The following is a 72,089-nucleotide window of genomic DNA, read 5'->3' as shown; positions in this document are numbered from 1 at the left end:
GAAGAAGAAGACTCTTCATGAATTGAATCAGGAACCTCACAGACTGGCATTGATTGATAATCTACTGCGTTCATCCTGGCTAGATCCACAAACAGACTGAAATCCAGTCACGGTGTCGAGCATGAGAACAAGTCAGTCTATCTGTTGATGTGGTCTGAGGGCTGCACCGTGTGGCCTGGATGAGAAAAGCATGATGTTACTGTTAGAGCCCAAACTGCAATCAATACTCAGCCCTAAACCAACATCATGTTTGATCAAAATACTTTTGATTTTGTTCCCAAACTAGAAAATTAACACAAATTGATAGGTTTCAAAGAAACTTTTAGGTTTGTAACCCTAGTTTTTTTGGCTGTGAAATGGTCAAGTCACTCGGCTGTGGTTAATAATCGGGTTACGGTTCAGTTCTTTACTTTAATCACAGGCAATCACAGGAGCAGGTAACTCAACATGCAGACTCCGCATGTATTTAATGAAGAAGGGTCTCGACCCAAAATGTCATCCATTCCTTTTCTCCAGATGCTGCCTGTCCCGCTGAGTTACTCCAGCATTTTGTGTCTATCTTCAGTGTAAACCAGCATCTGCAGTTCCTTCCTACACATGCAGTATCCACATGTCCTCCAGGGAACTTTCTGTGCCACATAACATAAGTTTCCAAGGCAACAATTGCCAGTAGGAACCAAAATTAAAGTGGGGCGAGACGGGCTACCAAAACCCACACAATAACAATAACAATATAATTAGTAGTTATATAACATTAACTATAGCAACAATAATAACAATGTTACTGCATGTTAAACAACAAAAATGCAATACAATAAACTAAGATTACACCTTTAAGCTCATAAAGGCCAAAGTAATAAACTGTTCAAGGTGATGTAAGATGGGAGCAGGCTTGTATCGAGCAGTGAGGACATGGAGCCAAATGAATCGTTTCTGTGCTGTAGGTCCTATTTAATTAGTATTGAAGGACAAATTATCACGTTCAAAAAGGATCTTCTTCTTCTTCTTCTTGCGTATGGCGTGCACGGCCTAAAGTTGTAGGACAACTTGTTCTATTTGATCTTACTTGATTGTGTGCGCCAGGTTGATTGCATTCGTCGAAACAGGGCGGACCACGTGAAGGTTGCAATCTTCCGCCCCGTTCAAAAAGGATGACGGAACAGAGATAGCCAATTACAGATCCATTGACCTTATTTCCATTGCATAAAAATGAACCAGTTGTTATTGAAAGTTAACTTGGAGATAGAAAATAAATGAACAGGATCGATTATGTTGTATTAACTTGATGGCGACGGTGCAACAGTTTGTTTGGTTAACAGGAGTCAGCATTTATTCAGAAGAATAAGAGTATGTATTAAAAAATGCCTAAGGATCTTTAAGGCAATGACAATTCAAGTGCACCGGATACAGCTTCATCTAGGACAAACGTCTGAAGATAGACACAAAATGTTGGTAACTCAGCTGAAAGAAGGAATGGGTGACATTTGGGGTCGAGACTCTTCTTCAGACTGAGAGTCAGGGGATAGGGAGACACACAGATAAGGAAGGGTAAACAAGACATCAAAAGAGATGAGATCAATGAAAATGTAGAATAGATCATTGTTAGTTAGGGGAAGGTGACAACGTAGCATACAGTGACAAAAGTTAATCAGGAGGACAGTCAGACTGGACGGAGAACTTGGAAGGGTGAGGGATGGAGAGAGATGGTAAGCAAGGGTTACTTGAAGTTAGAGGTCAATATTCATACCGCTGGGGTATAAACTACCCAAGCAAAATATGTGATGCTGTTCCTCCAATTTGCGCTGGGCCTCACTCTGACAATGGAGGAGGCCCAGGGCAGAAAGGTCAGTGTGGGAATGGGAGTGGGAGTTAAAGTGTTTAGCAACTGGTAGGTAAACGTCTGAACTTTGTTTAACATGATACTAAACAATATTCCTCTTTTCTTCAGTCACGTTTGACTGAAAATAATGCGAGTTTCCAAGTACTGTTAAGACAGAAACAAGAGCGGAGGGTGGGGAAGTGTGACTAATTTTCATTATTTGGATCAAAGGTACGTTTTCTCAAAAGTCCAAGTCCCTTGATTTACCTAAACAAGGAAAAATGTACCGAAGCACTTGACAGGTGCGTCATCAAATTGAGAAGGCATGCCACAGAAAGATTTGCTTTTGCAGACATCATAAAACTTGGTCAGAGGTGGACTTTAAGCAGGATTTTATCGGGGAGTAATAGTTTAGTGATAGTGTGGGTGGGGCGTGGGAGAAGGGTTGCAGGGAAAGGTTGATTAATTCCAGATCTTAGAGTCTTAACCTTTGTAAGCACATCCACCAATGGCAGAGCAATTAAAATCAACAACACTCAAGAGGCCACAATTGGAAGAACACAGATATCTCAGAGGATTATTGGGCTGGAGGAGATTATAGAGTTAGTAATGGGGAAGATTATTGAAGGATTTGAAAACAAGAATTAGATTTTTTAAATCAAGGTGCAATTTGACCAGGAATCAATGTAGGGTTTGCAGAGATTACAGAGATAGAAAGGCCAAGGCCACGGGAGGGTTTAAATTCTACTGCATTCTTGGCTAATAACTTTAACACAGAATTCCAAGACAGAAGGAGACATTGCAAGTAATGAGGTTCATGTTCTTCGAAGAAAACTGATGAAATAGTCTTAAGTCTGACTTTAGCTGATTGAATACATCTGGTGGAAACCCTCAGGACTATAAAAAGTCCACAGAATTATAAAATGTGTCTTTACGTTTCCATGCAGAAACCCCATGACAAATAATGATAAAATGATTCAATATTCATGCATATATAAGATTTTGTCATTCCTCCTCCCAGTTTTCATCCAAGCTTAAAAGCATGTTCCAAATCCCTCTATTGTTCTAACCAGTAACAAGTAGGGCGGGCAGCCTGAGCATTAGGAGCTATTGGAGCTCAGACTGAAAATGGGTCTCAACCCAAAACATCACCTATCCTCAGTCTGAAGAAGGGTCTCGACCCAAAACATCACCTATCCTCAGTCTGAAGAAGGGTCTCGACCCGAAACGTCACCTATTCTTTTTCTTCAGAGATGCTGTCTGACACGCTGAGTTACTACAGCCTTTAGTGTCTAACTTTAAGCTATTGGAGCTAACCCCCGAGATAATAAGTAGTGGCAGCGGCTTTCTCAGGGTGTGCTCATTAGGTTCAAGAACCAGTTCCTATCAATCCTAAGGCATTTGGTTTGTGCTGAAACCCGGCCTGATAATGAAGAAATTGCAGAGAGGTATGGACTCAGCCCAGTCCGTTATGCAAACCAGTCTTCCTGCAATTAACTCTATCAACACTTCCCACTACCTCAAGAAAAAAGCAAACATAATCAAGGACCACTCACACCTTGGTCATTCCTTCTTTTCCCCTTTCATGTCCAGCAATAGATACAAAAGCTTTAAAGCGCATTCTACCAGATTTAAGAACAGCTTCTTCCCCAATGTTAAGCCTCTTGAATGGACCTCTCATCATCTAAAGATGCAGTTCTGATTTCCCACTGCAGATTTTGTACTTTTTTCATCTGCACTTTCTCTGCAGCTATTACACTATATTCTGCAATCTGTTTCCTTTCCCTTTTTGCACAATCTTGTGTACATGTGTTCGGCTTATTTTACCTGAACAGCACAGAAAGCAAAGTGTTGCACTGTATCTTGGTAACATGACAATAATTAACCAATACCATTATCTACCCCAAGCTCTCTAGAGAAATAAGTGAACAAGAACATAAACATAATGTTTGTGGTTATCAGTTCGGATTAATATGAACAAATAAGTGTGGCTGCACAATATCCCAACATTGGACTTCATTACTGAAAAGAGGCTAAATGACTAAATACATCTATTAACCTGTATGCTATTCCACACACCTGCGGCTCTTGGCACACTTGCTGAACAATTACTTGAGTAGCAACTCTGTTTTAAATCAACAAGAAGACAGCAAGTGCTAATCCCTGTAGTGACCCACATGAATGCAACTCCCATTCATAATCTAGTTGAAAAATCTGCCTGAACCCTCATAGCCTCTTTGGGTGAAATAGCAATTACATGGAAGATCGAGTGATATACAGCCAACAGGATTAAAACACGGAAAACACATGGATTTCATGTATGGCTCATGATTTAGCATTTGGGAGCAATGCCTTACAGAAAGGGATGGATGTCAGGAATTTGGAAGTGGCGGCGCTGGGAACGGTTGCGGCTCGCCTGCAGTCCGTTTGTCTTTACTTTTTTTTGTTGTTTTTTTTCGTTTTGTGTAGTTGCGTTTTTGGTTTTTAGGTTGTGTTTATGTGGGGGGGGGGGTGGGGGGTTGAAACGGGGTTTGCTGTCTCTCCCTTGGGGGGAATACGACTTTTTCGTCGTATCCCCCCTCTCTGCCTCCGTCTGCGCTGAGGCCTAATGGCGGAGCTGGCGACCTCGGGACTCCGGAGGCAGCCTGTCAGGACTTGCCCTGGGCTCGCTCCCGTGAGGGCGGCCCAGCTCGGGGCTGGAACTGCGCTCCCGTGAGGACGGCCTGGCGAGGGGGCGAGACTCTCCCGCGAGGGGCTGTGGTGCTCCCGTCGGAGTGGCCCAGCCCAAGGGAGGAACGACACTCCCGTCGGAGTGGCCCAGCCCGAGGGAGGAACGGCACTCCCGTCGGAGTGGCCCAGCCCGAGGGAGGAACGGCAGTCCCGTCGGAGTGGCCCAGCCCGAGGGAGGAACGGCACTCCCGTCGGAGTGGCCCAGCCCGAGGGAGGAACGGCACTCCCATCGGAGTGGCCCAGCCCGAGGGAGAACGGCACTCCCGTCGGAGTGGCCCAGCCCGAGGGAGGAACGGCACTCCCGTCGGAGTGGCCCAGCCCGAGGGAGGAACGGCACTTACGTGAGGGCGATCCGGCTCGGGGCTGGAACGGTGCTCCGGTGGCTGGGACGGCGTTCTGGCGGCGGTGACCTGAGTCCTGGGTTCAGCCGCGGGCCAGCGGCTGCGTATGCTGGACTGGAGGGCGGCAGCTTCGACCACCCCCGGGCCGCGGTGTACAGTAACCCTAAGATTTTTTGCCTCCACCACAGTGAGGAGGTGCATGGTGGATACACTGTGGTGGACGTTAATTTGTGTTTACTGTTGTTTATTATTGTATGATGTATGTATGACTGCAGGCACGAAATTTCGTTCAGACCGTAAGGTCTGAATGACAATAAAGGGATTCAATTCAATTCAATTCAATTCAATGTCTTCCTTGTGATTTTTTTGGAGTTAACTTTATTAATCTCGACTTCCAGTGCTGTCATAAGGTCATAAGTGAATGGGGTAGAATTAGGCCATTGGGCCCATCAAGTCTGCTCCGACATTCAATCATGGCTGGTCTATCGCTCCCTCCTAACCCCATTCTTCTGCCTTCTCCCCATAATCTCTGACACCTGTACTAATCAAAAATCTATCTATCTCTGCCTTAAAAATATCCCCACTGACATGGCCTCTACAGCCTCCCGTGGCAAAGAATTCCACAGATTCACTACCCTCTGACTAAAGAAACTTTTCCTCATCTCCTTCCTAAAAGAACATCCTTTAATTCTAAGGCTATGACCTCTAGCCCTAGACTCTCCCACTATTGGAAACATCCTCTCCACATCCACTCTATCCAAGCCTTTCACTATTCTGTATGTTTCAATGAGGTCCCCTTTCATTCTTATAAACTCCAGCGAGTACAGGCCCAGTGCCTTCAAAAGCTCATCATAGGTTAACCCACTCATTCCTGGGATCAACCTCCTCTGTAAACCCCCTCTGGACCCTCTCCAGAGCCAGCACATCCTTCCTCAGATATGGAACCCAAAATTGCTCACAATATTCCAAATGCAGCCTTACCAGCACCTTATAGAGCCTCAGCATTACATCCCTGTTTCTGTATACAAGCCCTCTTGAAATAAATGCTAGCATTGAGTTTGCTTTCTTTAGTACCGATTCGACTTGCAGATTAACTTTTTGGGAATCCTGCACCAGCACTCCCAAGTCCATTTACACCTCCGATTTCTGGAATCTCTCCCCATTTAGAAAATAGTCTATGATTTTATTCCAACGACCAAAATGCGAAACTCCACACTTTGCTACACTATATTCCATCTGCCACTTCTCTGCCCACTCTCCCAAACTGTCCAAGTCCTTCTGCAGTGTCCCTGCTTTCTCTACACTACCTGCTCTTCCACCTATTTTAGTTTAATCCGCAAATTTGGCCACAAAGCCTTCAATCTCCTGGTCTTCTTCTTCTTCTTCTTGCGTATGGTGTGCACAGCCTAAAGTTGTAGGTCAACATGTTCTATTTGATCTATTTGTTTGTGCATGTTGGGTTGATTGCATTAATCGAAACACGGTGAACCACGTGAAGGTTGCAATCTCCCACCCCAATCTCCTGGTTCTAATCATTAATATACAATGTGAAGAGTAGCGGCCCCAGCACTGACCCCTGCAGAACTTCGCTAGTCACTGGCAGCCAACCAGAAAAATGCTCCCTTTATTCCCACTCTTTCTCTTCTGCCATCCAGCCAACCTGCTATCCATGATAGTATCTGCCCTTTGATACCGTGGGCCCTCATCTTCCTCAGCAGCCTCACTTGTGGCACCTTATCAAAGACTTTCTGAAAACATCTACTGACTCCTTTGTCTCTCCTCCATCTTGGCCACTTTCATTACTTTGTTGTTTAAACTGCTTAGAAATTGCATTTATATGTTACAATTAAGGTGCTATATAAAGTTTATCTGAAGGTGTGATTTATTCATCCAGATTTTATGGTATTTTTATCCAATGCATTTTTAAGCAACCTTTAACTATGGCTAGATGATGTACTCTCAGAAGTTGATTTGCCTTTTAGATTGAAATTCATTTCCCCAGAGTCTGGCAAGGTTGACTAGTATGCATCTTAATGTGGTATAAATGACAAAGCAACAGGGTATGATTTAAATGTCACAGATTGTACCAATTAATGGGCCACTTGCTCGCTACACTCCACTTTTGGTATTGTTCCTTTATAGCAAGGAACCAGCAGGGGATCCACATAATTAAATATGTCAAAGACAGCGATGGCATTTCTTCACTAAAGTAAATCAAGGTTAAAATGTGATATTTTCCTCAGAGTATTATAGGAATTTATGCAGCTTTGGTATCACAAACAGCCAAAATTAATCTGCCTGAAACACCAGCCTGAAACATGTGTACTTCAGTAAATGTAATGGAAAACAATCTTTGCATGAATTATATACTTCTAAATTTTTGTTTTAATTTTTAACCTTGATTAATTTCAATATGATCATGTAACTAACAACATATTCATGGTCACACATAGAAAAGGTTCTTTCATAGCCTGACAATATCCTTTCAAAAGTGTCTTCACTTTATTCCTTTCAATATTAGAAATAGACCATGCACAGTGTACTGCCCTCGCTATTCTGTACAGAACCATGACATCGTCATGGAGATTCCAAACAACCTAACCAGGGCCGGTGCTAGGAATTGCGGGGCCCAATTAGAAAACTGATGGCGGGGCCCCTACTCTAGAAAAGTAAAAATTTATGTATGTTTATATTTTGTGTAGTTTCGGGAATTTTAAGGCAAGCTGGTTGGTGATTGGATGCAACCCCCTTAGAGACAGCGTTTGATTGGCCGCCAAATAAATTTGTCAAATCTGTAACAAAAATCGCTGGTCGGTGCGAACTCAGTGGACTATCTGGTTGTATCTCCAAACTAATCTGGTTGTATCTCCAAACTAATCTGGTTGTATCTCCAAACTAATCTGGTTGTATCAACCAGACTATCTGGTGGTATCTCCAAACTAAACAGTATAACATGCAGGTACATTCATTTAAAATTAAATTCAGTGATTATTTCACATGATTTCTCACTGTGTAAAGCTCAATATCTGACCAATTTCTGTTTAACACGTTTGGTCTGCCGTGAGCATTTTTCGTTGCATCTCGTTGCATCTCCCCTTTTCCTAATCGGCCACAATTCAGATAATAGTCTACTTTCCTGTTTTTGCCACCAAAGTGGATAACCTCACATTTATCCACATTATACTGCATCTCCCATGCATTTGCCCACTCACCCAGCCTATCCAAGTCACCTTGCAGCCTCCTAGTTTAGAGGGGTTTAAACGGTTTAGAGATGTTTAGAGGGCTTCAGATGGGTTCAGGTGTGTTTACAATTGTTTAGAGGGGAATAGAGGGAAATAGGGGGGCTAGAGGAGTTTTAGAGGTGTTCAGAGGGTCCCAGAGGGGTTTAGAGATGTTATAAGCCCCCCGTGAGAAATTGTATTTCTCTGAAATTGAAGATAGACATAAAGCTGGAGTAACTCAGCAGGACAGGCAGCGCAGCGACTTTAGAGAGAAGACCCTTCTTCAGACTAAACTGAACTCTCGTCGGTGAGATTAGTTGTGATTGTCTGAAGAAAGGTCTCGACCAGAAACGCAACCCTCTCCCCAGAGCCCTTGCGCGTCCCGTTGAGCCACCTTCAACTTCAGAGCCAAACAAAAAACACAGAGTGCTGGAGGAACTCAGCGGGCCAGGCGACTGCCTCACCCGCTGGGTTTCTCCAGCATTTTTGTCTACCGCAAAACGTCAATGATTCCGGGAATGCCGAGGCGACAGTGTGAGAGAGCTAGAGAGCGACGAGATGGGGAGCGGGAGAGGGAGGGAGAGAGCAAAACACAAAGAGACACAACGTGGGTCGGTAGGTGAATGACTAACCTGCACACCAGGAAGAAGCCCCTTCTCGCGCTCCGGGGCCCTCACTCATGATGGTGAGTTTAAAGAAATTCTCAACGTGTCATCGATCTACATTACATCTACATGTCATTGTGTTTTAAACAAGTATTAATTACGCCGCGTGAATTTTATTCAAAGGAACACGACGTTATTAATACTTGTTCAAAACACAATAACATTTACTGAGGAAGGCGGATGGATGCATTGATGACATGATTGTATAACAACGAGTTAAGTACTTGCTGATAAGAAGTGCTAACAGTACTAGTTAACACATCGTTTGTGTCTGATGGCCGTGCAGCGGTTGTTATACACAAAGATCCTATAGTGGAGCTCTGCTAGAAGATCTTTGGTTATACATGTTCGTTTAAAAAAAAAATCCGGATGGCGAATTAAAAAAAACTTTAGTTAACAAAGAGAATTCGTATTTCCATACGAAGTACGGAACATTAGTGCGGGGCCCCCCTAGGCGCGGGGCCCAATTGGGAGCAATCGGTCAAATCGGCTTAAAACCGGCCCTGAACCTAACCAAAGTCACACATGGTCTGTTACCATTACCTATCCATTTGCACTGGAGTAGCACTTGTGGATGTCTCTCTTCATAACATGCATAGGATCACTGGAGTATCCTAGGAATCTATCCTTGATCTCTTTGCCTACACATTACAACCACACGACATTAACTGCTGATAAAAGGTCAGATTCCTTATGTGTATTTGCACTAACCGGCTCTCCATCTATCTATATACTATTAAAATACTCAGCTTGTATGTATGTATACGTGCGTGTGTGTGTCTGTATGTGTTTTTCTACCTTCATCAAAACGCCACGCGGTAGCGCTTACATTTTTACATATTCTGACACATTTTTCCCCTCCACTCAATAATCAGGTTCATTTAAGATTTCATGTTATATTTCATAAGTCATTGACGTTTCAAGTTAAAAAAAAAGGCAAAAAACGGTTCTCACACACAGCCTTTTTCCAGGAGTTTCCACTGATGATGTCACAATGCCACTCACAGTGCACCAATCTCAAGCTGCCGAGTGCCACAATGACATCACAATGGGATGTTGCCAAAGGTAACCACAGCTCTCACATGCAGCCTTTTTTCCAGGAGCTTCCAGTGATGATAATCACAATGGGCTCTCAAGCTGCCGAGTGTCACCCCCCCCCCCCACCCCCTCGTCCCCTCCCTAGTTATTCACACCCCCGCACCCGCCCCGGGTTATTCTCAACCCTCCTCCCCGGGTTATTCATGATTGAAGTTTAAAAAAAAAGGCAAAACCACCTTTTAAAACACCAGGTAGATAAAACACCAGCTTCCAGGGATGTCGCAATGCCCCCCCCCCCCCCCACCCAACGGTACAGTGAAACAGAATATTCCACCACCTTCCAGTGACGTCAGGTGGAGGGCCTCATTTCAGTGGATTAAGCAGCATCTCTGGAGAACATGGATTGATGACATTTCAGATTCTGACCCCATTTCTGACTCTATCGATGTTCTCCGGAGCTGCTGCCTAACTCTTTGGGTTACTCCAGCACTTTATGTCTTTTTTTGTAAATCAGCATCTGCAGGTCCTTGTATCTTCATCTCCACTATCTCCCGCGACCCTTCAGTGGTCTTTGTAATCTCAACTGTCCAAAACCCAGTTTTGGATGAGTTATAGTCAAAGCTTGGGAAAATCAAAATACTAATCTTTAGTTCCACTCTCTTTCTTTCCCCTGCTTGGCTACTTCCCATTATTTAAAAAAATATGTTTACAATCATGTATACAACGATGAATATGAGACTTTCAGGAGGGAACTACAGATGCTAATTTACACCAAAGATAGACACAAAATACTGGAGCATCTCAGCAGGACAGGCAGCATCTCACAAGGGAAGGAATGGGTGACCTTTAGTTTACAGTTTAGTTTACTGTCACGTACAGAGGTACAGTGAAAAGCTTTTGTTGTGTGCTATCCAGTTAGTCGGAAGACAATACATAATTACAATCAAGCCATTTACAGTGTATAGACACAAGGTAAAGTCAGCAAAGTCCGAGCAAGCACAATCTGAGGTCACCAAAGAGGTAGATAGTAGTTCAGCACTGCTCTCTCATTGGATCAAGACCCTTCTTCAGAAGTATCTACGCAGGTCATTGAGAGATCAGATAAAATATATGATTTTTAAAGAAAAAATGTAGCACAGCCCAGAGCAAGGGGATGTAGTTTCAGAATAAGGGATCACCCATTTAGCATCACCATTAATAAAGATGAGGAATTTCTTTGCTTGGAGGTTGTGAATCTTTTGAATTCTCTACCCGAGAGAGTCGTGGATGCTGAATCGTATTTAAAGCTTAGTTAGATTAAAAAAAACAGAAAATGCTAGAAATGCACAGAACGTCAAGATGCATCTGTGGGAAGAGAAACTAAGTAAAAATTTCAGGTTGGAGACCCTTCGTCAGAACTCTAAAACCTGAAAACACGACTCTGTTCCTGTTCCCATAGATGCAGCCTAACCCGTTGAATATCCCCACCATTTCCTATTTTGTTTTCTAGTATTCATAGAAACATAGAACATAGAAAGCAGGAGTGTAGGAGTAGGCCATTCGGCACTTCGAGCCAGCACTGCCATTCAAAATGATCGCGGACGATCATCCAGAATCAGTACACTGTTCCTGCTTTCTCCCCATATCCCTTGATTCAGTTAGCCCTAAGAGCTATATCTAAATCTCTCTTAAATACCTCCAGTGAATTGGCCTCCACTCCCTTCTGTGACAGAGAATTCCACAGAGTCACAACTCTCTGGCTGAAAACGTTTTTCCTCAACTCAGTTCTAAATGGCTTACTCCTTATTCTTAAACCCCTGGTTCTGGACTCCCCCAACATTGGGAACATTTTCCTGCATCGAGCCTTTCCAATTCCTTAAGAATTTTATATGATTTTATAAGATGCCCTCTCATCCTTCTAAATTCCAGTGAATATAAGCCTAGTCGATCCATTCTTTCATCATATGTCAATCCCGCCATCCCAAGAATTAACCTGGTGAACCTATGTTGCACTCCCTCAATAGCAAGAATGTCCTTCCTCAATTTAAGAGACCAAAACTGCACTCCATGTGTGTTCTCACCAGGAACCTGTTCAACTCCTTGCTCCTATAATCAAATCCTCTTGCTATGAAGGCCAACATTTGCTTTCTTCACTGCCTGCTATACCTGCATGCTTACTTTCAGTGACTGATGTACAAGAACACCCAAATCTCGTTGCACCTCCCCTTTTCCTAATCTGACACCATTCAGATAATAATCTGCCTTCTTGTTCTTGTCACCAAATTGCATCTGCCATGCATCTGCCCACTCACCCAACATTTGGCATTTCTGTGCATTTCAGACTTTTGTTCTCCCTGCGAAGCCCATGGCTCTGTAGAATATGGGGAGGGCAAGAGGTGTCATGCCAACTCTTCACTTCGTAGATAGACACAAAAAGCCGGAGTAGCTCAGCAGGACAGAGAAGGAATGGGTGGCATTTCAGGTCGAGACCCTTCTTCAGATTGAGAGTCAGTGGCGAGGGAGAGTAAAGATAAGGAAGAGTAAGGTGTGATATGTTCCATCTGGTGGCTGCCTCGCCAGCAGCTGTTAGTCTTTTCACCCTTTTTGTTATTTTTAATGTGTCTAAATGTATGTTTTAAATGTTTCTCAGTATGTCTTATGTGGGGGGGAATAGGGAGAAACCATTTCGCAGTCACTTACCTGGACGGAGATGCATCTTTTCTCCGAGTCGCCCCCCCCACCCCCCACACCCCACCACCCACCCCCACTCACGGCCTACCAACTGGATTGGCATGGCCTTTCCTACTGAAGATCGGTCAGAGCTTCAGCAGAGGCGCAGCACTGAATTATCATCGCGGAGCATGGTGATCCCTTGCCGGGGATCGCCAGTGTTGGAGCTCTGGATTGTTGGGCCTACTGACTTTAACATCGTAGAGCTGTGGTTTGCGGAGCTTCTATTAGTGGGCGGCGCTGACGTTAACATCGCGGAGTCCTGGGTTCTTTGGCCAAGGGTCACCTGTGCAGGAGCTCCGCCCAGCTCAGCCTGTGGACTTCGGAAACCGCGGTCTCCGGTAGGAAGCGGCCGATTCGGAAACTCCAAGCCGCGAGTTCCGACGCCGGAGTTTCGATCATCCCGGCGAAAGGGCCTGAAAATCGGGATGGGTTCAAGGCCCGATCATGGATGAACAAAAAGGAAGATGACTGAACTTTATTGCCTTCCATCACAGTGGGAAACGTTGATTCCGCTGTGGGGGATGTTTATGTTAAACTCTATTGTGTATTGTGTTCTTTTTATTCGTATGGCTGTATGGCAACTCAAATCCCACTGTACCAATTGGTGCATGTGACAATAAATTTGAACTTGGACTTGAACTCGACAGATCAAAGATGGACAGGAAAAAAGACAGTAGACCGATCAAAGCAGACGCTGGTCAAGGAATAGATAAGACACATAAAACTGGAGTAACTCTGCGGGACGGGCGGTATCTCTGTAGGTATGTTGCAAAGCGTACCTGAAGCATCGCTGAAAATCTGTCCCAGCCCGTGTGCGCGATTTTGGCGCCGTTTAGAGGGGGGCGGGTTTAAAACGCGATTTTCCCTAGGCTGTTCAAATCGAGGATGTTCAGCCTAGTTAATTAGGGGATGGGGAAGGGGGAAACTTTATTTCTTAGTTACCTACCTGGTCGGAGAAGCAGCATCCCTCCAAGCTGTTTCTTCGCCCCGTCCTCGCGGCCTACCATCGAGAATGGAGCGGCGTTTCCTGTCGGGACCGGCCGGGACTACAGCTTCGGCGGCGGTGGCGCAGCGCTGGGATACCAACACTGAGCGGGCGATGCCTTACCGGGTCGCCGTGCGGTAAGCTCCGGAGCGCTGTGGCCGTCGATCCCAACATCGCGGAGCTGGGGCTGCGGGCGTCCGGCCGCGGGCGGCGCTGGATTTGGAGCGCCGCAGAGCCAGGGTTCGAGTTCGCCGGGGTCGGAGCTCCAACCGGCGTGGCCTGAGGACTACGAGTGCCCCGGTCTCCAGGGAGGAGGCAGCCGCTCCAGACTTTTCCAAGCCGCTGAGGAATGTTTCACCCGACGCCGAAGTTCCATCTTCACGGCAAGAGGGCCTTGAAAATCATCGGACTGGCTGCACGGCCACAAATGGGCCCCGACCTCGGTTGTTTCACAGAGGAAGAGGACTTAACTTTCTGGTGCCTTTCTCCACAGTGGAAATTTTTGATTCTGCTGTGGGGGGACGTTTGTGTTGAACTCTATAATGTGTTGTGTCCATTTTATTCTTTTTTTTAACCTTTTTCTATGGTTTGTATGGAAACTTATTATTTAATTTATGTAAAGCACTTTGTTGTCAATGCGAGTTGACTTAAAACGTGCTATATAAATAAAACTTACTTACTTACTTACGATCACAGCTTTTTTGTTATGTCCATAGAAAATCAATAGGGAACAAGATGCTAATTTCCAAGTATGAAAATGGCCATAACCTTTTAAATACTTGAGATATGAAAGTGAATTAAGTGTCAAATTAAACTTCTTTTTATGCTTTATCTGATGGGATAAATTGCAGACTTGATTTTTAAAATCTCAAAATTTTGTAACATTGCTAATCTCTGGAGAGAAGGAATGGGTGATGTTTCGAGTCGAGACCCATCTTCAGACTGAGAGGATGAGGAGGGAGGGAGAGTAAAGATACAGACGGTGATGGAGAGAGATATAGACGGCGACTCACTTTGTATGTTTCTCCGTTAAAAGTGTGCACAGAAACACAATTACACAACAGTGACAAATATACTATTAGCGTAGCTCCGTGCTTGGAACAAGCTGCGAGTGTAGTGAACCCGAGCATCTTGCAGCGCCTACACCGCCGCCCACAAGGCGTTGCCGGGGCAACCGACCGACCGTCTCCCCGCAGCCCGGCTCACCACCACTGCGCAGGCGCGGGGCTCGCGGGACAATGCGCACGCGCCGACCCCTCGGCCGGCCGGTGTCTGTCCTATAAGTGCGCGTGCGCTAACCTCTTTGGCGTTTTCCCTTATCAACGCGCATGCGCGGGTTCCACGGTAAGAGCCCATGCGCTGCGATTATTTTTCGTTTGTTATCAGTGCGCAGGCGCGGATTTTTACGGTCAGTGCGCATGTGCCGACCCCTCGGTCGGTCGCTGCCTCCTGGCGGTGCGCAGGCGCGGAGCGGCGGCGGTCACGGTGATGGGTGAAGATGGCGGCGGCGGCTCCAGCTCCAGCAGCAGCAGCGGTCCCAGCCCCGCACACGGGGGGTGCAGGAGGAGGAGACAGGCCGGGAAAGATGCAGCTGTGAGTGATGGCAGTGACTGTCCGCGATGTACGACAACTCCTTCCACAAAGCCCACGCCCCGAGCCGACACTCATGTTCATAAGTGATAGGAGCAGAATTAGTCCGTTCGGCCCATCCAGTCTACCCCACCATTCAATCATGCCTGATTTATCTCTCCCTCTCAACCTCATTCTCCTGCCATAGCCCCTGACACCCGCACTAATCAGGAATCTGTCAATCTATGCCTTAAGTATATCCATTGGCTTGGCCTCCACAGCCTTCTGTGAATGAATGAATGCTTTATTGTCACTGTGATATTCTTTGTTTTGAATACCCTAGGTATGCAAAGGGTAGCCACATAAAGGACGCTGACAATGTTACAAAGTATCCAATGCCAGGTCCTCCCTTGTCCCCCCTCATGGTGGTTCCCCCACGCCAGGCAATGAATTTCACAGATGCACCACCGGCAGACAATGTTCTGTGGGAGGAGGAGCAGGGATGGCTGGATGAGGGGAGGGGGGAGAAGGAAGAAGGGAAGGAAGGAAGGGGGGTGGTGCAGCGCAGTCACAGTGATAATGCAGAGAGGTTTTATTGAAAGTTGCGTTGATCCCGCCGAGTCCATGGATAACCTTCGATCATTCATTCACACAAGTTCTATGTTATCCCACTTTCTCGTCCACCCCCAACACACTATGGGCAATTTACAAATGCTAATTGACTTAGAAACCCACACGCGGTTAGGATGTGAGATGAAACCGGAGAAAACCCACATGGTCACAGGGAGAACATGCAAACTCTTCATAGGCAGCACCTGAGGTCAGGATCGAACCCAGGTCTCTGTCACTATGAGGCATTGCACACTCTGCTGCCCCAAGGTTAAAGACCTTTCCGCTGATTACAGAATGGAGTGTGTTGACTGGAATGCAGTGTGGAAACAGGCCCTTCAGCCCAACTCACCCACACCGGCTAACAACGTCCCAGCTGCCCTAGTTCCACGCCTGCGTTTGGTCCATATCCCTCCAAACCTGTCCTATCCCTGTACCTGTCCAATTGTTTCTTAAACGATGGGATAGTCCCAGCCTCAGATATCTCCTCTGGCAACTTGTTCCATACACTCACCATCCTTTGTGTGAAAAGTTACCTCTCGCATTCCTATTAAATATTTTCCCCTTCACCTTGAACCGATGTTCTCTGATCCTCGATTCCTCTACTCTGGGCAAAAGACTGTGCATCTGCCTGATCTATTCCTCTCATGATTTTGTACACCTCTACAAGATCTCCCTTCATCCTCCTGCACACCATGGAATAGAGACCCAGCCTACTCAACCTCTGCCCATAGCTTACACCCTCTAGTCTTGGCAACATCCTTGTAAATCTTTTCTAAAGCCTTTCAAGCTTGACAATATCTTTCCTATAACATAGGGCCCAGAAATGAACACAATATTCTAAATGCGGTCTCATCAACGTCTTATACAACTGCAACATGACCCAACTTCTATACTCAGTACTGTGACTGATGAAGGCCAAAGTGCCAAAAGCCTTTTGACCAGCTTATGTACCTGCAACTCGACCTTCAAGGAACCATGCACCTGTACTCCTAGATCCTTCTGCTCTACAACACTACCCAGAGGCCTACCATTTACTGTGTAGGTCCTGCCCTTGTTCGACATCCCAAAATACAACACCTCACACTTTCCTGTATTAAATTCCTTCAACCATTGTTCTGTCCTCTGGCCAATCGATCCAGATCCTGCTGCAATCTTTCACAACCATTTTCACTATCTGGAAAACCACTAACTTTTGTATCATCAGCAAACTTGCTAATCTAGCCCTGTATGTTCTCATCCAAATCATTGATGTAGATGACAAACAGTAACGGGCCCAGCACCAAACGCTGAGGCACATCACTAGTCACAGGCATCCAGTCTGAGAAGCAACCTTCCAACATTACCCTCTGCTTCCTTCCATGGAGCCAATTTGCTATCCATTCAGCCAACTCTCCTTGGATCCCATGCGATCTAACCTTCCAGAGCAGCCTACCATGCGGAACCTTGTCGAATGCCTTACTGAAGTCCATGTACACAACATCTACAGCTCTGCCCTCATCAACCTTTTTGGTCACGTCTTCAAAAAAATCAATCAGATTTGTGAGACACGACCTCCCACGTACAAAACCATGCTGACTATCCTTAATCTGCCCTTGCCCATCCAAATGCCTGTATAACCTATCCCTCAGAATACTCTCCAGTAATTTATCAACGACAGATGTTAAGCTCACCGGCCTATAGTTCCCAGCCATTTTCCCTGCAGCCCTCCTTGAAAGGAGGTACAACATTTGCCACCCTCCAGTCTTCCGGCACCTCTCCTGTATTTAAGGACGACTCATAAATTTCAATCAGGGCTCCCGCAATTTCTTCTCTAGTTTCCCACAATGTCATCGGATGTATCTGATCAGGCCCTGGAGATTTGTCTACCTTCAAACATGACAGTACCTTCAGTACTTCTTCGACGGTAGCCCTGACTGCTCTCAAGACACTCCCAGTGACTGCTCCAATTTTCTCCGTCCTACTGTCTTTCTCCTCAGTAAATACAGAGGAGAAATATTAATTGAGGGCCTTGCCCATCTCCTGTGGCTCCACAATGAGGTGACCGCTTTGATTCCTGAGAGGTCCCACTCTCTCTCTAGTTATCCTTTTCCCTCTTAAGTATTTATAAAATCTTTTGGGATTGTCCTTAATGCTACCCACCAAAGCTATCTCCTGGCCTCTTTTTGCCCGTCTGATTTCCTTTTTTAGTTTACTCCATAGTTCTCGAAACCCATCCAGGGATGCACTTGATCCCAGCTGCCTTTACCTGTCCCATGCATCCTTCTTGTTTTTGACTAACGTCTCAATTTCCCTCGTCAGCCAAGCTTCCTTACGTTTGCCTGCTTTGCCTTTCACTCTAACGGGGACGCACACATCCTGAGCTTTCTTCCCATTCTTCTGAGATCAGAAAGACAAATTTCTCTACATATTATATTTTCACCATCCCAATAGTCTTTTCCTTGATATTAAGGGAGGTGAGGGACCTCGGGAAATGAAAGTAAATAGTGTGGAGGTAGAAGGTCAGCTATTATTCAAATGAATGGGAAGGCAGGCTTGAGATGCCCATTTCATTTGTGTTTGGGCATCTCTGTTTAACATCTCATGTGAAAGATACGTTTCTGAATGTTACAACACTCTTCTAGCACTACCCTACATTGTTCCCTTGGGTTATGTGCTCCAGTCTCTGTGATTGCATTGCATTGAAGAAAATAGTGGTTTATTCACAATGTGATTTATATCAGAGCAATAGTTTTATGATAGAGTCATACAGCAGTTGAGCAGGCCTTTTGGACTTCCATCTGCAAGCCAGTCATCAAGGACCCATCTAGATTGTGGAATTCCCTGCCACAGAGGGCAGTGGAGGCCAAATCACTGGATGGATTTAAAGAGAGAGTTAGATAGATCTCTAGGGGCTAGTGGAATCAAGGGATATGGGGAGAAGGCAGGCACGGGTTATTGATTGGGGATGATCAGCCATGATCACAATGAATGGCGGTGCTGGCTCGAAGGGCCGAATGGCCTCCTCCTGCACCTATTTTCTATGTTACATTAATCCCATGTAAACACCTTGCCTTAGTTTCTGTACCGTGGCAATTTAAGTGCTCATCTAGGTACTACTAAACTGCTGTAAGAGTATCGGCCCACACATTTCTCTCACTCCCCCAGTTATCCTGCTCCTTTCCCCTGCCCTCATATACTCATCTCCATCCCAGAGTTCCCCATTTCCGCTTTATCCCCTTCACTATCCCAACCATATCCTCTCTCTGGCATTATATTTCATCTCCTGATCTGAAAAAGGGTCCCAACCTACAATATTCTTTCCATTCCCTCCATAGATGCCATTTGACCCAGAGTTCCTCCAGCACTTGTGTTCTATGCACGATTCCAGCATCTGCAGTTGCTTGTGTCTCCACTGGTATAGATGGTAGTAGTTCCCACCACACTTCTTTCCATCCTGCCTCCTTTAAAGACTCTATCCCCTACTAATTCCTCTACATATGCCGCATCTGTGCCTAAAATGAGGTGTTCCATACCAGGACATCCAAGCTGCCCTCGTTCCTTAGGGAATGGGGTTTCCCCTCTTCTATCATAGAAGGGGCCCTCACACTTGTCTCCTCATAATCCCGCAGACCCTCCCCCCAGTCACAACAGACACAGTCACTATAGTCTTTACCTTTCACGACATAGGCCGTCGCATACAACACATAATCCATTGACATTTTTGCCACTTCCAACGGTATCCCACCACACGTCACATCTACCATCTCCACCGCTTTCCACAGAGACCATTCCCTCCGCAACTCCCTGGTTAACTCATCTCAAACCACCCCCTCCCTGGGTACTTTCCCCTGCATCCGCAGGAGATGAAATACTTATCCCTATACCTCCCCACTCGACTCTGTCCAGGGACCCCGACAGTCTTTTCAGGTGAGGCAGAAGTTCACTGGCACCACCTCCAATTACAGATTGGCGAGACCAAGCGCAGACTGGCCAATTGTTTTGCTGAACACCTTTGCTCAGTTGGATTGGCCTATGCGATCTCTCATTTTCCAAACACTTTACCACCCCTTCCCATTCCCACACTGACCTTTCGAGCCTGAGCCTTCTCTATTGTCAGAGTGAAGCCAAACGCAAATTGGAAGAACAGCATCTCATATTTCGCTTGGGCAGTTTACAACTCAGTGATATGAATATTGATTTCTCAAACTTCAAGTAGCACTTGGAACTCCTTTCTCTCCGTCCCCCCGTCCCCCCTCCCCTCCATCCTAGTCGTCGTAATAGTTTCATTTTCATCCTAAGATGGACACAAAAAGCTGGAGTAACTCAGCGGGTCAGACAGCATCTCTGGAGAAAAGGAATAGGTAACGTTTCGGGTCAAGACCCTTCTGCTGAGTTTCATAGTATCACTCATTATCACCATCCCTACAGCCAACAATGAAGCATTGTGGGTTCCACCCTTCATCGATCATGGTGGCTTTTTGCATATCTTTCATTCATTTGTTCTATAAACTTTCTATATCTATTATTTCCCTCTCCCCTAACTCTCAGTTTGAGGAAGGGCCTGACCCGCTGAGTCACTCCAGCTTTTTGTATCTCTTCTTCATATCTATTCATTAATCAACATCACGGTTACAAGATCCATCATGTCTGCAGGTCAAAAATAAAGAGGGAAAACATTAGCTGGGTATGACCTGTGATTGAATGCCCACAGATTTATGAAAGACAAACTGATAATATGTACAAAATTCACACTGACAGCTGCAGAGGTGCATTACTCCTGGGTCTCTGGAGCTGTAAGCTTGCATCACTCTGGTATCGTCCTCAAATTTTCCAGGATCATGGAGAATACCACCAATAGTTTGGTTTAAATGTAATTCAGTATGAAAACATTTTCCTTGTATGTGAATACTTGGCCAATAAACTTATTTATTCATTCATTCATTCATTCATTCATTCATTCATTAAAACATTTTTAACAAAAATTTGCATGCATAGATCTGCATCAGTGAACAAAGTGAACACAAAATGCTGGAGTAACTCAGCGGACAGGCAGCATTTCTGGATAGAAGGTATGGGTGATGTTTCATGTCAAAGGTTTCAAATGATCTTTTATTGTCACGTACCAATTAAGGTAAAGGTATATGTGAATTACCATACAGCCAGACGAAAAAAAAACAAGACAGACAAATACCTAAAAGTTAACATAAACATCCACCACAGCGGATTCCCCACATTCCTCAGTGTGATGGAAGGCAAAAAAGTCCAACTTCCTCTTTATTTCTACCGTGGTCGGGGCAGTCGGACCATCCGTCAGGGCGATCAAAGCTCCCGCAGCCGGCGGTCGAAGCCCCCGTGTTGGGGCGATTGAAACTCCCGTGTTGGGGCGGTCGAAACTCCCGCGACTTGGAGCTCCCGATGTCGGTCTCCGACTAGAGACCGTGGGCTCCGTGATGCAAGTCCGTAAGCACCCACGGTTGGAGCTCCAAAGGGATTGCGGGCTCCGCGATGTTAAAGTCCAATAGGCACCCGCGGTGGAGTTCTCGAAAGTTGGTCTCCAGCAAAGGCCGCCAACTCCTCGATGTTAGGCCGCAGTGCAGATGGAGATGCAATACAGAAAAAAAGCGCATCTCCGTCGAGGTAAGAGATTAGAAAAAGTTTCCCCCTCCACCCCCACACAAATCAAGCTAAAGCACACTAAAAACATAAGTAACACATACTATTTAAACACAAGGAAGGGAAAGGACAGACAGACTGTTGGCGAGGCAGCCATTAGCTGACACCACCCGATGGATCTCCAGAGATGCTTCCTGTCCCGCTGAGTTACTCCAGCAATTTGTGTCTATGGTGTGACAACCAGCATCTGCAGTTCTTTCCTAAACAGTCAGATTAAGGAAAATGTGCAATGAAGGGATTTAGGTTAGAGGAAAATGTGCAATGAAAACTATTTTACAGGGTGGAAGTTAGTGAATCGAATCAGCAAAAGTTCTAAGGTTTTTAAGAATAGCAGTCAGAAAACTGCAGATGCTGGGTAATTGAACTATTTTGACAACAGACCTTCTCCTTAAAGGATGCACTCTGTTCCTCTTTCCTCACATGCTGCCGAGTTTTTACCAACATTTCCTGTGATTCGAGTGTAGTTGGCTTTGATTCCAAAAAATGAAATAATGTATATTTGAAAATACAAATGAGCCATGTAATTGAAGGTATGAACTGTCATAATTCCAAATGAATTCATTAAATTAGCATTATATCTGTAATAATGGCCGCTCACACAAACTGCCATCATCTGGACAAAAAGTGGCAAACAGAGTCATGGATAGACACACAATGCAGGAGTAACCTTGCAGGTCAGACATCACATGGGGAATAGGAATCGGTGATGTTTTAGGTCAAAACCCATCTTCAAGTCTGAAGAAGGGTCTCGACCTGAAACATAATTGATTCCTTTTCTCCAGAGTTGCTGTCTGACCCGCTGAGTTACTCCAGCATTTTGTGTCTATCTTCAGTTTAAACCAGCATCTGCAGTTCCTTCCTACACAAGTAGGGTCATGGAATGGTTACAGCACTGAAGAAGGCTCTTTTAGGTCATTAGTATAGATCCAAAAAAAACAATGACTCTTACACTGATGCCACGATTTGCCTTTCTACAGTTTGAAAACAACCATTCATTATGATTCTCTATTGCCTGTTTCACAATTAACTTAGTATCTAAGCAATGAATATCCTTTTTATGTGGAAACCAGGAACTGCAGATACTGGTTTACATAAAAGGACACAAAGTGTTTTCGTAACTCAGTGGGTCAGGTAGCATCTCTGGAGAACAAGGATAGGCGGTGTTTCAGGTTGGGACCCTTCATTCAGAGGGGGGTGGAGAAGAAGAAAGCTGGGAGAGAGTAGAGGCAGGGCAAAACGTGATATGTGGATACAGGCAAGATCAAAGATCCTATAGCAAGCAAGATAGATTATTCGACGAAAAAGACATAGTACGGTCATGGGCAGATTCATGGGTAATTTTCGGCCCCATTTCCGTAACCGGCTTCCGTCTCCGCACCAAAGATCCCATAGGATACTAGTGTGGAAACGGAAGCCGGTTACGGAAACATCCTCGTAAAAATAAAAGTTATTTGGGAAAAATCTTCTCGTCATTTTCAGAATTATAATTTATTAACACAGACTGTTCCCCCGCAATACTGATTACACTGCGAGTCGGGTCGGGTCAGGTTACTGAAATGAATGAAAAAAAGGCCCACGTTCTGCTCCGTTGCGTACTACACGTCAGCCCATTGCATTTAGAAGGAGTGGTCTATCTTGCTTGAGCAAGATGGGGCTTTGAAAGGCAGATGGTTGGAATATAGGCCAGATATCCTTTTTATGCCTTGATCTGCAGTTTTGTTGATGCCCGTTGTGTGGCATTTTACCAAAAGCCATTTGGATATCCTCGTACACTGCATCAACTGTATTATCCTCATCAACTCTGTTACCTCCTCAAAAAATTCAATCAATCGCATTGGGATTTTTGCAGTTAGTAATTAAGAAATGGTTGCACTCTAGCCCAATATTTAATATCTAAAATTGCTGCGATGATTTAGCAAACCATCCCTTTCCACTTCCAGAAGCACCTCCTCTCAAAGACAAATAGACACATGTGATGCATTATTATTAGTTGATAATTTAAAAATCTGTCATCTGTTTTTTTGTACAAATACTTCCAATAAAAACATTGAAAACAAAAAATCTGTTTAATATAACTATTTTGTGTTGAAGCTTTAGACATTAAAGGAATTGAGGTATATAGGTTTGGCACTGAGGTCAAAGATCATCTGTAATATGATTGAGCAGGAGTGAGGGGTCAGATGATCAACTCTGCTTTGCTTTGTCCTTTTCACACCTTACATGCTCTTTGTACCCTTTCATATTTCTGTCTGAAGAAGGGTCTCGACTATAAACATCACCCATTCCATCTCTCCAGACATGCTGCCTGACCCCCTGAGTTACATCAGCTTTTTGTGCCTATCCTGTTCCTATCCATTGTGTTCTTATGTATGAATAGCATGGACATTCAGTTTTGCTATGAGATTTCTTGAGAAACCTTACACATAGTAATAAACTACAATGTGGTATTTCTGTAACACATAGGCAAACTGGATTTTGTGAGGTGACCTTTGTGCGTGCCGTAACCATACAGCAGGATTTGTGAAGTTGCTTACAAATTACAATTTGTGTGGCCCAGCCAGCTCTTTATGGATTGTGATAAACTAGTGTAATAGACACTCATTGACAGCAACAATCATTCATTTTAATCTACTATTTGCCTTTATTAACAAAGGTGTAATAGATGCGTATATTTAAAGTAGATTTAGCACCTTTCATCCTTGTTGATCATATGCTGCTCTGTGTGCAGATGACTTGCATTCTGCCCACAATTTCACAGTCAATTAATTCATAGAATGATGTAGCACAGAAGAAAGCACTCATTCGGTCTGTGTTGGTTATTTTCTAGTGCTAGCAAATAAATCACACTCAATAGTTTTTTATACCCCCATCTTGTTTACCCTTTAGCTATTCAACTCCCTTTTCATTCTTGTTACTTCCATCTGATTTTGAATTCCAGACTGTTACACTTTTTTTTTAAATCCTCATGTCTCTGGTTCTTCTGGTAATCATTTTAATCTCTGTCTAGCTACTTATCTTTTCAATACTTCAGACGGTTTTGACTATTTCCTTTGTTAAAATATTCTATTGTTAAAAAGTAGACAACTCAATTTTTTTACACTCTCCAAGTAGCTGACCCCCCTCAACCCTAGGACCATTCTTACAAGTATTTCCCCACCCTGACTGAGCCCCTCCTGATTTGTCGTTCCCTGAAACTGAACACATTGTTCCTGTTTTATAAACATTGAGCATAATTTTTGCAATTGTGAATGCTATTCTTGTAATCAAGCCAAGCAGCCTTTTTTTGTGTTCAGTGACATTCTCAATCCATCACGCCACTTGTCATCATCAGAGTTTTTGAAGCATGACTGTTCCTGAAGTTCCTTTATTTAATTTGGAAATCAACAATCAGTTGCTGGAAACACTCACGGGTCAGTCAGCATTCTGGGGAGACAGAGTTTACATTGCAGGTCAGTGTCCCTTCATCAGAACTAATGCAGAGTCACTGATCTCAACCATTAGATGTAATTCACTGTCTATAGAATGCTAGACAGAAAAAGCTGGAGTAACTCAGCAGGACAGGCAGCATCTCCAGAGAGAAGGAATGGGTGGTGTTTCGGGTGGAGACCCTTCAGTGGTTAGGGATAAGGGAAATGAGAGATATAGATGGTGATGTGGAGAGATAAAAGAACAATGGAGAGATAAAGAACAATATCTTTCATGCAAAAAAAGTAACAATGAAAAAGCAAACAGGCCATTGCAGCCACTTTGTAGGGTGTTAATGAGAAGCCAGTGTGACTTGGGTGGGGAGGGATAGAGAGAGAGGGAATGCCGGGGCTACCTGAAGTGAGAGAAATCAATATTCATACCACTGGGCTGTAAGCTGCCCAAGCAAAATATAAGATGCTGTTCCTCCAATGTGAATTTAGCCTCACTCTGACAATGGAGGAGACCGAGGACAGAAAGGTCTGTGTAGGAATGGGAAGGAGAATTAAAGTGTCCAGAACCAGGGCTGAGCTAAGGTGTTCCGCGAAACGATCGCCCAGTCTGCGTTTGGTCTCGCCGATGTATAAGAGTCCACATCTTGAACAATGGATACAATAGATGAGGTTGGAGGAGGTGCAAGTGCCTAACCTGAAAGGACTGTCGAGATAGTTGTGGGAGTCAGTGGATAACATAGACGCAAGTCAATAGTCTAGTTCTTGTGATGGAGACTGAGATCAAGAAAGGGGAGGGAGGTGCAGCGAGACCTGTGTGTCATGGTACACCAGTCATTGAAAGTGGGCATGCAGGTGCAGCAGGCAGTGAAGAATGCGAATGGTATGTTAGCTTTCATAGCAAAAGGATTTGAGTATAGGAGCAGGGAGGTTCTACTGCAGTTGTACAGGGTCTTGGTGAGACCACACCTGGAGTATTGCGTACAGTTTTGGTCTCCAAATCTGAGGAAGGACATTATTGCCATAGAGGGAGTGCAGAGAAGGTTCACCAGACTGATTCCTGGGATGTCAGGACTGTCTTATGAAGAAAGACTGGATAGACTTGGTTTATACGCTCTAGAATTTAGGAGATTGAGAGGGGATCTTATAGAAACTTACAAAATTCTTAAGGGGTTGGACAGGCTAGATGCAGGAAGATTGCTCCCGATGTTGGGGAAGTCCAGGACAAGGGGTCACAGCTTGAGGATAAGGGGGAAATCCTTTAAAACCGAGATGAGAAGAACTTTTTTCACACAGAGAGTGGTGAATCTCTGGAACTCTCTGCCACAGAGGGTAGTCGAGGCCAGTTCATTGGCTATATTTAAGAGGGAGTTAGATGTGGCCCTTGTGGCTAAGGGGATCAGAGGGTATGGAGAGAAGGCAGGTACGGGATACTGAGTTGGATGATCAGCCATGATCATATTGAATGGCGGTGCAGGCTCGAAGGGCCGAATGGCCTACTCCTGCACCTAATTTCTATGTTTCTATTTTTCTATGTATTGGAGATGGTCCAAGTAAATTTGAGTGCAGGATGAAAATTGGTGGTGAAGTTGATGAAGTCCATGAGTTCTGCACGGGTGCAAGAGGTAGCACTGATGCAGTCATCAATGTAACAGAGCTAGAGTTTGGGGGTAAGGTCAGTGTATGCCTGGAACAGGGATTGTTCAACGTACCTTACAAAGAGGCAGGCGGAACTGGGGCCCATGCGGGTGCGCATAGCTACGCCTTGGACTTGGAGGAAGTGGAAGGAGTCAAAGGAGAAGTTGTTGAAGGTGAGGCGGAGTAGGGTTTTAGTAGAGGGAAATTGGATGGTTCTGCGGTAGAGGTAACGGAGGGATTTAATGGCTTCCTGGTGGGGGATGAAACATAGAAACATGAAGGTATAGAATGCTCTCTGACCTGTTTCTGTGACTTTTTACTTTTATTTAAGTTCACATTGTATTTTCTTCCTACTGATTGAATGGCATCACACTTTTTAGTGCTAAATTTTATGTATCATATTTCTACCCATTTCTCAAACGTGCGCAATCTGAAATTTGCACAATTATCCAGATTGTTTATTATATTATAAATATTCATATGAAATGATGTGTGAGGCAAGTTTTTTTACACAGAGGATGGTGGATGCCGGGAACATGCTGCCAGGGGTCGTGGTGGAGAGAGATATGATAGTGGTGTCTAAGAGACTTTTGGTTAGGCATATGAATATTCAGTGAGTGGAGGAATATGGATTATCAACAGACAGATAGATGAAAGTTTGTCCAAAGAGCCTGTTCCTGTGCTGTACTGCTTCTTGTTCTATTGCCCGCTAAGTGAAATTGTACCTAGTTTGCACAGCATTCGATGTTGAAAAGAGCAGTGTTTCCAGTAGTAACCTGTGGCCCCTTGTTGCTCCACCCTCTTCAAATGTACTTGGTTTGATGGAATATGTATCGTACCATAGTGTAACATCTAAAATAAAATGGATTGAAGTATTTATTGCAATAAGGACCAATTATCTCAAAAAATTGCCACCACAGCCCTGAGTGTGCTAGATTAATGGAGTTTTATGGTCATTTTCCCACATGTTTGGAATGTAGGAGAAATAGCATGGAGATGAAACTCAAACAGGCATAGGGAGAATGTGCAGACTCCACAACGACAGCACTAAAGGTTAGAATTGAATCTGGATTGCAGGTGGTTTGAGGCACCAGCTCTAATGCCCCTGTCCCACTTAGGAAACCTGAACGGAAACCTTTGGAGACCTTGCGCCCCACCCAAGGTTTCCGTGAGGTTCCCGGAGGTTTTGGTCACTCTCCCTAATGGTCGAAAGTGGTTTCCGCGTAGTCGAGCTTCTTCTATGTTCCGGCGATTATTTCAAAAAATTAAAAACCGGCCTCAACTAAAAATAAGTTGCCAATTTAATAATCGGTAATTTTTTAGTCGAAGCCGGTTGCGATGCTAGTTGAAGGTGGTTGCTGGAGGTTGTAGGTAGTGGAAGGTAAAACCTTTTTTTCACCCAGTTTTATTCCACCAGGGAGGTCTTACCTTCCACTACCTGCAACCTCCGGCAACCACCTTCAACTAGCATCGCAACCGGCTTCGACTAAAAAATTACTGATTTTTAAAACGGCAACCTATTTTTAGTCGAGGATGGTATTTAATTTTTTTAAATAATCGCCGGAACATAGAAGAAGCTGAACTACGCGGAAACCACTTTCGACCATTAGGAAGAGTGACCGGAACCTCCGGGAACCTCACGGAAACCCTGGGTGGGGTGCAAAGTCTCCAGAGGTTTCCGTTCAGGTTTCCTAAGTGGGACAGAGGCATTAAAAAGTTTTCCACTGTGTCATTCAAAATGCATATACTGAAACTAATTTTTGGTGAGTACTTTTTCACTTTTTTGTCATGTCACATCATCTTAGCAGACTCTATTGGAAACGGTACCAGTGCAACATAATGTAATCCCTTGTATGGTTTAGTTTAGTTTACTGTCACATGTACCGAGGTACAATTAAAGGTTTTATTGTGCTAACCAGTCAGCGGAAAGACAATATACGATTACAATCGAGCCATGCGTAGTGTAGACAATAGATGCACGAGTAGGCCATTTGGCCCTTCGAGCCAGCACCACCATTCAATGTGATCATGGCTGATCATCCCTAATCAGTACCCCGTTCCTGTCCTTTTTCCCATATCCCCTGACTCTGCTATCTTTAAGAGCCATATCCAGCTCTCTCTTGAAAGCATCCAGAGAAACGGCCTCCACCTGCTCTCTGAGGCAGAGAATTCCACAGACTCACCACTCTGTGAGAAAAAGTGTTTCCTCGTCTCTGTTCTAAATGGCTTACTCCTTATTCTTAGTGTACAGATACATGATAAGGGAATAAAATTTAATGCAAGATAAAACCAGTAAAGCCCGATCAAAGCTAGTCCGAGTGTCTCCAATGAGGTAGATAGTAGTTCAGGACTGGTCTCTCATTGTGGTAGGATGGTTTAGTTGCCCGAAAACAGCTGGGAAGAAACTGTCCCTGAATCTGGAGGTGTGTGTTTTCACACTTCTATACATTTTGCCTGATGGGAGAGGGGAGAAGAGGGAGTGGCCCATCCTTTATTATGCTGCAGGCCTGGCCGAGGCAGCGTGAGGTATAAATGGAGTCAATGGGTCTGGGCTGTGATCACAATTCTCTGCAATGCCACATTCTTACTTTTGGTTCTGCTTCACTGGTATGGGAAACTTTGAAGGGAAGCAGATCTGGATCACGATCCCTGCCAGTGTATTGGCTGCAGCAGGCCTGCGCTTGTTTGTGTTGATTTCATAACATCCCCAGGAGTAACGCCTTGTTCTTACTCTGTGGCCTAACTGAGATTATAAACAGATGAAAGAACATCTGAAATCCTCTTCATCCAATCTATCATTAGGATATTTTTGATCAAAGCATTGCATAGAAGACGCCAGGAAAGTAGATATTATAACTATTCTAAAGAGCCAATGAAAATGGGAAGACAGGGAGGAAGCAGTATGGAAATCCATCACATTAGGAGACTAAGCATAGTGGCGATCATGTGATTAAATGAAAGATTAGTTATCCAGAGACCTCAAAGAAATTCCACCATCATCGCTCTAGAATTTTAGTTCAACTAATAATCTGGAATTAAAAGAAACTAGTCTTCTATAATGTTCATGAAACTACTCGTTAGTTGGTGGTGGTTTGCAGGATGCGGGTGAACTGCAGTTTTTACCTAATGTATATATTTGACTCCATATGCACCAGTATAGTTGATACTTGAACAGTTTCTGAAATTCTTTTATGAGCCAATTTGTTTAAAGGTGGTCAATAAATACTGGTTTTGTTCAAATCATGAAGAATCTATTTTAAAAAGAACTATGAAAATCTACCAAGGGAAAATGCTGATAATAAAAGGGAGACATAAAGGCTTGCAGATGCTGGAATCTGGAACAAATTCTGCTGGAAGAACTGTGGAGGGAAATTGATAGTCAACACTGTGTGTCTAGACCTCTCTGCACCGAAAGAGTGGAGGGGAGATAGCCAGCATAAAATGGTGAGGGGAATGAGACAAGTGCTGGCACATGAAAGGTGCAAGATAGACACAAAATGCTAGAGTAACTCAGCAGGACAGGCACCATCTCGTGATGTTTCGGGTCGAGATCCTTCTTCAGATTTGACCTGAAGAGTCACCTATTCCTTTTATCCAGAGATGCCACCTTGCTTGCTGAGTTACTCCAGCATTTTGTGCCTATCTTCAGTGAACCAACATCTGCAGTTCCTTTCTACACATGATAGGCGAATCCAGGTGAAGAGGTGGTGAATGATGAGTAGAGTCAGGTGGGGGAGGGATGGGGAGAGATAACTTCAGAGGCGGATTGGTGCAGGTAACCAGTGGCTGTAGACAATAGACAATAGATGCAGGAGTAGGCTACATTCAGCCCTTCGAGCCAGCACTGCCATTCGCTGTGATCATGGCTGATTCAGTACCCTGTTCCTGCCTTCTCTCCATATCCCCTGACTCCGCTATCTTTAAGAGCTCTATCTAACTCTCTTGAAAGCATGCATTGAATCGGCCTCCACTGCCTTCTGCGTCAGAGAATTCCACAGATTCACAACTCTCTGGGTGAAAACGTTTTTCCTCATCTCCGTTCTAAATGGCCTACCCCTTATTCGTAAACTGTGGCCCTTGGTTCTGGACTCTCCCAACTTTGGGAACATGTTTCCTGCCTCTATCGTGTCCAATCACTTAATAATCTTATGTTTCAATAAGATCCACTCTCATCTGCAGTTCCTTCTAAGACATAGAGAGAGGTCGGTGTGGGAATGGGGTGGGGAATTGAAATAGCTGGAAACTGGAAGCTCCAGGTGGCCACAGCAGATAAAGCACAGGTGCTTAGCAAAGAGAAAGATTTTGACTAAAATGAAGCAGTTAATACAGTCACTTAACTTGGATATTTTTAGCATTAACTTTTAGTGCAATATAAAGGATGCCAAACAAAATTGAAACAATATGCTAATAGCGAGCTGTGTTTTTATTTTAGTTTGACTGTATCAAAAATGACTTATTAGTTCTCAACTTTTTTCTTTGCTCTCTAAATAGTGGCCTGGTTTCGATCCTCAATTCACTGCATCTCAAGATCCACGTAATATTTCATTCTGTTGTAAGCTTTGGGTTTGCAGCTACTGTAAAATGTAGAAGTGCTGTATCATTCAAACTTAATAAAAACAAGTTGCAAAAGAGACAGATATAAAATTGACTTTGAGGTACACAGCAGATGTTTCTGTGTGTGTGTGTGTGTGTGTGAATGTTAGCGTTCAGTGTTAAAATGTTTGCCCATTTACATGATCACTACTTTATTAATCTTTTTGCAGGTCCAAGGTACAAATGACAGCAGTATTGTTAGCAAGTGTTCGATGGTCAATTTAGGCTACTTCACTGATGGATTCCTGAAAGGATTTGTAAATAAACCCACCAGAAGAACTCCACTCATAAATCGGTATGGTGCTGTATAACATCCTTTTAGTCACACTGTTAAAAGTCATTATGCAATTTGAATCTTGAATTTTATTTGAGTGTTACTTTGCTAAGAACAAAATTAATGCACAGAACAAAATTAGTTCTTATTTTTCACGGTGGGGGTGATGAGTCTTTGAGATTCTCCACTCCAAAGGCTCAGTCATTGATTAATTCACCACTGACACCGATAGATTGTCCGATATATGAAGAGATATACAGTCAGGGCAGGAACATTGGTTTTAGTAGAAGATCTGCTATGATTGTTTTTGAATGGTGGAGGTATAGGTTTGAAGAGCAGAATAGCCTCCTGTCACTTCTACTGTTAATGTTCTTATGAATGGGATATTTGGGAATAAGCCATAAATATACAAAGATGAACGTAACTGGATTTTGTTTCCCCCTCATGATAATCACAAGCTTGAGCCTGCTATTGTCTTTTGGCACAAACAGAAATGTGCCAAGTTAGTCCCAGGATTATTAGAACAGATATTAAATTTGTAAAAATGCAACAATGGATCCCATCACTACTAGATTCAGGGACAGTTTTTTCCAGCTGTAATCAGGCAACTGAACTATCCTGCCAACATTGTGCAAAGGGGCCAGTCATAGGATGTACCAAGGATGTACTAGTAAAAACATAGTTTCAGATGTGACGTGTATGTGACGTTTAGTTTAGAGATGCAGCATAGAAACAGGCCCTTCAGCCCACCGAACAATCACCCTTACACTAGTTCTATCCTACACACTTGGGACAATTTACAGAACCCAATTAACCTACAAACCTGCACGTCTTTGGAATGTAGGAGGAAAACAGAGCACCCAGAGAAAACCCACATGTTTACAGGGAGAATGTACAAACTTCGTACAGACAGCACACATAGTCAGGATTGAACCCGGGTCTCTGCAATTGTAAGGCAGCAATTCTACCACTGTGCCACCCAAGTTTTTCAGAACACTGCTAAGACTGCTAATAACCAAGACATGCATTGCAACCTCATGCAAACTATTGATAAATGTGAACCAAGCTGAGAAATGCTTTAAGCCGTTAGTCTGCCGGTTTTGGTTCTGTATTTACTTCGCTGTTAAAATGATTTTGAGCTTGAGTGGAAGCATGGCATTTTGCTTCAAATTTCCAATTATAGTGAGAATAGCCTCTCTTGCTCCTGAATTGCAAAAGCATAAAGGTTATTGCAAGTAGGAGGCTGTTCTCTCTACTGTGTCCATGTCAGCTAAATCAGAGGAGTTTAACTAATTGTATTTCAGAGGAGATTATATATATATATATTGGAATAGGTTTTATATGTTTCATGAAAATAAATTAATATTATTTTCCCTATTAAGTGGCTACTACGTGAGGGCGAAGGCAGTGGATTATAGTCTGCGTTGTTTCTTACGACACACAGAAGGTTACCCCCAGAGGCAAGTGAGTACATTGGCTATTTTACTTTGTTCATTTTATTCATGAAAATAATTTATTAAAGTGTTATTAAACATTTAATTTTGCAACAAAAAAATACATTTATCTGAATGAGACAAAAGTATCACCCACTTTTTCATGAAACATCTGTATTATTGTATTATTAATGTTTTATGTGTCATTCCTAATAATGCCCCTGTCCCACTTAGGAAACCTGAACGGAAACCTTTGGAGACTTTGCGCCCCACCCAAGGTTTCCGTGCGGTTCCCAGAGGTTGCAGGTGGTTGCCGGAGGTTGCAGGTAGTGGAAGCAGGTAGGGAGACTGACAAAAACCTCTGGGAACCGCACGGAAACCTTGGGTGGGGCACAAAGTCTCCAGAGGTTTACGTTCAGGTTTCCTAAGTGGGACAGGAGCATAACTGTCACTGTATGTCATGTTGTCACTTGCGGGCGCAGCACCAAGTCCTCGCGGCCTATCAGCGGGTCCTGGAGCAACGTTTCCTGAGGGGACCTGGCCAGAACCTCGGCTTTGGCGGCGGCACAGCGCTGGAGTGCTATTGCGGAGCGGGCGATGCCTTTCCTGGGTCGCCGCGCTGGAACTCCAGTATGCTGGGACCGCCGATGAAAACATTGTGGAGCCGCGGTTCTGTGGATAGGCCAGCTGCGGCGCTGAACTTTACATCCCGGAGCCTGGGATCTCTCGCCGAGATCGCCAGTGTGTGGAGCTCCGTCAAACGCGGCCTGTTGGCTTGGAAGCCGCGGTCTCCGGTAAGAAGGCGGCCGTTCCTGGCACCCCAAGCCGCTGAGGGTTCTCCCGACGCCGGAGCACCATCACCCGGTGAGACCATCGGGCGCCATGGCGGCGACTGTGGAGGCCTCAATAGGCCCGACTCTGGGTGGACAAGAGGATGGGGACTGGACTTTGTGCCTTCCCCCACTGTGGGGGGATGTTTTTGTGTTTTGGGGTTGAACTTCTTGAATGCTATGTTGTATTTTTATTAGTGTGCTGCAAGGACATCTGAATTTCCCCTGAATAAGGGAATAAATAAAGAAATCTAATCTAATCTAATCTAAGGCAAATTCTTGTATGTGAATACTTGGCCAATAAACGTATTCATTCATTCATAGTGAAGATGGGTGTCAAAAATTGCAGCAGGATCTTGATCGGTTGGGCAGGTGGTCTGAGGAATGGCTGATGAAATTGAATACAAAAACATGTGAGACGTTGCATTTTGGGAGCACTAACATGGGCAGCACCAATACAGTTAACGATAGGGTTCTGGGGAGTGTTGTAATGCAGATGGATCTAGGGGCACAGGTACATTGTTTGTTGAAAGTGGCATCACACGTAGACAGGGTGGTCAAAAAGGCTTTTGGCACATTGGCCTTCATCAGTCAAATCATTGAGTATAGACTTTAGGAGGTCATGTTGCGGTTGTTGGCCACATTTGGAATATTGTGTTCAGTTTTGGGCACCACGTTATAGGAAAGATGTTGTCAAACTGGAAAGGGTGCAGAGTAGATTTACGAGGATGTTGCTAGGACTCGAGGACCTGAGCTGTAGGGAGGGGTTGAGTAGGCTAGGACTCTATTCCTTGGAGCACAGGAGGATGAGGGGAGATCTTATAGAGGTGTACAAAATCATGAGAGGAATAGATCGGGTAAACACTTGCCCAGAGTATGGGAATCAAGACCAGAGGACATAGGTTTAAAGTGAGGGGGGAAATATTTAATAGGAACCTGAGGGGTAACATTTTCACACAATGGTGGTGGGTATATGGAAGGAGCTGCCGGAGGAGGTGGTTGAGGCAAGTAGTATCGCATTGTTTAAGAAAGTACATTTAAGACAGGTACATGGATAGGACAGGTTTAGAGGGATATATGGGCCACACGCATACAGGTGGGACTAGTGCAGAAGGGACATGTTAGCCATTGTGGGAAAGTTGGGCCAAAGTGCCTGTTTTCATGCTGTAAGACTCTATGACTCTGAGGCGACTCACAGTGACTTTGTGAGTTATGTGCATTGTTCTCCTCACACTGTAAGGTACTGGTTAACCTTCTATGTTCCTGTGGAGAAATAACTGTTTTTCTGCTAAGCAGCTCACTCAGACAGACCACCTGGGAGATGAGGAAAAACCTTTTCACCCAGAGTTGTGAATTTGTGGGATTCTCTGCCTCAGAAGGCAGTGGAGGCCGATTCAATGGATGCATTCAAAAGAGAGTTAGATAGAGCTCTTTCGGCTAGCGGAATCAAGGGGATATGGGGAGAAGGCAGGAATGGGGTACTGATTGTGGATGATCAGCATTGAATGGCGGTGCTGGCTTGAAGGGCCGAATGGCCTACTCCTGCACCTATTGTCTATGTATCTTAGGCTGGGAGCTACATACAGGGGAACATAAATCTGTACTTTATTACAGTGAATAGTGTGTTGCCACCTCAGAGAATTAAGGGCAGGGTAGCAGCTTGTAATTCATATTCCACTGTGGCTGCTGCGGAAATTAAAAATTCAGTTAATAGCATGTACCATAAAATTATGACCATAAAGTTGTAAAAACCCATCTGGTTCAGTTATGTCCTTCAACGGAGGAAATCTGCCCTGTCTGGCCTTTTTGTGTCTTCAGACGCACCAGTGTGATGTCTCATAAAAGCCTCTGAAATGGTCTTACCAACTGCACTGGTCAATTCACAATTTCAAGTCAAGTCAAGTCAAGTCAAGAGAGTTTATTGTCATGTCCCAGATAGGACAATGAAATTCATTACATGCTGTCCTTAGCGATGAATGGCCAGATCCCTGAAAATGAATAAAGTAGTTGGAAGCAAGTAGACAGTTCTAACCTCACTATTGAGCAGATTTACATGCAGCATGAATCTTGTTTTTGACTGTGGTTTGACTCCGTGTGACTCGCCGTTTTATTAAGATGGGAAACTATTCAAGAAGATAAGACACAAAATGTTGGAGTAACTCATAACTCAGTGGGACAGGCGGCATCTCTGGAGAGAAGGAATGGGTGACATTTCGGGTCGAGACGCTTCTTCAGACTACTCAAGGGAAAGGGAAAGGAGAGATATAGACGGTGATGTACAGAGATATACAACAAATGAATGAACAATATGCAAACAAGTAACGATGATAACGGAAACAGGCCATTGTTCGCTGTGAGCTGACAACATGTTTTTGCTTTTAATCAGTCACTTGCACAGTCTTCATGTCAAGAACCAGTATTCTAAATATTCCAGAATGTGTTTTTCACATATATTTTCAGGTACAAGCAGCTGGTGCAGTTTAATTATTTTTAAATGAGTAACTGTGTAACTAAACAGTGAGAAACTGTATGCTTAACTCAACATTATAATCATCTGAACATTTGAGTTCTGACAGTGACTAAGAATAGTTCATTAGAGCATGGTATGTGTTCTGCAGATCCTCTCACTTGGAGCTGGCTTTGATTCCTTGTACTTCCGGCTAAAAGCAAGTGGGGAGCTGAAAAATGTAATTATGTACGAGGTGGATTATCCAGATGTCGTTCAACGCAAAGCCATGCTGATTAAAAACAAGCAGGAGCTTGTAGAACTCATAGGCTGCACAGATGAAAAGGGGCCTGCCCAAATGGGTATGATTGATTTTCAAATACATCATTGAAAATGCTTGCTGACTTTGGCGCGGCTTTTGACAGTGGTACAATGGCCAAGTGATTTAAGGCCTTCTTGCTAAACATGTTTATAGTCAGTATCATACAATAACCCAGCTTTGTTTATTTGAAAAGCAAGAGCGCTTTGGGGGAGCTTATTTCATTTTTTATCTATCAAATTTATTGGTATGAGTTGCAGAAAATGTTAAAATGTATAATAGAATTGACAAAATATATCTGCATAATGAAAAAACTGCTCTACATCAGTGAGACCAAGCGCAGGCTTAGCGATCACTTCGCCCAACACCTCCGCTCAGTTCACATTAACCAACCTGATCTCCCGGTGGCTCAGCACTTCAACTCCCCCTCCCATTCCGATTCCGACCTTTCTGTCCTGGGCCTCCTCCATTGCCAGAGTGAGGCCCAGCGCAAATTGGAGGAACAGCACCTCATATTTTGATTAGATAGTTTACACCCCAGCGGTATGAACACTGACTTCTCTAATTTCAGATGGTACTTGCTTTCTCCCTCCTTCTGCTCCCCTTCCCAGCTCTCCCACAGCCTACTGTCTCTGCCTTTTCCTTTCCCCCCGACATTAGTCCGAAGAAGGGTCACGGCTCGAAACGTCGCCTATTCCTTCTCTCCATAGATGCTGCCTCACCCGCTGAGTTCCTCCAGCATTTTTGTCCACCTTCTGCATAATGAAAGTTCATTTTGTCTTTTGTGTACAATGGATCCTGAATATTTTGCAGTGGAAGCAATAAAACTGAATCATAAAAGTAGAACAATCCACATTAAACAGCATATTACAAAAAGTACTTTGTTTTCTTAATGCATTTGAATAAATGTCTAATTGTGGTTTGATGGTCTTTTTATAATTGTATTTCACTTTTGCATTTGCAGGTTGGCTGTGTGGTGTAGACTACAAGTTGCTAGGTATTGATCTAACTGAAATAGTGAAGTTAGATGCCACACTGATGGAGATTGGCCTAAACCCTGCTTGCCCAACTTTACTGCTGTCAGAAGTTGTGCTGACCTACATGAAAAATGAAAGGTAACTACCATGAATTTCTAAGTTTATTTCAGGGTCTTGTTAACAACCAGGGTCACAGTGGCATAGCGGCAGAGCTGCTGCCTTAAGGGCCTGTCCCACTATGGCGACCTCATTTGCGAGTTTAGAGGAGTTTGCGCTCGCCACAAACTCGCAGCATGGTCGACACGTGATCCTAGGAGATCACTGTAACTCTCCTTCATGCTCGAGAGAAGTTCCCGCATACTCGCTGCCTCAGTTTGGTCGAGGAAAATGTTTCAATGTGCTGAAACATTCTCCGCGAGTAAAAATTGGTAGGCATGGTTCATTTGAACTCGTAGTGCAGTGGTAGTGAGGTCGCCATGTAGTTATAGGCAGTCGAGGTAGCCGTAGTCCTGAGCTGACTGGGCATTGTAATTACCTCATTGGTGGGAAAAAACGTAAGCACGGGTTTTCAGAACCAAGGAAAACCGACCAGTAATGTTAAATGCCCGCTAAACTTTATTAAAAGTTGTCTGGCTTCTTAAAAGAGTCTCCACTCCTTTTCTCCCCTTCTCTCCCCTTCTCTCCCCTTTTCTCCCCTTTTCTCCCCTTCTCCCCCCCCCCCCCCCCCCCGATCTTTTAAAGAACTTACCGTACACTGTGCCAGCCGTCTTTTACTTTCGTGTTCATCGCGGGTATCACCTTGGCTTTGCACCCTGTGAATTTCAGACAGCGCTCCCCCGCTTTCCCTGGCCCCCGCCTTTGAGATGTGTTTGTGTGTGTGTGTATGCTGACGGTCGATCCAGCTCGCGGTTTCATCGCTGATGGTCGATCCAGCTCGTGGTTTTTCAGGCGAGTGCTCTCGAGCTTGAAGGTCGAAGACAGTTGCTGAAAAGTTGCGTAAGTGGGACAAGCCCTTCACCGCGTCAGAGAGCCGGGTTCGATTCTGACTGCAGGTGCTGTCTGTATAAAGTTTCTACATTCTCCCCAAGACCTGCGTGGGTTTTCTCCGGGATCTCCAGTTTCTCCCACACTCCAAAGACGTACAGGTTTGTAGGTTAATTGGCTTGGAATAAACGTAAACTGTCCCTAGTGTGTATAAAACAGTGTTAGTGTGCAGGGATCGCTGGTTGGTGCGGACTCGGTGGACCGAAGGGCCTGTTTCCACGCTGTATCTCTAAACTAAACTAAACCAAAGACCTGAAGAAGGGTCTCGACCCTAAACGTCACCCATTCCTTGTCTCCAGAGATGCTGCCTGTCCCGCTGAGTTACTCCAGCATTTTGTGTCCATCTTAAATGAAAGACCATGCAGCTACTTTCAAAAAGCGTAACAGCAAAAGTGTTTCTCATTATAAAACTATGCCAGCATCAATGCTAATGGGCAACTAAACTAAGAGCAATCCATGATAAATTATTATTCAAAATAGGTGGAAAAAGTATATGTACAATTTTCAAGCATTTTAATTGAGTTGATAACAAATTGATCAAAAATCACATTTGGCCAGTAGTTGAAGTCAGTGCTCATTGTTTGCTTCAGTTAATGTATGAAAATGGTATAATTGGAGCATTTAGGGAAAATGCAGTGGGAATAGATAAAAACAGTTGAGGAATAGCTTTGATATTTCAGGAGTTATAGCCTGCCACTTCTCAATTAAAGGGAATATTCTGGATTCCAGGGAGAAGAAACGATTCCAAGACAAGTATAAACACAACTCTCTTTGTTGTCGGGGCGTAATCTTTTGAATATATTATTGCTTTTAAAGTTCTGCAAATGTTCAATGTTTAAATGAGCATAAAATAAATGACACTTGTCAAATGTCACCCATTATTCCTTCTCTCCAGAGATGCTGCCTGATCCGCTGAGTTACTCCAGCATTTTGTGTCTATCTTTGTTGATTATTGCCACTGACACAGTCCACATTTTATCCCGAGTGAAAGAAAAGTATAAAGTATGTAGGAAAGAACTGCAGATGCTGGTTTAAATCGAAGGTAGACAGCTTCGCTGGAGAGAAGGAATGGGTGACGTCAGCATTTGGCAAGTAATTCCTATTCATACTAATTTTAAACATTGAATATTTGCATTTGAGCATTTTGTGTCTACCAAAGTATAAAGTATTTCATCCTACCATGCCTGAACACCTCTGGTGAGATCATTTGCAGTTGTTGAAAATCATTGACAATTTCAACGATGTCTTCTGAGCAATTCCAAACCCTAACTTAGAGAGGTATCAGCCGATTGTGAATGAAGTGGTCATCTTTATTAATAATTAACTTGTTTTATTTGGTTTGAAGTGATGCTATTTTCAGGAGATGGGTTTATTAAATGATGAGTCACGGCTTTCGGCTGCTTTCTGACAAAGTTAAACTATGATCTAGATCTTCGGCAGTCATCCGTTGGGCAGCGGACCGGTTTTCGTCAGCAATGTTTGTTGTCTATGAACAGATACGTCCAAACGATCCCTTTGGTCAGGTTATGCACCAGCACTTTGTGCAAATGAACTCCACTCTGCACGCACTTGTTCAATTTCCAGGGAAGGAAGCTCAGCAGAAACGTTTCTTGCAAGAGGTTAGTGGAGAATTGTGGACTTTCACTTTATTCTCATGACGATGGTGGTGTAAGTGCTCCAAAAGTAAATTAATTTATGTATGTGTAAGAAAGAACTGCAGATGCTGGTTTAAATCGAAGGTAGACACAAAATGCTGGAGTAACTCAGCGGGTGAGGCAGCATCTCTGGAGAGAAGGAATGGGCGACGTTTCGGGTCGAGGGTCTGAAGAAGGGTCTCGACCCTAGACGTCGCCCATTCCATCTCTCCAGGGATGCTGCCTCACCCGCTCATTTAATTATGAATCTCTTTTATTTAATTTGTCTTAGGTGCAGAGTTTTTTTCATCTCAAACTGTTCAAACTAGTAGAAGAAGAATATCTATAGCAGTGTACACTTGAGCAGTGTTTTGCGTTGAACAGCCTGTTCCATGTACACATAAGCAGTTTGCTTCAGAAGTACATGAACTGAGACTCATGTCATAGAGGACATGAGCTCTAATACAAATCCACTGACTGTTTACCTTGACTACATCTCTTCCCATCCTGCCTCTTGCAAAGACGCCGTCCGTTGCTCTCAATTTCTCAGATACTGCCGCGTCTTCCAAGATGAGGATTTCCACTCAACATCATCCAAGATGTCCTCTTTCTTTGGTAAATGTGGTTTCACCTCTGCTGTTGTGGATGGATTCCTCACCTGTACCTCATCCGTGTCCTGCAGTTCTGCTCACGCCCCACCATTCCCCTCTCTCCTCAGGGCAGAGTTCCTCACCTTTTACCCCACCAGCCTCTGCATCCTACACATTATTATCCAACATTTCTGACCCTTCAGCGTGATCCCACCACCTGTCACACCTTCCCATTCCCACCCCTTTCCTTCTTCCACAGACTGCTCCTTCCACAACTTGGTTTACCGAAGCCTCCCCTAGTACTTTTCCCTGTCACCAAAGTACATGTAACACTTGACCCCAGGCCTCCTCCCTCACCTCCATCCAGGGACTCCAGCAACCCTTCCAGTTGAAACAGACATTCATATGCACCCCTTCAAAGCTCATATCCACATATGGTCTCCTGTACATTGAGACCAACCGTAGACTAGGTGACTGTTTCGCCACACAGTAGCGCTCGGTCCGCCAAGGCCCGCTCGATCACACGGTTGCTAACCATTTCAACTCTCCATTCCCATACTAATCTTACTGTCCTGGACTTCCATTGCCAGAGTGAGGCCACATTGAAAATTAGAGGAACAGCACATCACATTCCACTTGGGTAGCTTCCAATACAGGGGTATGAACATTGACCTCAAATTTCAAGTAACAGCCCTCTACTCCATCTCTCTTTGCTGTTGCCCCACCACCAATACAACTATCCTGTTCTATCTCCAACTATCCTGGCCTTCTTCCTTGTCCTCTTCCATCAATATCCCTTTGTCTGGCATTATGTTTAATTCCTATTCTCTCCTTATTTGATAGCCTCATGTCTCTTCTTTATCTCGAGCCTTTGTCACCAACTCCCCCCAATTCCTATCTCCACCTATCATTTGCTAGGTTTTGTTCCACCCCACCTCTCATCTCCAGCTTTGAAGTACGACTCTGTTGATCGCAGATCATTTTTCACAGCAAACTCCCAACACCAGTGATCCAAAAATAGACAAGTAGCCTAACACTTGGTGATATTCCACGACAACTGGCTAGGCTCCCTTGTGTTCTTCAGATTAATGCCTTGGGATCTTTTGTGCCCATTTGCAAGACCAGCAGAGGTCAGCAACCTTGTTTTGCATAAGGGCCAGGACCGATGTCCGTGAGCTGATGGCGGGCCATATCTATCGCCTTGGTTAATAAATGGAGGTAATAATAATACATACTAACTAAATTAGTAATAATACACACTAATAATACATAAATTAGTAATAATACATACTAATAATACATACTAACTAGTGTGACACTTGAAGTTGTTTTTCGCATTAGTTTTCACGTGTTTTTCAATTAGTTTTCTGCAGTTCCCAGATCCCTCGCATCCCCGGGACTAGCTGCAGGTCCCAGGTCATCTGCGTGCCCCGGGAGTGGTTGCAGTTCCCAGGTTCATAAGTTCATTTATTGTCACATTCACCAATTGGTGTAGTGAAATTTCATCCATCACAGTGACTCCTACACATTCCTCACTGTGATGGAAGGCGGAAATAAAGTTCAAGTCCTTCCCTTTTTGTTCTTCCTTCAAGCCCTCCATTGACGGGACGGTCTTGAGTCCCGTAGCCAGCGGCATTCGGGCCCTCCGCGTCGAAGCGTTCAGCTCCCGCATCGGAGGGTTGGCAGCTCCCCTGCGCCGGGCGATCAAACCTCGCGTCGGAGCTGGACGAAACTTCTGCAGCGTTGGAGCTCCCGACTTGCCTCTCCCAAGACTGCGAGCCCTTGATTGTAAGTCCGCAGGCCGCGGTGGGAGCGATCCCAGGCAAGGGATCCGCTCCGATGCTAAGTCTGCGCCCTGAGGTGGGGCTCACGGCAATCCGAGGCAGCTTTTCAACTCCAGCAATGGTAGGCCGCAGAGCCCAGAGAATGTAATCCGAAACTTGATCACATCTCCGGGAAGGTAAGAACCTGAAAAAAAAAGTTTCCCCCGACCCCCCACCCTCCCCCCACATAAAACAAACAGAAGAACATCAAAACAGACTTTAAACAAACGCTAAAAATAACGAAAAGGATGAAAAAACGAACAGACTGCCGGCAGGGCTGCCATCTCCCTCCTCCGGCGCCCCTAGTTCACTTAGTCACGAAAACTAAGTGAAATAAAATACACCTGCGGGCCGGATGATTTCGAATTACGGGCCGGATCCAGCCCGTGGTCCATAGGTTGCCGACCCCTGCAGCAAAGGCTCAATTTAATGCCTCATCCAAAACCTGGTGCTTCCATCAGTATGATTGTGGCTTTTCAGCCAATAATTTTGTGTCTTTTAATTTAGCTTAGTTTAGAGATACAGCGCGGAAACAGGCCCTTCGGCCCACCGGGTCTGCGCCGACCAGCGATCTCCGCACATTAACACTATCCTACACACACTAAGGACAATTTTTATATTTACCAAGCCAATTAACCTACAAACCTGTACGTCTTTGGAGTGTGGGAGGAAACCGAAAATCCACGCAGGTCACGGGGAGAACGTACAAACTCCGTACAGACAGCACCCAGGTCTACGGCGCTGCATTCGCTGTAAGGCAGCAACTCTACCGCTGCGCCACCGTGACTGTATCTGGAGTGAAGCTTGAAATTATGATTTCCTGACACAAAGCTGCGAACTGAGCCATGGTTAACACTTTGCCCGACATATTGGTATATCAGGGTAGGTTGGAGGTTTCTCATTTTCTGTAAATTTCATTTAATGGGATTGATCAGGAGATGTCGCCCCAAATGTAAACGAAAAAGAAAATTTGTGTCTCAGCTAGTTTTAAATTGCTGAACTATTGGGAGCATTTTCTTCATGTTTGTTCCTAGACCATTAGAAACACCAACAAATTGATACTTGGCATCCAAAGAACATTAAGGGTCAACCATACAGTGTTGAACCCCCAAAAAAGTAAGGATGACAAATCCCCTTCTCTGAAGCATTTATGCTTTCACAGTAATTCAGCAGTATTCATGGTCTGGTTCTTGAAACATTCAACATGATTCCTGGCGTGGGTTTCATTATTTTTTTCTTTAATTGAGCTCAATAACTTGCCTGGATGGGATTTAAATGTTGGCATTGCTAATCCAATACATAACATTGATTACTGCACCCATAAGACTTGTATGTATTGTTTAAAATAGTGGCCAGGAATAACACAGTTGGGAAGCTTATTGAAAAAAATAATTAGCGAGAGGATTAATGGGTATGTTCGGCTAGCTTGATTGAGTTGAGGGCAAAGCAACAGAGAAGGTAAAGAATTCATGTTTAAATGAGGTTTTAAATGGCATTTGATACCTCAAGGAGAACATGATAGAAGTTAGGAAAATTAATTCCAAGGCTTTATAAATATAAAATCATCAAAGGGACAGAAAGCAGAGATGTAGAATTTTTTTGTGTCTTGTGTGCAATAAATTTCAATCTTCAGAATTTATGACTGTATTAATGTACAGAAGCAATCTGTTGCCAACGTGACAAATTGAATTGTCTGCAATTCTTTACACGATTCTTTTAGGGCTGGGAAGAATGCTTCTGTATTGACATGAATGAGTTTTATGTCAGATATATTCCAGAACATGAAAGGCAAAGGATTGAAATGTTGGAACCTTTTGATGAATATGAGGTAACTGTGACACTCCAATTAAATGTGTTATTTATCTGTCTGAGAACTAGAACTGAACTTTAACTTTCAAAATATATCAAGCCAAACCCATAATTTGTGAGAAAGATATTTGAAAATAAAATTAGAGAAAGGCAGAGATTGTATAAACCAATTTTAAAGCAGCATTTCTGATTTTTCTTGAAGTGTTGCATGCAGAATATAGGATCAAATGTAGTATTCAGTTGCTTGTCCACCATTCAGTGTAATTATGGCTGACCTGTGAATAAACTCAGATGTTTGCCTTTTCCTCATTTCCCTTAATGTCTCATAGAAACATAGAAAATAGGTGCAGGAGTAGGCCATTCGGCCCTTCGAGCCTGCACCGCCATTCAATATGATCATGGCTGATCATCCAACTCAGTATCCTGCACCTGCCTTCTCTCCATACCCCCTGATCCCTTTAGCCACAAGGGCCACATCTATCTCCCTCTTAAATATAGCCAATGAACAGGCCTCAACTACCTTCTGTGGCAGAGAATTCCACAGATTCACCACTCTCTGTGTGAAAAATGTTTTTCTCATCTCGGTCCTAAAAGATTTCCCCTTTATCCTTAAACTCACTTCATTAGAGCGCACCAATGCCTCTACTTCCTTAGAAGGCTTAGGAGGTTTTGCATATCCCCTACAACTCACACCAACTTCTACAGATGCACCACAGAATGCATTTTATCAGGATGCATCTCAGCTTGGTTTGGGAACAGCTCCATCCAAGACCGCAAGAAATTGCAGCAAATTGTGGACGCAGCCCAGACCATCACACAAACCAACCTGGATTCTATTGACTTCATTTATACCTCACGCTGCCCCAGCAAGGCCAGCAGCATAATCAAGGATGAGTCGCACCTAGGCCACTCCCTCTTCTCTCCTCTCCCATCAGGCAAAAGTTATAGAAGTGTGAAAACACACACCTCCAGATTCAGGGACAGTTTCATCCCAGCTGTTATCAGGCAACTGAATCATCCTACCACAACCAGAGAGCAGTGCTGAACTACTATCTACCTCTTTGGTGACCCTCGGATTATCCTTGAACGGACTTTGCTGGCTTTACCTTGCACTAAACGTTATTCCCTTATCATGTATTTATACACTGTAAATGGCTCGATTGTAGTCATGAATTTTCTTTCTGCTGACTGGTTAGCACACAACAAAAGCTTTTCACTGTACCTCAGTACATGTGACAATAAACTCAACTAATACATTCTTGAAAGACCTAACTAATTTTTAGTTCATGTTTTCTCATCCCAGGCTCTCCATCTATTAATCTTCCAGTCTTCTCTATTATCTTTAAAACTCCAGTCAGATCAACCCTTAATATTCTAAATTAAAGGGAAATAGCCTAATTTATTTAATGTGCTCTTGGATTTTAAACTTTGGAGACTGATTAGTATGTTGATAAATCTTTGCTGCCGCCTTCTCAACACAGAATATTCTTCTCAAAATGTGTTGCCACATAATTGCTTGAACTAGTCCTCACCTTTCACCCCACTAGCCGTCACATACAACAAATAGTCCTCCGTCATTTTCGCCACCTCCAACTTGACCCCACCACTCGCCACATCTTCCCATCTCCTCCCCTGTCTGCTTTCTGCAAAGACCGCTCCCTCTGTAACTCCCTGGTCAATTCTTCCCTTCCCTCCCGCAACACCCCCTCCCCGGGCACTTTCCCTTGCAACCGCAAGAGATGCTACACTTGTCGCTTTACCTTCCCCCCTCGACTCCATTCAAGGACCCAAGCAGTCGTTCCAGGTGCGACAGAGGTTCACCTGCATCTCCTCCAACCTCATCTATTGCATCCGCTGCTCTAGATGTCAGCTGATCTACATCGGTGAGACCAAGCTTAGGCTTGGCAATTGTTTCGCCGAACACCTCTGCTTGGTCCGCATTAACCATCCTGATCTCCCGGTGGCTCAGCATTTCAACTCCCCCTCCCATTCCAAATCCGACCTTTCTGTCCTGGGCCTCCTCCATGGCCAGAGTGAGCACCACCGGAAATTGGAGGAGCAGCACCTCGTATTCCGCTTGGGCAGTTTGCACCCTAGCGGCACAAACATTGACTTCTCCAGTTTCTGGTAGCCCTTGCTGTCTCCTCCCCTTCTAAGCTCTCCCTCAGCCCTCGGGCTCCTCCTCTTCCTTTCTCCTTTCTTCTCCCCCCACCCTACATCAGTCTGAAGAAGGGTTTCGGCCCAAAACGTTGCCTATTTCCTTCGCTCCATAGATGCTGCTGCACCCGCTGAGTTTCTCCAGCACCTTTTGTCGACCATTGCTTGAACTAACTCTGGCCACGATATAATCCGGTTGTAGCAAAGCTTCCATCTTGTGCACTCTGACACTGCATTCCATTGTTAGACAATGTATTTTTCCCCGTACGCATCTATGGCAATTAATGCTTCTTGCACATAAATCCATATTCTGTTTGGAGTGAGCTGGAGAAATTTTATCACATTTCAAGAGAAATTTGGACAAAAAAATTAATTCATGCTATTAAAGTCCTGTTTAAAAAAAACATTATATATCTCTAACTGGTCAATCATTAGTATTTATCTGCATACTGCAGTTGTTTAAAGTGCTTTATAAATAAAGTTATTATTATTATAAACCTAATAGTTGCATCAAACAATAAGTACCAGCATGGACACAATCGGGCTCGTGGCCCATGAGTGTTATAAATGTCAATGATTTTACTGAATTGTGACTTAATAAATTGGACAGTTGAAAGAATTGAAAATTTTAATAATGTATGACTGATGTATATGAAAAGTTTTTTTACTATAATATGCAACTATACTTTATAATATGTCTACTTCTAATTAAAAAATTTTTTTTTTTTAAATTAAAAAAAAGAAAGAATAGAAATGTTTCTTCTTTCTCACCAACCCCCAAATATTTACTTTTATTAAAGGAATGGCAGCTGAAGTGTTCTCACTATATAATCCTGTGCGCATCAAAAGGAGACTTGATAAAGTGTTTGCCATTCTCTCCCCTTCAAGGTAAGGACGACAACATTTAATGCGGTAATAAATTCAGAAGGATGGTAATTTGTATGTGCTCGTTGTTGCGATCCATATTAGCCACGCAGCTGTCATTCATAAAATCTCTGCCAAGCCACCAGGAGTAGTCAAAGAACCCACTTTCTTTCCTTGTAAATCCAATCTATCATCATACTCAGAATAATGCTAAGTTTTAAGGAAGAGCATTTAATCATCATCAACGATAGTGTATTAAGGATATAAGGTCATAAGTGATTGGAGCAGAATTAGGCCATTCGGCCCATCAAGTCTACTCTGCCATTCAATGGCTGACCTGTCTCTCCTAACCCCATTCTCCTGCCTTCTCCACATAACCCCTGACTCCTGTAGTGAAGCAGCAGAGACTTGTATAAGAGCGGAAGGGTTGGTCATCGAATGAGATCATTTACTATCAGAGAAAGGAGAGTAGAACTGTTTGTGTTTTAAGCATCAGCTTTTATCCTAGGTGAGGAGAACCTATTCAGAAAGCAACAATACAAAGAAACTTTGGGCCAAGGACTGTTCTTTGGATTTTGCGTAAGTGGTGCCATATTATGGCAACTCGTGCATGTGTCGAGCAGGAATGTGTCCCATTGAATCTAATCTGTTATTCCGTAAAGTCATACAGTGTGGAAACAGGCCCTTCTGCTCAACTTGCCCACGCCAACCAACATGGCCCATCTACGCTAGTCCCACCTGCCCATGCTTGGCCCATAAGCCTCTAAACCTATCCTATCCATGTACCTGATGTACCAGGTCTCCAAATCTGAGGAAGGACATTATTGCCATAGAGGGAGTGCAGAGAAGGTTCACCAGACTGATTCCTGGGATGTCAGGACTGTCTTATGAAGAAAGACTGGATAGACTTGGTTTATACTCTCTAGAATTTAGGAGATTGAGAGGGGATCTTATAGAAACTTACAAAATTCTTAAGGGGTTGGACAGGCTAGATGCAGGAAGATTGCTCCCGATGTTGGGGAAGTCCAGGACAAGGGGTGACAGCTTAAGGATAAGGGGGAAATCCTTTAAAACCGAGATGAGAAGAACTTTTTTTCACACAGAGAGTGGTGAATCTCTGGAACTCTCTGCCACAGAGGGTAGTCGAGGCCAGTTCATTGGCTATATTTAAGAGGGAGTTAGATGTGGCCCTTGTGGCTAAGGGGATCAGAGGGTATGGAGAGAAGGCAGGTACGGGATACTGAGTTGGATGATCAGCCATGATCATATTGAATGGCGGTGCAGGCTCGAAGGGCCGAATGGCCTACTCCTGCACCTAATTTCTATGTTCTATGTTTCTATGTTTACCTGTCCAAATGTCTCTTAAATGTTATGATAGTACCTGCCTCAACTACCTCCCCCGGCAGCACATTCCATACACCCACCACCCTTTGTGTAAAAAAAAAGTTACTCCTCAGGTTCCTATTAAATCTTCCCCCCCTCACCTTAAACCTGTGTCCTCTTGTTCTCAATTCCCCATCTCTGGACAAACGACTTTGTGCATTTACCCAGTCTATTCCTCTCATGACCTTGTACACCTCTATAATATCACCCATCATCCCATGTGTAAGATTATGGCTGGCCTGATCTTGGCCTCAATTCTGCTTCTCTTTCTGTTCTCCAGCACCTCTATAAACAAAAATATGTTTCAACTCACCTGGACTATTCAGTGATTTGGCCTCTGTATCTCTTTGGTGTAGTTCCAAAAATACACAACTGTCTGAGAGAAGATGATAAGACATCGGAGCAGAATTAGCCATTCAGCCCATCATGGCTACTCCACCATCCAATCATGTCACATCTATTTTTACCTCTCAATCCCATCCTCCTGGCTTCTAGCTGTACCCTTTGACATCCTTACTAATCAAGAATCTATCAATCTCTGGTGTCAAAATACCCAATGACTGAGCCTCCACATCTGTGAATTCCACAGATTCAGCACCCTCTGGCTTTCTTGATTAGTAAGGATGTCAAATGATACAGGGAGAAGTCAGGAGAATGGGTTTGAGAGGGAGACATAGATCAGTGGTGATTGTATGGCAGAGCAGACTCAATGGGCTGAATGGTCTAATTCTGCTCCTTTAACCAATGAAATTGAAATTAAAGAGAATTAAAGGAATTCTTCCTCATCTCCATTCTAAAGGTATAACCTTTTATTCTGAGGCTGCGCCAATAGTTCTATCTGTTCCAACTATAAACCTCAACTATATTTTGTCTCCAGAGATGCTGCATGACCCGCTCAGTTACTCCAGCAATGTGTCTACCAAATGTGGCCTCATCGCTGCCAGATTAAGCCTCAGCATTACAACCTTGCTTTTATATTCTAGTCCCCTCGAAATGAATGCTGGCATTCAATTTGTCTTCTTTACCGCCCACTCAACCTGTAAGTTAACCTTTTGGAAATCCTGCTACAACACTCGCTGGTCCCTTTGCACCTCCAATTTCTCAATCCTCTCCCCATTTAGAAAGTAGACTACACATTTATTCCTTCTACCAAAGTACATGACCATACATTTTGCTGTGTGATGTATTCCATTAGCCATTTTTACTCCTCACTCTCCAAACATGTCCAAGTCTTTCTGCAGCCTCCCTGCTTCCACAACATTACCTGCCCCTTCATCTGCTCCCCCACCTATCTTCGTATCATTTCACAAACTTGGCCACAAAGCCATGAATTCCCTCATCCAAATCATTAACATATAACGTGAAAAGGTGGCGGGCCCAATAACGACCACTGCAGAATACCATTAGTCAGTGGGAGCCAACCAGTAAAGGCCCCCTTTATTCCCACTCTTTGCCTTCTACCAGTCATCCAATCTTCTCTCCATGCGAGTACCTTGCCTCTAATACCATGGTTAAAATTATTTTAAAAGTAAGATGCCAAAAACACAATAAAAAAATAGGCATCATTCAAACCTTACAATTTAGACTTTTTGGTTCCTATAGTCTTCTCTTACCGAATAATCTGTTCTTCAGTAAGAATATGGCTGTAGGAACCTAGTGGTCTATAGGAATGTAGTGGTCTATAGGTCCAAGTTGTAAGAATGTAATCACTGAAAATAACATGTTAATGGATTAGTTGCTGACATTGGCATGAATCGAACCGAGCAAAGGCAACATCTTCATTAATAGCATGACACCTGTGCATCTGATGCAAAATTCATTATTTGTTTTAGGAATAATGTTCAGTAAAATATCTTAATCTGCCATGCAAGATAGACACAAAATACTGGAGTAACTCAGCGGGACAGGCAGCATCTCTGGACAGAAGGAATGGGTGACGTTTCGGGTCGAGACCCTTCTTCAGGCTTCTCTGGATAAAAGGAATGGGTCCTGAAGAAGGATCTTGACCCGAAATATCACACATTCCTTCTATCCAGAGATGCTGCCCGTTCCGTTGAGTTACTCCAGCATTTTGAGTCCATCTTCGGTGTAAACCAGCATCTGCAATTCCTTCCTACACATTTAATCTGCCATGTACATGTCTGAACAAACCTATGTAATTATGTTCACAGTATTGCTAGTAGCCTGGAATCTAATGTAAAGTTGTTGAAAGATTTAACTTAGTGAATACCTGTTTGAGACCATAATGTGTCATGGAATTGCTTTGTTTTTGATCACATGGCTTTCTTTCAGTCTGCCTTCACTTTCTCGTTTTCTCTGCAGACTATGGCATCGACAAATTAGATGTTCTTGATCCATTGCGACTTTCTGTCTCCCTATGTGAGACAGAAACACAAAGTCCTCATCTCAGGAGATTTGCCCATCGCTCTGCACTGGTTGCGCCGCATACAATTGTTACCATTGGGGGATTTGGCAGCAGCATTGGTCAGCATGGTCGTTTAAGAGACATATCACTGCTGGTTAAAACCGGACCTGTTTGGAAATCCAGTTCCTTTAAGGATAAAGATAATTTATTGAGTAAGTTTAATTTGTTTTTAAAATATTAATGTTAACTTTTGAATTATTGCTGCATGTGGCACAATGACAGCTTAAACTGCTGGAAGAAATCATATGTTCTCTCCCATTCCCAGTGCACACTCTGCTTGGAATTAATGGTTTGCTGTTACATTATCAGAAAAGTAGCAAGAACCATTAATCGGTAATAGTTTTTTCATTGTTTGCCCTTTTCATTTGAAGGTATCTGTTGGCTCAGCTTCACAGATGTCTGCAAAACTATGATAGCTTGTTCTTAATCTGCAAGCTCAGGCAATGGATCCCAGAAGCTATTTACTCTTGGAACCATTAGAGCTAAATTTCTTTCATGACCGAGCCTGATGCCATCGCAATTGTCCATCATGCTGAAGTTGTTGGACAGTGATCAGAAGAAGCCGTCACTACCATAGTTTCCATAGTGAACTTAAGCTTATGAGATCCCAAGTAGGAGCTTAGCGTTGCTACGGAAATGGATCATTAAAAATGAAATCAATGATGACCCCTGGGTCCACAGGGAGAGGGACTGTGTTCATGGCAATAGACAATAGGTGCAGGAGTAGGCCATTCGGCCCTTCGAGCCAGCACCGCCATTCAATGTGATCATGGCTGATCATCCCCAATCAGTACCCCATTCCTGCCTTCTCCCCATATCCCCTGACTCCACTATTTTTAAGAGCCCTATCTAGGTCTCTCTTGAAAGCATCCAGAGAACTGGCCTCCACCACTCTCTGAGGCAGAGAATTCTACAGACTCACCACTCTCTGTGAGATAAAGTGTTTCCTCGTCTCCGCTCTAAATGGCTTACTCCTTATTCTTAAACTGTGGCCCCTGGTTCTGGACTCCCCCAACATAGGGAACATGTTTCCTGCCACTAGAGTGTCCAAACCCTTAACAATCTTATATGTTTCAATGAGATTCCCTCTCATCCTTCTAAAGAGAGAGAGGGACGGAGGGGGCGCTGCACTGCAGCAGCCTCTACCTACAGCCTGTCTGTTATTTCTATCTTTTTTTATTTTTAGTTAGTCTAAAGTCTTGTGTTGGGGGAAACTTTAACTTTTCTATGTGGGGAAGGGGGCAGGGTAAGGGGGAAACCGTATCCCAGTCTCTTCCTGGCGGGGACGCGACTATTTCTCCGAGTCGCGTCCTCGCCGCCCACCTCGCGGCCTACCAGCTGGATCGGAGCGGCCTTTCCTGCCGGGGACCGGGAACCGGACCAGGGCTGCTACAGCGGCGGCGCAGCGCTGGAGTCACCGCGGAGCGGGCGATGCCTACCTGGGTCGCCGTTTGGAGCTCCGGAGCGTTGGGCCGCTGCTCGAACATCGTGGAGCTCTGGTGCGGAGAGCTTCCAACGCGGGTGGCGCTGAACGGCATCGTGGAGTCCTGGGGCGCCTTGCAGAGGGTCTGCAGCGGCGGTCTCCACCCGGCGCGGCCTACGGACTTTGGAAGCCGCCGACTCCGGTAGGAGGGGGCCGACTCTGGTGTCCACGCCGCTGAGGACGTCCCGCAGCCCCGACGTCGGACTTGTATCACCCCGGCGAGCGGTCCTGGACATCAGGCCGCCCGTAGCGGGCAGGCCCTGACCACGGGGAACAGTGGAGGAAGAGACTGATTTTGGTGGCTTCCCACACACAGTGGGAAACTCTGATTCTGCTGTGTGTGTGGGATGTTTTATGTCAAACTCTATCGTGTGCGTTCTTTATACCCTTTCTGGCTTAATCCCTCCCTTCACCACCTCCAGTTTAAATTCCAGTTGAAATATTTTGGAGGACCCAAGAACCAAGAACCAAGAACTCCAGAGTGTACAAGCCCAGCCGCTCCATTCTCTCAGCATATGACAGTCCCGCCATCCCGGGAATTAACCTTGTAAACCTACGCTGCACTCCCTCAATAGCAAGAATGTCCTTCCTCAAATTAGGAGTCAAAACTACACACAATACTCCAGGTGTGGTCTCACTAGTGCCCTATACAACTGCAGAAGGACCTCTTTGCCCCTATATTCGATTCCTCTTGTTATAAAATTCGATTCCTCTTGTTATAAAATTGGTCTGTATTGCAATTTTTGATAACATCCCACTGTTCCCTTACAGTGTGGAAACAGGCCCTTCGGCCCAACTCGCCTACATCTACCCTAGTCCCACTTATCTGCGTTTGGTCCATAACCCTCCAAACTTGTCCTGTCCATGTACCTGTCCAATTGTTTCTTAAACGATGGGATAGTCCCAGCCTCAACTACCTCCTCTGGCAGCTTGATCCACACACCCACCACCGTCTGTGTGAAAAAGTCACCCCTAGGATTCATATTAAATCTTTTCTCCTTCACCTTGAACCTCTGTCCTCTGGTCCTCGATTTCCACTACTCTGGGTAAAAAACTCTGTGCATCTACCCGATCTATTCCTCTCATGATTTTGTATACCTCTATAAGATCTCCCCTCATTCTCCTACACTACGTGGAATAGAGACCCAGCCTACTCAACCTCTCCCTATAGCTCACACCCTCTAGTCCTGGCAACATCCTCGTAAATCTTTTCTAAACCCTTTCAAGCTTGACCATATCTTTCCTATAACATGGTGCCCAGAACTGAACACAATATTCTAAATGCGGTCTCACCAACGTCTGGTACAACTGCAACATGACCTCCCAACTTCTATACTCAATACTCTGACTGATGAAGGCCAAAGTGCCATAAGCCATTTTGACCACCTTATCTACCTGCGACTCAACCTTCAAGGAACCATGTACCTGTACTCCTAGATCCCTCTACTCTACAACTCATATGCTCATAAAAGGTAGATGGTGATTACATTTTGCTGCTGTACATTTATACTATAATATCTAATGTTCATATGTGCAGATGTGTTTTTGTTTCTACTTCTGGCTTCCCAATGGGGTAGCAAATGTATCCTGATCACAACTGAGCGTTCACAGGATAAACTTCTGTTTTCAGTCTCTGTTCTGCTCATTTTGTGATCTCCGCATTTTTGGTTTCTTCAGTAAATTGAAATGATAAAATTGCCATTGCAGGAAATCTGAAATAAAAACAGAAAATTCTGGACGCACTATAGTAACCTCTGTAGAAATGGAAATAGACCCGAAGCACTAACTGTTTCTCTTTCCACAAATCCTGCTTGATTTGCTGAATGTTTCCAATAATTTTGTTAAGGGCCTATCCCACTGTACGAGGTAATTCACAAATTCTCCAGAGTTTTCCCCTGATTCGAACTCGCAGAATGTTCGTAACGAGTCCGTAGGAGTTCGTGGATGTTTCATAGCGGCTCGTTATGCTAACCGTAGGTACTCGGGACATCAGGTAAGTCGGGACGTTTTTTCATCACGATGAAAAATGTCCACGAGGAAAAAAATAGTCGGGATGACTCGTACTGTGGGACAAGCCCTTTATTAATCTGGTTCTCCAGTTGGCTGTGCAGTTTCAACTGGTTACTTATATGTGGAAGGTGCCACAAAATGCTGGAGTAACTCAGCGGGACAGGCAGCATCTCTGGAAGGAAGGAATGGGTGACGTTTCGGGTCGAGACCCTTCGTCAGGCCTGTATGTGGATATTGTTGTATGTGGACATTGTTGCAGAGCTCAGTTAGGCTTGGCTGCATTGCCCCCTGCTGTTAAAGAGGTGAATAACTCATCAAACAAATTGTTGCTGTCTATTTAGTCAATGAACTTCACTGAACAAAGCAGTCAAAGCCATCAGCAGCTGGCGTGGTGGATAAGAAGAAAAAAGGTCTTGCTCATGAGACGAGTTCAGTCCTTGTTGGTTCTCTTGGCTTCGCTTTCTGTTTCCAGAAATTATATTTTTACTGACCACTCTTAAAATCAAAAGATCTTAAAATAATTAAGAGAGATGGAGACAAACAGAACCACAGATGCTGGAATCTGGAACAAAGCACACAAAGTGCTAATGGAACTCAGCAGGTCAGGCAGCATCTGTGGAGGGAATGGACAGGTGACTATTTAGGCCAGAACCCTTCAGACAGGTTAAGGCAAGTTCATTCACATATGCACAAGTATGATCAATGAAAAGCTTGCTTGCAGCAGGATCTCAGCCACATAGACTCAGACAACACACAAAAACACAATTATATGTAAATATTAGATTATTACACATACATTCCACAAGGCAGTGAACAGAAAATGTCTGCAAAAATACACAATTGGAACCCTAGGTAGACAGAAATGCTGGATAAACTCAGTGGGTGCGGCAGCATCTATGGAGTGAAGAAAATAGGCAACGTTTCGGGACGAAACGTTGCCTATTTCCTTCTCTCCATAGATGCTGCTGCACCCACTGAGTTTCTCCAGCATTTTTGTCTACCCTCAATTTTCCAGCATCTGCAGTTCCTTCTTGAACAATTAGAATCCAAGTCCATGATAGTTTCCCCTGAAATTTGCACTATCTGGAAACAATGGTAAGCTACAACAAGCACGAATTTCATGGTTTAGTTGGAACATATGACAATTAAACACTCTTGACGTGAATGCGAATTCGGTCAAGTTTACTCAAATCTGCCAGTTTTTTGGACGTGGAGTTTTATTTGGCTTGAGAGGTAAATTAATTTCCGTCCTGTGCGGTATGGCTGCCCAGCCTGCAGCTGTTAGTTTTTCACTCTTTTTTTTTTATTTTTAGTGAGTTTTAGTGTTTTGTTTTTGGAGTTCTAGTCGTTTTTATGTGGGGGGTGGGGGGAAGGGAGGGGGAAACTACTTTTCAGGGTCCCAACCTGGTCGGAGAGGCAGCTTTTCTCCGGGCTGCAATTTCGACCCGTCCTCGCGGCCTACCGGCGGGCCTGGAGCGGCGTTTCCTGAGGGGACTGCCCAGAACCTCGGCTTCGGCGGTGGCACAGCGCTGGAGCGCTATCGCGGAGCGGAGCGGGTGATGCCTTGCCCGGGTCGCCGCGCTGGAGCTCCGGTGAGCTGAAGACCGCCGAGAAAAACATCGCGGAGCTGCGGGTCCGTGGAGCGGCCAGCTGCGGGCGGCGGCGCCGAACTTAACATCGGGAGCCTGGGATCTCTCACTGAGATCGCCAGTGGTGAAGCTCCTTCCGGCGCGGCCTTGTTGACTTCGGAAGCCGCGGTCTCCGGTAAGGGAAGCGGCCGTTCCAGGGTTCCCATGCCGCTGAGAGGATTCTCCCAATGCCGGAGCATCATCACCCGGCGAGAACGGCCTGGAACATCGGGCCTCCGTAAAGGCAACTGTGGAGGCCTCAATAGGCCTTACTATGGGTGGACATAGGATGGGGACTAGACTTTGTGCCTTCCCTCATAATGGGAACCATTGTGGGGGGATGTTTTTATGTTTACATTTCTTTATTACTGTTATGTCTGTATTCTTTCTTTATGTGCTGCATTGGCAAGAAGAATTTCACTACACCTAGGTGTATGTGACCAATAAAATAACCTTTGAACCTTTGATCCTTTGAAATTAATTGTTCCTTTGACCTGTAATCGATGTTGTTTGTGAATTAAACATGCTTTTTGTTGCTGCCTTTCAGCTGAGAGAATGTTTCCCAGTCTGACTGCCCTGAGGGACCATCGTTGCATGCTCATTGGCGGCCGCATGTCTCCACTGAAGCCAGTCACAAGTGTTGTCTGTTTGAGATGGGACGCAGGCAACGGTGCCAACTTGTCATTAAAGGCCATCGAATGTAGCGGCACCATGCCGCCACCACGCTGGCGACACACAGCCACAGAAGTGATTTACAGAGGTAAAAATAACAAGCAAGAAGAAATCATGTTGACAGAAGTGGCTGTTAAGTACAAAACAGCCAGACGAAAGACTGAAAGGTTTCAAATCATTCTGTTTGTTTCTTATCTCATTCTTTTAGTATTATAAATATTCGCTGACAAAGCGAAAACAAAAGGAGGAAATCAGCTGCTTTGATTGAATGATTCCCAGTCCCTCCCCCACCCTAGTTCTCCAACCAGTTTCACTGTTCTCCTGATTAATTTTACTGTTTGTCTGCCTCGTTGTCACCTTCCCCTCAGCCAACAATGAACCATTGAGCATTTCCTTGATCATCATCTGCTTTGATCTGTCCTTTTCCCACCCTGCATGCTCTTTTTACCCTTCCATTTCTCTGGTCTCCCTCTCTCCTGACTCCCAGTCTGAAGAAGGGTCTCGATCCGAAACGTCACCCATTCCTTCTCTCCAGAGATGCTGCCTGTCCCGCTGAGTTACTCCAGCATTTTGTGTCTATATTTGGTGTAAACCAGCATCTGCAGTTCTTTCCTACACATAATTAAAATCCATAATTGATTATCCTAAATATTAAGATATTATGGAACAGGATCAATGTTAACATTATTTCAAATGGAAAGTTAATTACAGATCTACAAAAGAAGACTTGCTCAAACTTTCAGAAAGATTGTTGTATCAAAAAACACAAACCCTCAGATTAGTTATTTTATAAAAATTAGCTTTTTTGTGTGTGCTCATTGTATCAGAAGCTGCTTTCCAGCCAATTAAATGTTTTTGAAAGTGTGACAGTTGTTATGTAGGAAACTTAACATCCAGTTTGCACGATGCAATTTCCCATTAAATTCAAATTGATAATGATGACGTAATCCATTTGTTTGAGGTTTGGTTTGTGAAATAAACATTAGCCAGAATATCAGGTGTGGCCTCAGCTACATTTGAAATAGTGCCTTGCGATTGTTAATGTCTGCTGGAGAAAACAATCCAAAATTCTGAATTCTGATCCATCCAAGATGCTGAAGTCTTGAGCAAAACACAAAGTGCTGCAGGAACTCAGCAGGTCAGGCAACGTCTGGGGAGGGAATGGTCAGGCAATATTTCCGCTTGAGTGTCTGAAGAAGGGTCCCGATCCAAATGTATTTTGCCCTCATGGTGATTATTTAATTTCAGGGTCAACGGATAAGATTCAGGTTGACTGAAGGTCAGCAAGACTTAATGGTTTATTGTTACTAAATGCCTCCAGATTCAATTTTTATTATTTTTAATAGTCTCAGAAAATAATAGATCTAATGAATATTTGTAATCTCTTAACTCGAGGTCAACGTGATTTTTTTTTTAAAGATCAGAAGTATCTGTTCATTTACGGTGGTCGCTCTCCCAAAGAGATGGTACTGGGTGACTGGCATTTCCTCAATCTGCAAGATTACAGTTGGGCACATGTAAGTTCAGAAATTTTAAAAAATCAACATTGCACTGAGTTTATGTGAAGAGAACAATTATGAACAGATGAAATTAAGGAAAGGGGCATGAATAGCATTTTGAACATCTCCATCCTGTTGAAACACTCTGGTAATATCATTAATTCAGTCTAAAATGTCATTTTATTCCTTTATCTTTTTAATTGTTTAAAAACATAACAAATTACAGTCAATTTCACTAATTCTAATGGTAATTCTGCACCATAGCATTTTGATATTTGTTTTATTTCCGCTTGGATGTCTAACATTTTATTGATTCTTTTTTCTTATTCATGAAAACAGCATGAAAACAGGCCATTCATGATGACAGCATGAAAACAGGTCATTCGGTTCAACTTTGTCCAATGGGCATCCTTCCATATTAAGCCCATCTCCCAGCCTTCTTTGCTGAAGCAATTGAAATGTTCAACTGGACACTTCTTAAATACTGTCAGTAATCCATCTTTAACCATTGTCTCAAGCACTATATTCCTGGTTCTTACACTCTGACTGAAGAACCATAGAAAATAGGTGCAGGTGTAGGACATTCGGTCCTTCTAGCCAGTATGATCGTGGCTGATCATCCAAAATCAGTACCCCATTCCTGCTTTCTCCCCATATCCCTTGATTCCGTTAGCCCTAAGAGCTCTAACTAACTTTCTCTTGAAAACATCCAGTGAATTGCCCTCCGCTGTCTTCTATGGCAGAGGATTCCACAGATTCACAACTCCCTGGGTGAAAAGGTTTTTCCTCATCTCAATCTTAAATGGCCTACCCCTTATTCCTAAACTGTGACCCCTGGTTCTGGACTCCCCCAACATTGAGAACATATCCTATCCCTGAAGAATTTTATATGTTTCTATAAGTTCCCCTCTCAACCTTTTAATTTCCAGTGAATACAAGCCCAGTCAACTCATTCTTTCATCATATGTCAGCTCCGCCATCCTGGGAATTAACCTGGTGAACCTATGCTGCACTCCCTCAATAGCAATAATATCCTTCCTCAAATTAGGAGACCAAAACTGCACACAATACTCCAGGTGCGGTCTCACCAGGGCCATGCACAACTACAGTAGGACCTCCTTGCTTCTAAACTCAAATCCTCTCGCAATGAATGCCAACATGCCATTAGCTTTCTTCATTGCCTGCTGAAACTATCCTTGGCAGTCGCCTAAAGAGTCGCCTAAGTGGGACATTCCCATTAGAGAGAGTAATGAAATATCTAGATTGGTGTACTTTGCTAAATTGTTAAGTATTCTTTATTGGAATGTAAGAATTCCCCAGAAGTAAAAGTTAGTTTGAATTTACTCTTCAAAATCATGAAAGTAAATCAACCATCCTGCTAACCTATTATATGATGCATGCTCTTTGTGCTTTGCAGATTCCAGTGGATGGTTCCCCTCCAGAAAGTCGTCATTCCCACTGTGCTTGTGCATGGAAGGACGGTGTTCTGATTACTGGAGGACTGGGATCAGCACAGATCCCTTTGGGATCCATTTGCCATCTTAGACCAACTTTATCTGGTTTTGTTTGGGAAAGAATAGAAATGATTTCCTCCATCATTCCACGGTAAAGATAAAACTCCTTTCTATAGAAAAATATTTCATTGGGATCTCCTGTCTATCTCATACTTTTGCCTATGTCCTCAGTACATAGTGGATTGATCCATTAAAAAACATTACTTACAAAGCAGCACCACTGGGGAACATGGATAGGTGGTGTTTCGGGTCAGGACCCTTCAGACCAAAGATCCTATAGCGGAGCAAGATAGACCACTCCTGCTAAATGCAATGGGCTGATGTGTAGTACGCAACGGAACGGAACGGAACGTGGGCCTTATTTTCATCCATTTCCGTAACCCGACCCGACTCGCAGTGTAATCAACGTTGCGGGGGAACAGTTTGTGTTAATAAATTAAAATTCTGAAAATGAGGAGAAGATTTTTACCAATTAACTTTTATTTTTACGAGGATGGTTCTGTAACCGGCTTCCGTCTCCGCACTAGTTATCTTTGCCCCGCTATGTGATCTTTGGTGCGGAGACGGAAGCCGGTTACGGAAATGGGGCCGAAAATTACCCATGAATCTGCCCATGACCGTACTACTTTTTCGTCGAGTGATCCATCTTGCTCGCTATAGGATCTTTGCTTCAGACTGAGTGTGGTGGTGATGGAATACGCTGGAAAGGAGGGAGGGGAAGGACAAAGTCTGGCGGCCTAGAGGTAGATACAGGTGAAGGGGTTTTGATGGGCAGATGGTTAGACATAGGTCAAAGATGAAAAGACTAAAGAATGTGATAAGGATAGAGCTGCAACCTCACTGTACCAGAGACTTAGTATGCAGGGTAAATTCTATTTACCCTGCATACTAAGTGAATTTTTGAACTCTTGACTCTTAACTACGAACTGAATTTTTGAACTCAAAGCCAAGTGTAAACTGAGTACTCATTTTAATCCAAGATAGACACAGAGTGCTGGAGTAACTCAGTAAGTGAGGCAGCATCTCTGGAGAAAAAGGATGGGTGACGTTTCGGGTCAGGACCCTTCTTTGACTGAAGGTGGGGGGGGGGGTGAAGAGCTAGAGGCGAGAAAAGACCAGGACTAATCAGGACTGGCCACAAATGACCTCAGGACGGGTAGTGCCTTGGTAGGCCCATTGTTGGTGTGATCTCAAAAGGGAAACCATGTGGAGAAATGTGGAAATCCTTGTTTTAATATCTATATATATATATATTAACATTATATTTTAATTGGTAGCCTGGGTAAAAGTAGAGTTTCGCTATCTTTGTCGTAACCTGTATGAATTTTTACACTTTAAAGATAAGCTGTCATTATTCATGCATCAGTGCTGCAAAAGCAAATTAAATGCTTCCTGTTAAATAATAATATGGAGAAAAACAGGTAGCTGAAAAGGATACACACAGGACCTGATTGTAACCATGGGGATATTTGATTTGATTTAAACTGCTTGGCTTTGTTTACCAATCCACCCTGTCGAGAACAGATGCAATTGATCAGAAATTGTCTGCTGCCCTTCAGGATTACGGCATTACATCTTTAAAGAAGGACCTTTCCGTTTTGGACACATGCAAAAACAAGGGCCATCCCCAATCATTTCCTCTTCTCCTCTATTCTGATTTATGTATAGGAAAGAACTGCAGATGTTGGTTTACACCGAATATAGACACAAAATGCTGGCGTAACTCAGCACCTCTGGAGAGAAAGAATGGGTGACGTTTCATGTCGAGACGCTTCCTTAGACTGAGGGTCTGATTGGATGATTAGTGGATGATTTACCTGGATAGCACACAACACAAAGTTTTTCACTGTGCCTTTGTACACATGACCGTCGAAAACCAATATGACGGGGGGGGAGGGGGGGGGGGGGTTAAAATGACTTTCAAATTGTTGATCTGTATTTACCTTTCAGGTACTCGCACACAATGCACATTCTTGATGATAAACTTATTTTACTTGGAGGTGTGTCAATCCACTCTGAATCAATCCCTGAAGTGACTTTTATTGACTTAAAAACAGGACGGAGTTTTGACTACTACATTGACACGGCAAGTTATCAATATTTGAGCAATATATATATATATATATGAGCAAAACCCATGTTATATTTAACCCAGGAATTTGTCTCTCCTGAATATTTGCTTATTTTAGTCCTTTTGGTAATAATCAAAAGCGAGTCATAAGATGCAAAACTGATGCAAATTGTTTCAAAGAAGCCGATTCCCTACAATGTTGACATGTTAATGATCTGATATAAGCACGCATCCTTATTTCCCTAATTTATACTTGATGCAAATGAAAAGATGGTAGATAATTTATACTCTTGCTGATTGTTTTCATTCATTTTGGTGGATGGAGGAGAATATGCCTTTTTTTACCTGTCCCTATTAATTCCCAATTTAATAAGGACTGTAGCTACAAAGCTTGCATGGCTATGTGATGTCAATGGCTTTTGCTTTATATTAGTATCAGTGAAGGCTGCGAGGAATGTGGCTACATACAAAACCATTTCACAGTAACTCACCAGTGGAAAAGAAAGCAAGAATTCTGCATTCCAGCTACGTTCAGGCAATACCTTGATATTCGTTTATCAGTTCTGCCGGTGACCACATCTTCTCCTCCTCACCCCTTTCCGCCATGATCGGGGACTATTCCCTTCATGGTTTCCTAGTCCATCTTTCCTCAACCCTGACACTTTCCCCTGCAACCACGGGAGGTGTAGCACTTATTCTTACACTTCCTCTCTCACCACATTTGCTGATTAAATCAGGCAAGGCAAAGATACGCGTGCACCTCCGGAAAATTGTCTACAGCATTTGGTGCTCCCGATGTGACTTATTCAACATCACAGAGACCAAGTGCAGTCTGCCCGAATAGTTTGCCGTGTGGAATGGCCAACCCTAAGTCCCAGCTGCCGGCCCTTTCTGCTCCCTTTCCCATTCTCTCAGTAACCTGTTCATCCTCGGCCTCCTCCATTGCCATCAATACAAACAAGAGAAACAGCACCTCATGTCCTGCTTGGGTAATCTGCTACTCAATGGTATGAACATTTATAATTTCAGATAGCCCGTGTTGTGTGTGTGTGTGTCCCACCCCCCCGTCCCCTCATTCTGACCCTCCTCTTGACCTCCCATTTTAGTCCCCTCATTCCAGGAACGAGTGGGTTAACATATGATGAGAGCGGACCTATGCTCGCTGGTGTTTAGAAGGATGAGGGGGAATCTCATTGAAACGTACAGAGTAGTGAAAGACCTGGATAGAGTGGATGTGGAGAGTACGTTTCCACTAGTAGGTTGGAGCTACTATCTTACAGTGCCAGAGACCTGGTTCGATCCCGACTATGGGTGCTGTCTGTATGGAGTTTGAACGTTCTCCCCGTGACCGCATGGGTTTGCTCCAAGATTTTCGGTTTCCTCCCACACTCCAAAGACGTACAGGATTGTAGGTTAATTGACTTGGTATAATTGTAAATTGTCTAGTCTATAGTATAGTGTCTGTAGTGTATTCTAGTGTTAATGTGTTGGGATCGCTGGTCAGTGCAGACTCGATGGGCCAAAGTGCCTGTTTCCGCGCTGTATCTCTAAACTAAACTCTGTGTACTTGTACTCTGGGTACCAGTTTATCACCATGCAGATTGGAAGTTCCAAGGAAACAGGAGTTTGAAGATATGAGGCGGAGAAGATTTGGGAGTCTGGAAATGTGGAGGAGTCAGGGATTAAAGAGGTGTGGAGTTTAACAGCCAACAGTGTTTTAGGAAGGAACTGCAGATGCTGTTCTAAACCAAAGATAGACACAAAATGCTGGAGTAAGTCAGCGGGACAGGCAGCATCATAGAAGGAATGGGCGACATTTTGGGTCGAGACCCCTCTTGAGACTGAGTCAGGGAAGGGGGAGGGAGAATTGCAGAGATAAGGAAGTGTAGGGTGTGAAGACGACTTAACGGGGATGGAGATCAAGAAAAATGGAGTGACCTAATGATCAATTCTTACTGAAGTGAATATGGAGCAAATAAATAAAAAGGCAGTTCTTGCTACAGAAACGTAATCAGAATTGGCAACCAAACTGATAGCCTTGATTTTTCTATGTTTATGACATTGCTCAGTTGCACAGGTAATGGGGATAACGTGGGGAAAAGGTGCATGACATGCAAGGCTGGGATGTAGTGTTGATGTTCAGATGTATTGATTGCAGAATGCTGTGAAGTGGCCACTGATGCTGCACAATCACAGCAGTGTACTGCTGGCAGAGGAGAGGCAAGTCGTGCTCATCGGAGGAGGTGGGAACTGCTTCTCATTTGGAACGCACCTGAATCAACAACCAATTCTGCTTCAGCTACCTGACATCAGATGAGGCAACAACAGAAAAGTCCCAAGGTGCGACTGCAGTACAGCTAGTATCTTCAGTTGTGAAATGTTACTTCCCCTGGAAGCCTGAAGCCGCCAACAGCTGGATCTGCTGAGTTTGGTGACAGTGACAAATGAAATATAGTGAACATAAATCATCAGTGATCCTGGCAACATTACCAGCCATTGCCAGATTTCTGTGTATTTCTTCATTTTTAACCACCATTTTTACATTTTATCATGTGGTCTCAAATTGAATTTCAATACATATTATTTTTTTCATTTGGCACCATGGGAATACAACTTGAATTTGTACTGAATTATTTTTTCATGATTTCAAAACTACTATTTATGGGGGAGATTTATGATCAGAACTGTCACCCTATCCTCTTCACAAAGCACGGTGAATGGAATGTCACTCCGTAATCATTTATGTAATTAGTCTTTTAACTGGCCCGACATTTGTTGTAATTAATTACATTTGTAGTGTTTTTTATACTAACATCAAGTGATGACCTTAAAGTTTGCCCACCGGTACAGATCCATTCTGTGAAGAGTTTGAGCCAGTGAATATAAGTTGGAAAAAATCCACCAATGGACTGTGCTGTTCTCAAGCCAAATGTTTATAACTTTTTGAAATAAATTCACTCATGAATACCACTTTCTGTAAACTATGATTCTTACAATCAATACTTTGCTATCTCTGGAATAATATTAAGTTGTACTCTAACACAGTAAGTGTTATTCACGGCATTAGTGGGCTCATTTATTTGAAGAATGTGACCATTTTGTAGATATCCAGGTGCAAATATAATAGTGAAAATCTTGTATTAAGTTTAGCTGCAGTCTATATATTAGATACTGTCTGATATTGATTTATTTTTGCCATTTATGTTATGCCTTAACATTAATTAAATATTTGTTAATAACTTGTGACATATTCTGCACCAAAACATGCATTAAAAGTGCATTACGTTTGAAACCGTTGCAGTAAAGGGCCTGTCCCACCTTCACGACCTAATTCACAACCTTTTTTACTCGTGGACATTTTTCATCAGGCTAGAAAAAACCCCCGACCTACTTGATGCCATGAGTACCTACGACTAGCATCACGACCTACCTACGACCTTATGACGACCATGCTGCGAGTTTGAGTCAAGGGCAAATTCGGCAGAGGTCGTGAATTAGGTCGTGAAAGTGGGACAGGCCCTTTAATGCTTAAATTTACAAAGGAAATAACAGTTGAAAGCATTTACTTGAAAGAGCTCCATAATAAGATAATATCTTGCACTGTCTCATGCAGTCAATAGATCTTGTTTGGTGAAATCTCATTGGCACATTGAAGCAACACAATATCTCCTATGGTGAGAGTATGTAAATATTCTTCAAAGGATCAGGCCAATTGGGATTCCCGCCATGATGGACAATATTTTAATTTCCCTGAGGAGCCTCATTGTACAGTATTCAGTGTTTTAAGTCATGCTTCTACACTTATCCACCACGTATTAGCAAAGGGGGACAATTATTTTCAGGAGAATAGACACTAGACAAGCATAACATCGAAAATACTTGATTTTAATTTCTTCTGACTTTTGTGTTGTCAGATATTTGATCGAAGTGGCAGAGTGTTAATCATGATCAATGTTAATATTCTTATTTCCAAGTAAGAAAGTCATGGGTTTATTTTCTACTTGAACACAAAATCTGCTTGGGCATTTCAGTGTAATACCGAAATGTGATGTAGATGTTGTACTGCTAGCGGAGCAAAAACTGAAGGTCACCCCTCGCCCCTCTTTTGACTGGATGTAAAAGATCCTGTGGCGCAAATTAAAAAGCAGTGGCGTTTTCCCAATCATTAGATAGACACAAAAAGCTGGAGTAACTCAGCGGGTCAGGCTGAGTGTACAGATACCTGATCCTCTGGAGAAAAGGAATACGTGACTTTTTTGGTTGAGACCCTTCTTCAGACTTCATTAGTTAGCTGGGCAGTAAAGTACTGCAGATAGTAGAGTTGCAGTCTCAATTCCAACAAACTGGGTTCAATCCTAATCTCTGATACTGTCTTTGTGGAGTCTACATGTTCTCCCTGACCGTGTGGGTTTCCTTCAGGTGATCCAATCTCCTCCCACGTATCAAAGACAGAGGTTGGTTTGTTAATTGGCTTGGAATAGAATTGCTCTCTGAGCCAGTATAAACATGATGGGCTGAGATGTCATTAAAGAATAAGGAAATATTTAAACCAATTTATAAACAAATCATCAGGTCATTAATTTAATTTCCATTTGTGAGACTGCTGTCCACAAAAAACCCCAGCATTTTCTACAAATGAAACCACTTCAACAAACCTAATTGCCTGGAAAATGCTCAGGGAAGCTGACCGATTGTTAATGGTACTATTTTGTTCAGGTTTTTAACTTGTGTATTTTGTCAATACCAACTGGTGAATCTGTGGAATTCATTGCCACAGAAGGCTGTGGATGCCATCAATGTTATTTTTAAGGTGGAGATGGGTAAATTATTGAATATGGGTGTCAGGGGTTATGGGAGGAAGGCAGGAAATTGGGGTTAAGAGGAAAAGAGATTGGCCATGATTGAATGGTGGAGCAGACTTGTAAGGTGCGCAAGAGGAGCGCTTTGAGGCCATCGTGCTTGCCGTCGGCTGGTGAAGGTAATGGACGAGGCGACTGGCAGTGTCCTGATCCAGCGCACCGACCACACAGTAACATTTTGTCTCGTCAGCCGTAATGCAATGAATGTGGAACTGGCCTTCAGCCTGCTCAAACCACACGTGGGGCTGCGATGTCCAGAAAATGGGCAGTTTAATTGAAACTGCTTTCTGCTGGGCTGGGCTGGGCTGGGTCGGCGGCGGCGTGCATTTCGAAAATCCAAAAGAAACTGTTTTGGATCGTCGGGGTCACCACTGTAGTAATTCACACGTGAATAAAACGATCTTTATTGGCAAATGCACCTGTTGAACACACAAGTGCGAGCTCAAGCAAGGTCCCTGGTGCTGCTGTACTCCCGTCAAACTCAGTCACGTGACCGTCCCAGTTCTACTGACAAGGGTTCAAACTATGTGGCTCAGCCACCAGGTGGCGCCACACATTTTGATTTGTGATGCTTTAGTTGGCTTTCGGCTATGTATCCTATTAACTTGCTTTAATTTATTATAAAAATTAAATGATATGTTTTAGAAAACAATATTTCATACGGTCTGAAACACTTGTCTTATGAAATTAACCCTCAAAATGACTGGGAGTGATGGAAGATTTTACTCAAATGAATATAGACGTTTTGAATCGAATCCTTGTTCAGTAGTTTCCTAACTACTTTATAATTGAAGCAGAGCTTCACACAATTATTTCAGCTGTCATTTTTTTTTTGTTTACAAGTAATAGAAATACAGATAATTATTTTCAATGCAGAAAGATTGTGTGAAGCTCCCATGCTAGCAGTCCAGTTTTTTTTTTTGGATGATGGAAACTACCTGATTTATTTCACCCTAACAAAATATAAAGCCCAGGAGTTAATTCAGAAAATCAATTTTAATTTGTGTAAATAAGATAGTTCCATAATTTGCCATTTAGTGGTATCACTGATGCTGACAGGTGATTTTAAATTACAATTAAAACACAAAGTACTTGTCCTATAACTCCAGGATAAGAGCTTAACTAAGAAAACCAAGCCCCAAGCCAAAGTATTATCTAACTAAATAAACCAACTTACAATAAATGACTACATATGTGGAAAAAAAACTCAGCTACCTACATATTAATTCTCTTTATAAAAAAACACTAATCCTGTAGATGCAAGTATATCATTAGGGTTATCAAATGGGCAGCTCTCTTCACCTGTGTTTCATTGAGTTAAGCCCCACAACACATCAGGAAGGCTCAACAGTTGGTTCTGGCATCTCAGAACAAACCCCTTACCTGCTCTCACCACCTATGCTACCAGTATCTATCAAAAAAAGGAAGTTGCTGCCAACTAGCTCACTCTAACAAATGATAAACACCTGCATCCTATCTTCCACTCATCCTAGCCCATCATTAAGCTTGTAACATCACCATGTTTAGGAGTAAAAGGGTTCTTCTGCAGTTGTGTAGGGCTCTGGTAAGACCACATCTGGAGTATTGTGTACAGATTTGTCTCCTAATTTGAGGAAGGACATCCTTGTGATTGAGGCAGTGCAGCATAGGTTCACGAGATTGATCCCTGGGATGGCGGGACTGTCATATGAGGAAAGATTGAAAAGACTAGGCTAGATAAGGGGGATCTATAAGATCCCCCTCATCCTTCTAAACTCCAGTGTATTCACTGGAGTTTAGAAGGATGAGGGGGATCTTATAGAAACATATAAAATTATAAAAGAACTGGACAAGCTAGACACAGGAAAAATGTTCCCAATGTTGGGCGAGTCCAGAACCAGGGGCCACACTCTTAGAATAAAGGGGAGGCCATTTAAGACTGAGGTGAGAAAAAACGTTTTCATCCAGAGAGTTGTGAATTTGTGGAATTCCCTGCCACAGAGGGCAGTGGAGGCCAAATCACTGGATGGATTTAAGAGAGAGTTAGATAGAGCTCTAGGGGCTAGTGGAATCAAGGGATATGGGGAGAAGGCAGGCTTGGGTTATTGATTGGGGACGATCAGCCATGATCACAATGAATGGCGGTGCTGGCTTGAAGGGATGAATGGCCTCCTCCTGCACCTATTTTCTATGTTTCTAAATATCACCGTTGCATAAGACTGGGATACACTTGCACAGACTACAATTACAAATAAACACACATACTGCATGTCATACGTTTGCTTTCTGTCCCCAACTGACACTATTTCTTCTCCACCAAACCCACATACTGCCTTGCTCTGCTGCCTCTGACATCTGCTTCACGGCCTGACGCAAACTCTGTCCATGAATTCCTAGCTCTCCAAATAGCGAGGTGGTTGATCTCGCTATGAAACGTCTACAACCCACCTCTACCGGACGTACTCTTGTTCTCCATCCTCACTGCTCAATCTCTGCTGCCAACTCTACATATCTCAGCCTTTTCCTTTCATCAGCCTCATCCACTAAGTTCTTCCCAAGGCACCGTCAGTTCTATAAAATACACTATCCGCTGACTAACTGACCATAACACTGTATCAGGCCTCAAACTAGTAGTAATTATTTCCTGCAGAACAAGGTTTCCTCCTAAATCTACCAGCATGTTCCAAACATTGGCTCCCCTGTAACTGGCCGAATTCATACCTGTCTGTAGACTTCCCTCCTCTACCTATCTCTCCCTCACGGACAAAATAAATCACTACACCTTCAGTCCTGATGCTACTGAATTCACCTGTACTCTCCTCCTCTCAATTGCTGCAACTATGCACTTCAATCCCTGGTTATGCCGCCAAGTATACTGACCCTGAGAAAGACCAGTCCTACATCCTGACAAAATATGCCTCAACGTTGCCACGTCTGTGCACAAGGGACAGGCCAGGTCCCCACCTACCCATTGTTTAAGGTTCTGCAGTGATGGCAGCACATCAGAAATAGTCCTTATACGGAAACCTACACAACCTGCCCCCATGCACCACAGCTCCCTCCAGTTAAACCTCCTCTTTTCAACACTTTCCCAGTTCATTTACTGTCCCAGCTTAACCTGAGCTACTGCCCTTACACATCTCACTGCTTCCTCCTGTCGACATACCTGCTCTACAACAATTTCCTCCTCTTTGTTGGACCTGCCTTACTCCACACTGGTTTCCCTGTGCTGAGCCCTAAGCCTTCTTTCCCGTGCTGCACCCCACCAACAATGTCTGTCTGCCTCCGAGCTGCTTATGTTTCTTCTACCGCCTGCTTTGAGTTCCACTTCCTCCCTCTAGTTACACTTGGCACCAGATTATTAACTAAAGGTAGCCTTACTCCCTGATAATTGTAACTTTAACACTATTAGGCTATTAATCACTTGTTAAACACGTCTATAGAGGCGTAGGAGAAAGCATTTTATCGGGATGCATCACGGAATGCTTTGGGAACAGCTCCATCCAAGGCCACAAAAAATTGCAGAAAGTTGTGGATGTAGCCCAGTCCATCACACAAACCAATCTCCCATCCGTTGATCCATCTACACTTCACGAGGCCTGGGCAAGGCCAGCAGCATAATCAAGGACCAGTCCCAACCTGGTCTTCTCCCCGCTCCCATCAGGCAAGAGTAGCAGATGGTTGAAAACGCACACCTCCGGATTCAGGGACAGTTTCTTCCCAGCTGTTATAAAACTGAATTGAAACTGAACTGTCCTCTCATCAGCTGGAGTGCATCTGTCGACCTCATTGGAGACCTTTGAGCTATCTTCAATCAGACTTTATTAGACTTATCAATGTTGTTGTACCCTTTATCACTCATCTGTGCACTGTGGACAATTTGAGTGTACTCATGTAGAGTATTTTGTTTTGGATACTATGCAAATAAAAGCTTGTCACTGTGCCTCGGTACATGTGACAAAACAGTAAACCCTTGTTATTGCGACCTCTTTATAACAGATTTCAGTTATAAGGGACAGACGTACTGACCTTCGCCAGGCCAGGCTGTCAACGCCTCCCCTCTACCAACTCTCAGGGCCGGCCATGCTGCTGATGTATTGGGCCGGAATTGGAGCTGGAATTCCAGCCCAGACCTACAGCCACCACTGCCAACCCTTGCCTGCAGTCTGCCTGCTCCCAGGTCCTGACCAATGACTCTGACAATCCTCGTCTCAACTCACCTGGATTCCAGGCCCAGTTGCAGACCGAGAGTCTGAAGAATTGTCACATATGCAATGAAACATTAATTCACGGTCCCAGCCTGGCCAGGTGTAGCCGTGATGTCTTCATGTAGGCCGCGTCTGGTCCACGCGCTCAGCCTCTTGGATCTGCACCCGGTCCAGCTAAGCCCCAGGCAGCCTCCAGCAGCCGACTCCCCTGTCCAGGCAGTGCACTACCTTCCACAGCTGGTCTGCTTACCGGCCCTCACTCCGCACTCCACTCTGAGCGGCCGTTCACAGCCCATGGCACAGGCTATCCGGGCGATCCGAGCTGGGCCTTCCGGGCAGATTCCAGTCTTCTATGCGGGTCCTCCGTCTGTGACAGGTGAGTTGGATCTACTGGGTTGGTCGTCCCTCTGCAATGGTCCACGGTAAGTGAGTCTCCAGTCTCTGGCGGGTGAGTTGGGACTACCGGGTGGGTCCTTGGTCTTCTGGCCCCATCTCTTCAGAATACTCCCGCCGTGCCCCCCGAAACGTCACCCATCCATGATCTGCAGAGATGCTGCCTGATCTGCTGCGTTACTCCAGCACTTTGTGTCCTTCTGTGTATTAACCAGCATCTGTAGTTCTCTGTCTCGACTACTTGTACAATGATACTCTATTGCTCGGTAATCCCTTACTCAGACAATCGGCAATAACGGACACCATGACCCCACCTACGGTCCGTTAATACGAGGGTTTACTCTAATAAAATAAACAATGTGCACTACAAAGCATTAAAACATTAAAAAATGATAAAAATTACGACGGTTAAATGGGAAAAATACTTGATATATATTCACAAATGTTCAAATAATGTAAGACATAATCTAATTCAATTTAAAATTGTATATAGATTATATTATTCAAAAACAAGATTGAACAAATTTTATCCAAATATATCCGCCACTTGTGATAAATGTGTAGCTCAAAAGGCAACTATAACACACTCCTTAGTTTCCTGCATAAAACTTTATAGATTTTGGAATGATATTTTTGAAATATTTACAAAATTATTCAAGACAAGATTAGAAACTAATACTGAAATGATTATATTTTGCGTAATGGAAGATGGGAATAAATTGAACACATCTCAAAATCTATTCCTTAACTATGGTTTAATAATAGCAAAAAAAT

At 43.8% G+C, this 72,089-nt stretch overlaps 1 protein-coding gene across 2 annotated transcripts; it reads left to right on the top strand.

Annotated features, from left to right (window-relative positions):
• Positions 1-14,982: 14,982 nt before the first annotated feature.
• lcmt2 (leucine carboxyl methyltransferase 2) lies at positions 14,983-65,119 on the top strand. 2 transcript variants are annotated; one of them, XM_033023565.1, is made up of 14 exons: positions 14,983-15,104; positions 31,162-31,286; positions 32,648-32,729; positions 36,147-36,336; positions 37,258-37,408; positions 39,744-39,933; positions 44,082-44,189; positions 47,128-47,215; positions 50,897-51,151; positions 56,668-56,880; positions 58,212-58,309; positions 59,709-59,896; positions 61,756-61,891; positions 64,035-65,119. In XM_033023565.1, the coding sequence occupies exons 1-14, from the start codon at positions 15,000-15,002 to the stop codon at positions 64,191-64,193; spliced, it is 2,088 nt and encodes a 695-aa protein (XP_032879456.1). In that variant the 5' UTR covers positions 14,983-14,999; the 3' UTR covers positions 64,194-65,119. The 2 variants fall into 2 exon arrangements, with proteins under 2 accessions (XP_032879456.1, XP_032879457.1); XM_033023566.1 differs by lacking the exons at positions 14,983-15,104; positions 31,162-31,286 and having other exon boundaries at positions 32,649-32,725.
• The last annotated feature ends 6,970 nt before the right edge of the window (positions 65,120-72,089 follow it).

Source organism: Amblyraja radiata, chromosome 7, assembly GCF_010909765.2.
Source record: "Amblyraja radiata isolate CabotCenter1 chromosome 7, sAmbRad1.1.pri, whole genome shotgun sequence".
In the NCBI taxonomy this organism is placed as follows: domain Eukaryota; kingdom Metazoa; phylum Chordata; class Chondrichthyes; order Rajiformes; family Rajidae; genus Amblyraja; species Amblyraja radiata.
Note: the sequence above shows the minus strand (reverse complement) of the source record. Positions and strands in the feature narration are given on the sequence as shown.

Bases quoted from the DNA above. Each gene is read 5' to 3' on its own strand.
- lcmt2 (XM_033023565.1), top strand. From the start codon at position 15,000: ATGGGTGAAGATGGCGGCGGCGGCTCCAGCTCCAGCAGCAGCAGCGGT. The intron at 39,934-44,081 runs GTTAGTGGAGAA...CGATTCTTTTAG, and splicing joins AGAAACGTTTCTTGCAAGAG to GGCTGGGAAGAATGCTTCTG. The intron at 44,190-47,127 runs GTAACTGTGACA...CTTTTATTAAAG, and splicing joins AACCTTTTGATGAATATGAG to GAATGGCAGCTGAAGTGTTC.